This window comes from Lactuca saligna, chromosome 5 (assembly GCF_052625555.1).
Source record: "Lactuca saligna cultivar CGN05327 chromosome 5, ASM5262555v1, whole genome shotgun sequence".
NCBI lineage: Eukaryota > Viridiplantae > Streptophyta > Magnoliopsida > Asterales > Asteraceae > Lactuca > Lactuca saligna.
Window position 1 is genome coordinate 111198547 of NC_136421.1, and position 72089 is coordinate 111270635.

At 38.4% G+C, this 72089-nt stretch overlaps 4 protein-coding genes across 8 annotated transcripts; 1 reads left to right on the plus strand and 3 right to left on the minus strand.

The window, feature by feature from the left end:
- Positions 1 to 27322: 27322 nt before the first annotated feature.
- On the plus strand, positions 27323 to 30029 carry LOC145047342 (protein NLP6-like). The gene is made up of 5 exons (XM_078995597.1): positions 27323 to 27748; positions 27813 to 28309; positions 28486 to 28533; positions 28676 to 29405; positions 29509 to 30029. The coding sequence occupies exons 1-5, from the start codon at positions 27544 to 27546 to the stop codon at positions 29964 to 29966; spliced, it is 1938 nt and encodes a 645-aa protein (XP_078851723.1). The 5' UTR covers positions 27323 to 27543; the 3' UTR covers positions 29967 to 30029.
- Positions 30030 to 32878: 2849 nt separating this feature from the next.
- LOC145045600 (protein FAR1-RELATED SEQUENCE 5-like) lies at positions 32879 to 34186 on the minus strand. The gene has a single exon (XM_078993922.1). It carries the CDS (start codon positions 34184 to 34186, stop codon positions 32879 to 32881), a length of 1308 nt encoding a protein of 435 aa, XP_078850048.1.
- Positions 34187 to 36870: 2684 nt separating this feature from the next.
- On the minus strand, positions 36871 to 39990 carry EMB269 (GTP1/OBG family protein). The gene is made up of 7 exons (XM_078956769.1): positions 38918 to 39990; positions 38557 to 38830; positions 38166 to 38454; positions 37860 to 38019; positions 37589 to 37697; positions 37308 to 37456; positions 36871 to 37115 (listed from the first exon to the last, which is right to left on the minus strand). Exons 1-6 carry the CDS (start codon positions 39919 to 39921, stop codon positions 37367 to 37369), a joined length of 1926 nt encoding a protein of 641 aa, XP_078812895.1. The 5' UTR covers positions 39922 to 39990; the 3' UTR covers positions 36871 to 37115; positions 37308 to 37366.
- Positions 39991 to 43974: 3984 nt separating this feature from the next.
- On the minus strand, positions 43975 to 46680 carry LOC144997312 (uncharacterized). Of its 5 annotated transcripts, none has more exons than XM_078957184.1 (6): positions 46356 to 46680; positions 44883 to 45767; positions 44748 to 44798; positions 44567 to 44665; positions 44323 to 44475; positions 43975 to 44241 (listed from the first exon to the last, which is right to left on the minus strand). In XM_078957184.1, the coding sequence occupies exons 2-6, from the start codon at positions 45744 to 45746 to the stop codon at positions 44092 to 44094; spliced, it is 1317 nt and encodes a 438-aa protein (XP_078813310.1). In that variant the 5' UTR covers positions 45747 to 45767; positions 46356 to 46680; the 3' UTR covers positions 43975 to 44091. The 5 variants fall into 5 exon arrangements, with proteins under 5 accessions (XP_078813310.1, XP_078813308.1, XP_078813306.1 ...); XM_078957182.1 differs by having other exon boundaries at positions 44883 to 45814; XM_078957180.1 differs by having other exon boundaries at positions 44883 to 45771; positions 46356 to 46679.
- Positions 46681 to 72089: the final 25409 nt, after the last annotated feature.

Consider the following 72089-nt stretch of genomic DNA (forward strand, 5'->3'; position numbering starts at 1 on the left):
TACAATATAGTAAGAGAAAGCAGTTAGTGGATACCAGTGAAGTAACCAGCACTGGGAGTGGCTGGGGACGCAGATACAGTAAGGGGTATGTCTGTCACAGAGAAAGGAAAGGATATTGGTTGAGTTTTATTACCTTGGGAATGTCGTGACCGCGCAGGTTAAAGGGGTAAACCCCTTAAATGCTGGGTATAGATACTCGGGGAGTACCGGAAGGAATGAAGAATAGGAAAAGTTATGTTCTCGGGATTGATGATGAGAAGGGTGCTCTCAAGGATATATCATCAAGGATTGGTGGGACTGAAAGACCGGATGGAAGGCCAATGGAAGTGGTCCTCCGAGGATTGGATCGAGCAGGAGAAGTGTGCGTCGGGCAAGAAGGTTGTGAGTAGATTGTAGAATAGTTGATCGTAGCAGACTTCGAGGATGAAGTCTAGTTTAAGTGGGGGAGAGTTGTAATGCCCTCTTCTAAACTATTCATTTAGGGATTTCAGAAGCCAAGACTAGGGGCCTTTTGGTCATTTATGAGCTTTGAGTTTTATTCGAGAAGGATTCGGGTTGGGGGTTGTTACTAGAAGCGTAGGGATTCTCGCCACCTTTTCATGGATATAAAGTTCGTCGGAAACGGACTTAGGATGAAGGAGTTGTAACATTTTGAAGATGTTTTCATTCATGGCCCCTCAATGGAAAGTTGGCAGAGAAGGGCTATGCACGGGAATTAGGAGGCGTGTGGGTACGCCCAATGTAAGTTGGGTTACGCCCAGCATATGAAAGGTGGTGGACAAGGGAGCTTTTTAGCATATGCCCAGCGTACGGGATGTACGCCCACCATACGCTTAGTGTCCAAGAACCCTAATTTAAGGGAATGCCACTATATAAGGAATGCTATGTTGGGTTTTGAGCAATCTAACACTTCCTAAGTGTGCATGCAACCCTATAAACCTTGGATCTATGTTTTCTTCTAAAATACATGCAAATAATAATTTCCAAGATTTCTTCCTAACTAGCATAGCATAAGGATTATGAATCACAAAACTACTAGTAGAAATACATACCTTTTGATGGTGGTTGATTGCATGGAGTTTGAGAGCCTAGCACCAATAGTGTGAATGCCTCAAGTGGAATCACAAATCACCACAAACACTTGGAAAACTTTGAGAGAGTAGTATACTTTCTTATGAAATCGGCCACCACTAAGTCTCACACACCTAGTGTCATTTCTTGCATCATATGATTCTTTATATAGTGTGGATGGTTAGGGTGAAACCCTAATAACCCATGTCTTTTCCTTTCCAAGGATCCATGGGTTAAAAGCTCCATGGATCATCCACGACCTTCCATATTAGCTTAGCCCATTAACAAATGAGTATTAGCCCACACTATATAAAATATAATAGCCCATAATTTAATCAGTTTTCTTTTTAATCTCTAAACTAATTCATAATTAATTTTAAGACTAAAACTAATTAAATAACATGACTTCATATTAATATATTATAACTTATAATATATTAATAAATCGTAAGTATACAATTCTCATAAAATTATCCATAAATCATTTGGGTGAAGTGCAACCCAAATGGACCATGCCGGGTCGGGTCAAGTATGTACCAAATAAGTTGTGGACTTAGACACCTTATCCAACAGACTCCCACTTGGATAAGTCTAATAACTATATTTATGTATGTTACTTTAGGAACCAACCAGCAATCGTAGCTCATGAAAACTATGTTGAACTATGAAGCGCCATTTTAGATAAGTGATCATATAGTCCTCTGTTCTCATGATATCAGCCGGACAAATACATGGAACAACGTCGTACTTATTGTCCAGCAGTTTGTTTCCCGATTTCCGATTTTTTTGACAAAGAACTTAATCGAACACATCAATTTAGTTCTGACCGGCCGGTACATAGGTCACAACAAAATCATCGAGGGGCCCAGATATCGCTTCTATTTCTAGATGGAACAGATAAACTTCGACTCATATGCTTGTTCTACTACTTGTTGAATTGTACACAAAGGCATGTTTTATAACATCAAGTTACTGATGCGTTTACGTGCAATCAATGCACAACCAACTCATAGGTAACAACTCATATCTCTAGGTTTGAAGATTTATATGATATTACCGTCTCACAATCACTCGAGATAAATTCCATGAAGTGATACAAGTGAGCGTGGGTTTATTCCAATACTCATAACTTATGAGCACTCATGAATGTTGTAGCAACCATTGCTATGACTAAACCCATTTAGCCATCTACAAACTCGATTCATGACAGTCTTGATTCATACCTACTTCCAACATATGAACGACTGTGGAGTGTTTAAATAACTTAGTCATTCGGAAAGAATAACCTAGCTATTTTGGAAGTCAAAACATGCAAAGTGAAACACAATAATAATTGAATCCAATATTATCTCAGAACCCTTTAGAATATAAATAGAACCACCTTTTATTTATCACCATATTGATTACACATTATTCATTGTATAATGTTTCAAACAATCAACTTAAGACTTGAATAAAAACAACAGTCGTCCCATGCTCCTAGCATGTACACTTTGTTTTTCTAAACAATAGTTATGCCATACTCCAAGTATGCACACTATGTTTGTCTATGATCCTTACATTGTTATGTAGATCAATTGAACATGATTCGAATGATACTCATTTCACAATCCCAAATCCTTATTGTAAATGTGAGAATCCCCGATTCCTATCATTTACCAAAAAATCTATTAGATTTTAAATTTTATGCAATGTTCCTCTTGTAATGATTATTCACAAAGTCACCAAAACCTTGTCACCAGTCATTACAGAGTATTCCAAAGAAGGTCAACTTCTATGGAACGGAAGTCTCATATTCAAAGTACATTGCTTTGAACATCCTTCTTGCATTAAGGTTTTCTAATCTTACATACATTGAATAACTTCCACCTATGGAGACATTTCCATAGTCCCATTTTGACTATCACTTCCGAACAAGAGTTACTTCTTTTCAGAACATGTCAATACGGTCCTTTCCGACAACTTACATCATACTTCCAACTTTCCCTGAGCAACCAATATTTGGCGAACCTTAGATTGTCCTCGACAATTGCTTAATCACTTTAGTCATATCCAGTTCTAGACTTTTCCCTTCTCAATGCCTTAATCATTTGGAAAATTTAGAAAAGATGAATATTATAGCACATGCAATCGATCCTATATCCGAAGCATATGGGACACCATTCATGATGTTTGACATAAAGACATGATACTAGACCAGTCTTTTGCTACAATATTTTTTATTTGCCATGTTTTCAAAATTTAACTATGAAGAGGGATGCCGTAATCATAATCGAATTTTGAAAACGCAATATATATATATAGAATTTCTTCAAGTTGAACCATTCCAACATATATTCATATATATATATATATATATATATATATATATATATATATATATATATATATATATATATATATATATATATATATATATATTCTTGACTAAAGATGATTAAAATCTCAATCTAAGCTTTAGAATTGAAATGAAGTATAATTTCCTCTCCCTTAATTATAGCAAAACAACTTTTCAACCCCTGCAACTTCACGAATTGAAACTTTGTTTTCTATAATTAACATTGCTAACTTGCAACACTAAACATAATAATCATGCTCCCACTAACATGATGATTATCAGCATAACACTTATGCTCCCATTAGCTCTGACATATTTCCAGAAATCTGCTGGACTTCTGAAATTTAGATTCATACACCCTTTCTTAGATAGCTCACATGTGTGTCTAAACAATTTTCAGAACTATGAAAAGGGATACCATAATCATAGTCTTAATTGTTTAGACCGTTTCCATTTCTCACAAGTCCATGTTAGTGTGCCGGTGAACCACACACGCTCCACTAACGACTTTTGAAAATGCAAATAACACAATTGATATCTACATAAAATCTACTTAGTGAAAGCGTTTCCTCACCATCATTTTCATGAATCGGAGAGAAACCTTATGACACTTAGATTTAATAGTGTATGAGTTCCTATCCATGTGAATTTGTCAAAACCATAATCACAAGATAAGGTTAGTGACAAATTCAGCCTTACATGGATTAAACTTGTTTAATCTTCGTTTCTTGTCACCTTGGTAGCACAAGGCCCACCAATGCTTCCAAGTTGAACTCTGATAACTCACATGCAAATTCAACTTATTTGAAGTAGGTACAGAAATAAGAATTATGTCAACACGATAGGTTGCAAACCTTAAGTCGTGTGCTAGTGATAAATTACAGGTTTTACTCTTGATTAAATCTTGAAACTCTTTCAGGATCTTTAAGGCTCCCACTGTCCCCTTGACATATAAGTTTCCCCAGTCAAGAACCATTCCTTGACAAAACAAATATTCAAGGGATAGTGCGGATTCTTATCAAGACTAACACTTCACAAAATTGGTCTTAGTTGGTCTTTGTCTCATCCAAGACATCACAACTTACCAATCTCAAATGTACAAGAGTAGAAAGCAATTTATTCTTACATTTGACTAGTGTTAATAAATCTTCGTTTATGTCACTCAAGGTTACAATCTTGGAGTATGACTTTAAGAATTGTTTTGGAACAAAGTATAACTCATCTTCTTGATTTTAACCAATCCAACAATTCATGACCTCTCTTCTTAGCCATAACAATGCACTAAGACGTCCTTAGAGTATGAATTTGTGATATGGTTTCATAATCATTAAGATGATCATGAAATATGATACTAAAGTACTCTGCCATCCTTTCAGATGTGAGAAACTTTTATCTTTCTGCCTAATTTTATTCTTCTCATTTGTTTTGTCATACATTGTATCCTTTCCAATGTTACAGAATTATACTTAACCTTATAAGGATAATCATATTTACTAATCTTTAGTAGATCATGACAAATCAATCTTTGTGGTGGACCTTGACCAGTGCACACCCAGTGTACCTAATTCCTTGGTCCTTCAATTGACTCACATATACATGTGATCAAAGAATTATTCTTAATTTTCAAAGATGAAAATTCTCATTCATCATACAATACAACTTGTATGATTCCAAGTTTCTGTCCAATTGAAACTTGGGTGATGAAAAACTTTCTTCATTTGGTAAATTCAGACACTACCACAAATGAAAGAATCAAATCCACTTTCCAATATTGCTATTATTAGAAACATATAAGCAACAATTTTCCACAGATGCCATTGTAAGGATATTTTTAAAATAAATAAAATTAAAACCCTTTTTTTCTTTTATTTTAAAACTTTGCGGAAAAACTTATCCTTACAATCCACATGAAAACCTTATTGTTATCTATTCATAAGCAATATATTATAACTCTTAAGCAACAGCTCAGAATTCTGATTACCGAACCATGCGATCGAAACCCACCTTCGCAATCAGAATCAACATATACTTACTTTAAGCTTCCTATCTTTTATTTGATTCTTAAAACATTAGCATGTGACCCATTCACATTATGTAATAAGAATCTCCAAATAGGAACTTAATAGAGTTAGACAGTGGACTTTACCCGAAGTAGAGTCAAACCTCTTGACTTGATCAACCTTATGACCTTTCAGGTGAATAGGGCAACTTCGCAACTAATTCCCCTTCCTTTGGCAACAAAACACATGGACCCTTTGGTAATGGCACATGAGACTATCTCAGACTTAGCCTTTCTCTTTACCATTTGGTTAACCGAGTTGACTATAGCCAATCCCTTTCCATTGGGAAGAGAAATCTTTTTCTAGATATCCAATGCTACCATTGTCAATGTCCATTTAAGACTTGGGAAGTTGTTCTTTTAATCAAATTTGCGTTACTGGTGTTCCAAATCATTGTTGATTCCACAACACCAAGCAAGTAGATAAAATCATTAAGGGTCATGTCATACTCTGTCTCATAGTAGTCCCAAAGAGACTCACTATGTTACTAAGAAAGTGATTAAACATCCAACTTTCACGAGACTTTGACACCCAACTCTCTCGGCTTGTCAATATGTGACTTTATCTCCAAGATGTGATCACACATAGACTATGCTTCCCAATAGGGATTGAGTGACTTTAAACTTTTCAAGAACTTGTGGGTGAGGGAGAATAATTGGAGGAGGTGGAGGAAGTGAAGCATGATGTTGAGTGACACCATCTTCAAGAGATTTGGGAAGATCATAGTTGTCTGAACCAGACATCTATAATGGGAGAAAATCAAGTTAGTTGATTAAAAAATCCTTAATATAACACCCAATATGAAATATTAAGGTTAGGATCCAACACAATATTTTATAATTTGGAAGAGGGATGCCGTAATCAAAGATATAAAATATTTGAAGGTAGGCGAATGACGATTCACCAATTTCCACCATGAAAAACGAAATAATTTATTAGGTTTTAATTGGATTTGAAATTCCTAGATCTTTTAAGATTCATTGAACTTTTCAATGGCATGTTTCAATCTCGAGTGTGCCCTATCAAATTTTGTGACTGGGATGCCGAGGATCACAAAACAAGGTGTGAATAACCATACCAATTCACTTGGTACCCTTAATATTATCACCTAATCAATGTGTCGGTTAACCATACACGCTCCATTGATCTATGACAAACATTCAGTCACCCTTCGTGATCCTTACTAGTCCAAGTTAGTGTGTCGGTTAACAACACACGCTCCACCAACGACTTGGTAAGGTACAAAGTGTGAATTCTATGGGCTAGCACCAAATTCACATTTTTCCTAAAGTAACTAAGATTGGGAATTAAATAAAAAAATATTTAGTTACTTTATAATAATCATTATACTTTTAATGAGAATTTAAATTCATTGTCCTACCTTGTAACAGCCCGGAATTTCAGGTATTTCTTTAAATTATTTTTGGGGCACATTTAGGAGGGGACTCGGCGAGTTGGTGCATGACTCGCCGAGTAGGACCATGGTCTTGGTCACAGATACGCGACTGGACTCGACGAGTCCAATAGGGACTCGGCGAGTCGACGCTGTTCAGCTGAAACCCTAGCCGTTTTGATTCTGAATCGTATATAATGCCTTTAGGGCCGTCATGTCTCGTCTTTTGGCCGATTGAAGATACCTTAGGAGTCTGTGGGCATCTGGAGCAAGGGTGAGGGCTAGTGGAAGCTTGAGGAGGTTGTAGACAAGGACAGGCAAGGTGGTGATCAAAGGAGGTTCAAGGGGTCGAGTTCTGAAGGTTGGGGACACAAGGAACACGTTTCCAGGTAATCTTCGGATCATATTTGTAGCTTTTACGTTGTATGCGAATTTAGGGTTTAGGAAACCCATTTAAGGAATTGATAGATTATAGTGTTGTTACAAGTGTTTAAACCCCTGTAATAGTATATGTGAAAGTCCAGGAAGCCCCATATCTATATACTACGGAATCATGCGAGATACAGGAGGCAGCGAATTGACTGCATGGCGAGGACTCGCCGAGTCTAATGATCAGACTCGGCGAGTAGCTTGAAGATTCACTAGGACTCGCCGAGTTGTTCTTCAGACTCGGCGAGTAGCTTAAAGATCTACTGGAACTCGTCGAGTCGTTCTTTAGACTCGGCGAGTGGAGTCGGGGTGTCTAGACTCGCCGAGTTGCCCTTTGCACTCGACGAGTCCGGTCAAGTTGACCGTTGACCTGTATGTAATTTAGTAGGGTCAGTTGTCTTGTTTGATAAGATCATTAATAAAGGTATGTGGTATTATAGGGAACCTGCAGATTAGCGGATCGAGTGCGAGTAGCTCGAAGGGTTTATAGCTTGCATACTACGAGGTGAGTCTTCTCACTATACTTCACCCGTAAGGGTTTGACTGTGTGACCGGAAGGTTGTATGTGTTATATTTATGCTATGTCTAGGGAGGTAGATGCTTTGTATGTGATGTATGCTTATATGTGATGTATGCTTATACGGGCCGGAAGGCGTGACTTATGTGATAGAAAGAACGGTATGATGTATGACTTATGTGTTATGTGTGATATGCTATATGTGTTATGTTTATACTGTTATGGGCCGGAAGGCAAAATACTATGGGCCGGAAGGCAATGTAATACGGGCCGGAAGGCGATATGTTATGGGCCGGAAGGCGATTATGTTACGGGCCGGAAGGCAATGTTATGTGGACCGAAAGGTCCGGGCCGGAAGGCGTATGTGGGTAAGTTGTATACTGGGGAACTCACTAAGCATTTATGCTTACTAGTTGTGTTTATGTTTTTCAGGTACTAGCGATGACCGTGGGAAGGCGCCGGCATGACACGTACACACTGCCATCGATGAAGATCTTGAGGATTTATTATTTATACGTTTGCAATAAACTTGGAATAAACTCTTTTGTCGAATAATGATGTTTTATTTTAAATGAAAATTTTATTTGAAAATTTGAGCTGTTACAATTGGTATCAGAGCCTTGGTTTGAGGGATTCGGGTGTACTTTCGGGTGCAACTGAACTCAGACCGGGGATTTGAGGAAAAACCTTTTTAAATAATAAGGACACAACATTTCATAAATGGTAAGGCGGTAAAACAAGGATGGAGCAGTGTGTACGATCAGCCAGCGCCCGAACGGTAAAGATCCCCATAATACCTTACAATGTTATATTATGCACTGAATTATGAATTGTTATGCATGCTAGAAGACTAGGTATACATGATAGGACTAGAATGGCCTGTTTTGTGATGCCTTGTCTAGGGAGATTGCTTATATGGGATGTTTGGCAGCATACAAGTAGATAGTGCATACTAGAGGTAGAGTACTCATTATTCGGGATTTGGGGAGGAAGACTTGGGACGAATACTGATACGGTGTGGTCGGTAGTATTGGGCCCGTACTACCGAAGACACCGGATCAGTGGAAGACCCAAGTAAGAATCCCTGGAAATCGGAGACTGAGTAGGGCGCGTATCGAGTACCATTGTACTTGGTGGAGTCTCTGGTGATTTTATGTTGTATTTCAGAGACATCATGGTCATCACACGCAATGGGGCGAGTTCGAGCGGTGCGAGTGACGAGGAGATTCGTCAGATTATTCAGGAAGAGGTAGCTGCGGCGGTCCGGGCTGAGATCCCGGAGATGTTTGGGTCTATTAAGACCACGCTGATGGAAGAGTTTGAGGAGCGGTACGCCGCACTTACTGAAGCTGCAGTTGCTGCCGCTACCGCAGCTGTGGCTGCTGCTAGGCCGCAAGGGGGTGATTCATTACTATTCAGGGAATTCAGCAACACGAAACCCCCTGAATTTGATGGGACGCAGGATCCGATTGCAGCTATGAGGTGGATCGCCGACATCGAGGGGTGCTTCTATACTTGCTCATGCCCGGAGCACTTGAGGGTACGGTTCGCCTTGAACCAGCTCCGTCTGGGAGCGAAGGATTGGTGGAAGTTCGTGACGGCGAACTTCACTCAGGCAGAGATTTCGGCGGTGACATGGGAGAGGTTTACGGAGATGTTCAGGGACGAGTACGTTCCCCCGGTGGAGAGGGAGCGATTGATTCAGGAGTTCTTGACCCTTAAGCAGGGTACTGATTCCGTGGCAGTGATCACACGGAAGTTTCATGAGAGGGCAATGTTCTGCCCCGAGCTGGTATCTACGGAACAGTCGCGGATGAGCCGGTATTTGGGTGTTTTGAAGAGGGAGATCCGGGAGTTTGTGTCAAACTCCACCTATCGTACTTTCACTGAGCTTCAGGCGAACGCCAGGAAGCGCGAGATCGAGTTGGAGACTCAAGCGAGGGAGGAGGCTGAGTCTCGGCAGGTGGATCGACGGCCGGCTCAGTCTCAGCCGGCAGCCAAGCGGACTAAGTTCGCTGATTCGAGGATGGGAGGTCCGAAGGGTCGCACTTGCGCGAAGTGCGGCAAGAGTCACGAGGGGGTGTGTCGAGCTGGTGGTTGCTACAAGTGTGGCAAGGAGGGACATATTGCCAGGGATTGCCCTAAGGGGTTTATGGTTTGCTTTCACTGCAACCAGACAGGCCATCGGAAGGCCGAGTGTCCGCAACTTCGTCAAGGAGCTACACCTACTACCCGGACTACTGAGACCCGACCGGCGAAGGTCGAGGCCCCGAGGGCTCGCGGGAGAGCCTTTCAGCTGACTGCGGACGAGGTCCGCGCTGCGCCCGATGTTGTGGCAGGTATGTTATCATGCACGTATTTACTTAAAGGTCGAAATGCTATGCTTATGTTAATGTATGTGTAGGTACTTTCCTTGTGAACTCTATGCCTGCTCTAATGTTATTTGATTCGGGTGCGAGTAGATCGTTTGTATCGTTAGCTTTTAGTCAGCACATCGGCATTAGTCGTGAGCCGTTAAGTCGGCCTTTGAGCGTTTCTATTGCGGCTGAGAGGGTGATTTGTGCTACGGAGGTTCTTCGGGGATGTGTGCTAGAGATCTTCGGGGTCGCGTTTCCGATTGACCTCATTCCTATTGCGATGGGGGATGTCTGTGTCATTGTAGGCATGGACTGGTTGAGCCGATTCAGCGCTGTTATCGACTGCGAGCGTCAGCTGGTGACTATACGAGACCCTAGTGGGGGAGTTCTTACGGTATACGGCGAGGGTACCCGTTCGGGATCAGCTTTTTGTTCGGCCGCTAGGGCGAGGCAATGCCTACAGCGGGGATGTAACGGTTTTGTGGCGTATGTGATGGATACGCGGGAGAGTTCCGAGAGACCGAAGACACTGAAGGAGGTTCCAGTGGTGCGCGAGTTCCCAGATGTTTTTCCCGAGGATTTGTCGGGAGTACCTCCTGCGAGGCAAGTAGAGTTTGGTATCGATCTAGTTCCAGGGGCTGCGCCTATTGCGAAGGTGCCTTATCGTCTTGCACCTCCAGAGATGCAAGAATTATCCTCGCAACTTCAAGAGTTGTTGGGGAAGGGATTTATTCGGCCGAGTAGCTCGCCATGGGGAGCACCGATTCTGTTCGTCAAGAAGAAGGATGGTTCACACCGGATGTGTATCGATTACCGGGAGCTGAACAAGGTGACCGTCAAGAACCGCTATCCGTTACCGAGGATCGATGATCTATTCGATCAGTTGCAAGGGGCATCTTGGTTTTCCAAGATTGATTTGAGATCAGGGTACCATCAGGTAAGAGTGCGGGATGAGGACGTCCAGAAGACAGCCTTTAGGACGCGGTATGGGCATTACGAGTTCGTGGTGATGCCTTTTGGGCTCACCAATGCCCCAGCAGTGTTCATGGATCTCATGAACAGGGTATGCAGGCCGATGCTGGATCGGTCTGTGATTGTATTCATCGACGACATTCTGGTGTATTCGCGGTCTAGGGAGCAGCATGAGGGACATTTGAGGGAGGTCCTTGAGGTACTGAGGTCGGAGAAGCTATATGCAAAATTCTCCAAATGTGACTTCTGGTTACGGGAGGTTCAATTTCTGGGGCACGTTGTAAATCAGGCAGGGATATTGGTCGATCCGGCCAAGGTGGAAGCGGTGATGAGTTGGGAGGCACCGAAGTCACCTTCGGAGATCAGGAGTTTCCTTGGGTTGGCGGGGTACTATCGAAGGTTCATTAGGGACTTCTCCAAGATCGTGGTGCCGCTTACCAAATTGACCCGAAAGGGTGTTACATTTTCATGGGGACCCGAGCAGCAGACTTCCTTCGAGACACTTCGTCAGAGACTGTGCGAAGCACCAGTATTAGCTCTCCCGGAGGGGATGGAGGACTTTGTCGTATATTGCGACGCATCGATTTCAGGACTGGGTGCAGTGTTGATGCAGAGGGGCCATGTGATAGCCTATGCATCGAGGCAGCTGAAGCCTCACGAAGCGAGATATCCCACGCATGACTTAGAGTTGGGGGCAGTAGTGTTCGCCCTCAAAATTTGGCGTCACTACCTGTACGGGGTTCGTTGTACCATATACACGGACCATAAGAGTTTGAAGTATTTGATGGATCAACCCAACCTAAACATGCGTCAGAGGAGATGGTTAGATGTGGTTAAGGATTATGACTGTGAGATCCTATACCACCCAGGCAAGGCTAATGTGGTAGCCGATGCATTGAGTCGTAGGGCGGAGAGCACTCCATTGCGGGACGTATGTTTGAGATTGACGGTGATGACTCCGGTATTAGATGCTATTCGTGGGGCACAGGCCGAGGTTGTGAAGTCTGGGATGCAGAAACAGGAGCGGGTCGTCGGATTGATTTCAGAGTTCGTTATGGATGGACGGAGACTTCTGACATTTCAGGGTCGGATCTGGGTACCATTCGTGGGCGGTACGCGTGTTACTTTGATGGAGGAGGCACACAGATCGAAATTCTCGATCCATCCCGGTGCTACGAAAATGTATTTGGATTTGAGAAAGGAGTACTGGTGGCCTTGCATGAAGAGAGACGTTGCCTGGTTCGTTGAGAGGTGTTTGACCTGCCGTAGGGTTAAGGCCGAGCATCAGAGACCGCACGGTAAGTTGCAACCCTTGGAGATTCCTGAGTGGAAGTGGGAACAGATCACGATGGATTTCATCACCAAATTGCCGAAAACTGCCAGGGGAGTCGATGCGATTTGGGTGATAGTGGATAGGCTAACAAAGAGTGCACACTTCCTTGCCATTAGCGAAAGTTCATCAGCAGAGAAGTTGGCAGAGTTATACGTGAGAGAGATAGTATCTCGGCATGGAGTGCCGACCTCGATTGTTTCGGACCGCGATGTACGTTTCACTTCCAGGTTCTGGAAGAAATTCCATGAGGAGTTGGGTACTAAACTGCATTTTAGTACCGCATACCATCCCCAGACCGACGGTCAGAGCGAGCGGACGATTCAGACATTGGAAGACATGCTTAGAGCGTGTGTGTTAGACTTCGGGGGTAGCTGGGATGTGCATCTGCCGTTGGCTAAGTTTTCCTACAACAACAGCCATCATTCGAGCATTGGTATGCCACCTTTTGAGTTGTTGTATGGTAGGAGGTGTCGGACTCCCATTTGCTGGGGAGAAGTGGGACAGAGAGTGATGGGCAGTACAGAGATCGTACTTCAGACGACCGAACAGATTCAACGAGTGAAGCAGAGGTTATTGACCGCCCAGAGCCGACAGAAGAGTTATGCGGACAGACGCCGGTCCGAGCTCGAATTCCAGGTCGGCGACTTCGTTCTCCTAAAGGTTTCTCCTTGGAAAGGGGTGATTCGGTTCAGGAAGAGGGGCAAATTGGGGCCCCGGTTCATAGGCCCATTCCGGTTAATTGCAAGGGTAGGTCGGGTAGCTTATCGGTTGGAGTTGCCAGCGGAGCTGAGTCAGATTCACAATACCTTTCACGTATCACAGTTGAGGAAGTGTATAGCCGATGAAGCGGCAGTGGTTCCGTTAGAAGATATTCAGGTGGATGCGAGCCTGAATTACGCCGAGAGACTAGTAGCTATCAGGGATCGGAAGATCAAGGTTCTACGGAACAAGGAGATACCTCTGGTGTTGGTTCAGTGGCAACATCGGAAGGGATCGGAGATGACTTGGGAGCCGGAAAGAGAAATGCGGGAGCAACATCCGGAGTTATTCGCAGAATGAGACTTCGAGGGCGAAGTCTAGTTCTAGTGGGGGAGAGTTGTAACAGCCCGGAATTTCAGGTATTTCTTTAAATTATTTTTGGGGCACATTTAGGAGGGGACTCGGAGAGTTGGTGCATGACTCGCCGAGTAGGACCATGGTCTTGGTCACAGATACGCGACTGGACTCGACGAGTCCAATAGGGACTCGGCGAGTCAACGCTGTTCAGCTGAAACCCTAGCCGTTTTGATTCTGAATCGTATATAATGCCTTTAGGGCCGTCATGTCTCGTCTTTTGGCCGATTGAAGATACCTTAGGAGTCTGTGGGCATCTGGAGCAAGGGTGAGGGCTAGTGGAAGCTTGAGGAGGTTGTAGACAAGGAGAGGCAAGGTGGTGATCAAAGGAGGTTCAAGGGGTCGAGTTCTGAAGGTTGGGGACACAGGGAACACGTTTCCAGGTAATCTTCGGATCATATTTGTAGCTTTTACGTTGTATGCGAATTTAGGGTTTAGGAAACCCATTTAAGGAATTGATAGATTATAGTGTTGTTACAAGTGTTTAAACCCCTGTAATAGTATATGTGAAAGTCCAGGAAGCCCCATATCTATATACTACGGAATCATGCGAGATACAGGAGGCAGCGAATTGACTGCATGGTGAGGACTCGCGGAGTCTAATGATCAGACTCGGCGAGTAGCTTGAAGATTCACTAGGACTCGCCGAGTTGTTCTTCAGACTCGGTGAGTAGCTTGAAGATCTACTGGAACTCGTCGAGTCGTTCTTTAGACTCGGCGAGTGGAGTCGGGGTGTCTAGACTCGCCGAGTTGCCCTTTGCACTCGACGAGTCCGGTCAAGTTGACCGTTGACCTGTATGTAATTTAGTAGGGTCAGTTGTCTTGTTTGATAAGATCATTAATAAAGGTATGTGGTATTATAGGGAACCTGCAGATTAGCGGATCGAGTGCGAGTAGCTCGAAGGGTTTATAGCTTGCATACTACGAGGTGAGTCTTCTCACTATACTTCACCCGTAAGGGTTTGACTGTGTGACCGGAAGGTTGTATGTGTTATATTTATGCTATGTCTAGGGAGGTAGATGCTTTGTATGTGATGTATGCTTATATGTGATGTATGCTTATACGGGCCGGAAGGCGTGACTTATGTGATAGAAAGAACGGTATGATGTATGACTTATGTGTTATGTGTGATATGCTATATGTGTTATGTTTATACTGTTATGGGCCGGAAGGCAAAATACTATGGGCCGGAAGGCAATGTAATACGGGCCGGAAGGCGATATGTTATGGGCCAGAAGGCGATTATGTTACGGGCCGGAAGGCAATGTTATGTGGACCGAAAGGTCCGGGCCGGAAGGCGTATGTGGGTAAGTCGTATACTGGGGAACTCACTAAGCATTTATGCTTACTAGTTGTGTTTATGTTTTTCAGGTACTAGCGATGACCGTGGGAAGGCGCCGGCGTGACACGTACACACTGCCATCGATGAAGATCTTGAGGATTTATTATTTATACGTTTGCAATAAACTTGGAATAAACTCTTTTGTCGAATAATGATGTTTTATTTTAAATGAAAATTTTATTTGAAAATTTGAGCTGTTACAATTGAAAGTGGGTTAGATCTGATCCCACATCGGCTGGGAAGGAGAACTATGCATTCCTTATAAAGGGTGTGGATACCTTCCCTATCACAACGCGTTTTAAAGTCGTGAGGGCAGCAGATCCCATAAGAACTCTGCAGTTAAGCGTGCTCGGGCGGGAGTAGTACCGGGATGGGTGACCCCCTGGGAAGTCCTCGTGCCGAGTGGCCCAAAACGGACAATATTGTGATACGTGCCAAGGGGGTGTTACAAATGGTATCAGAGCCAGGGCACGCGTCGATGTGTTCGACAGGGACGTCGAACCCTATAATGGGGGGTGAAAGTGGGTTAGATCTGATCCCACATCGGCTGGGAAGGAGAACTATGCATTCCTTATAAAGGGTGTGGATACCTTCCCTATCACAACGCGTTTTAAAGCCGTGAGGGCAACAGATCTCATAAGAACTCTGCAGTTAAGCGTGCTCGGGCGGGAGTAGTACCGGGATGGGTGACCCCCTGGGAAGTCCTCGTGCCGAGTGGCCCAAAACGGACAATATTGTGATACGTGCCAAGGGGGTGTTACAAATGGTATCAGAGCCAGGGCACGCGTCGATGTGTTCGACGGGGACGTCGAACCCTATAATGGGGGGTGAAAGTGGGTTAGATCTGATCCCACATCGGCTGGGAAGGAGAACTATGCATTCCTTATAAAGGGTGTGGATACCTTCCCTATCACAACGCGTTTTAAAGCCGTGAGGGCAACAGATCTCATAAGAACTCTGCAGTTAAGCGTGCTCGGGCGGGAGTAGTACCGGGATGGGTGACCCCCTGGGAAGTCCTCGTGCCGAGTGGCCCAAAACGGACAATATTGTGATACGTGCCAAGGGGGTGTTACAAATGGTATCAGAGCCAGGGCACGCGTCGATGTGTTCGACGGGGACGTCGAACCCTATAATGGGGGGTGAAAGTGGGTTAGATCTGATCCCACATCGGCTGGGAAGGAGAACTATGCATTCCTTATAAAGGGTGTGGATACCTTCCCTATCACAACGCGTTTTAAAGCCGTGAGGGCAACAGATCTCATAAGAACTCTGCAGTTAAGCGTGCTCGGGCGGGAGTAGTACCGGGATGGGTGACCCCCTGGGAAGTCCTCGTGCCGAGTGGCCCAAAACGGACAATATTGTGATACGTGCCAAGGGGGTGTTACAAATGGTATCAGAGCCAGGGCACGCGTCGATGTGTTCGACGGGGACGTCGAACCCTATAATGGGGGGTGAAAGTGGGTTAGATCTGATCCCACATCGGCTGGGAAGGAGAACTATGCATTCCTTATAAAGGGTGTGGATACCTTCCCTATCACAACGCGTTTTAAAGCCGTGAGGGCAGCAGATCCCATAAGAACTCTGCAGTTAAGCGTGCTCGGGCAGGAATAGTACCGGGATGGGTGACCCCTTGGGAAGTCCTCGTGCCAAGTGGCCCAAAACGGACAATATTGTGATACGTGCCAAGGGGGTGTTACAAATGGTATCAGAGCCAGGGCACGCGTCGATGTGTTCGACGGGGACGTCGAACCCTATAATGGGGGGTGAAAGTGGGTTAGATCTGATCCCACATCGGCTGGGAAGGAGAACTATGCATTCCTTATAAAGGGTGTGGATACCTTCCCTATCACAACGCGTTTTAAAGCCGTGAGGGCAGCAGATCCCATAAGAACTCTGCAGTTAAGCGTGCTCGGGCGGGAGTAGTACCGGGATGGGTGACCCCCTGGGAAGTCCTCGTGCCGAGTGGCCCAAAACGGACAATATTGTGATACGTGCCAAGGGGGTGTTACATACCTGTTCAGCTAACGACCCTCCACCGATCAAGCAAGCGGTAGGTGAGAGTGGACACCCATTAAGTTGCCATTTTATAGGCAACAACCTTATACCCACCTTATAGATCGGCTTCGTGAATGAGGCCTACTAACGGTAAAACGACTTGTTCTTATACATATATATAATAATTAACCATTAATCTTATAATATTATAAGGGTAGAATTTTAACTTTTAAAACTTTTAGGGTATGGAATTAAAGTTTGTGTGAGACTTTACAAATTCCAAAACTTGAGGGCAAGTTTTGAACAATTCATAAACTTTTGGATATTCATAACTTATGAGTTTTAATTAAGTGTTTAATACTTTTAATGAAGAGTCTCTTGGAAATCCATAACTTGAGGACAAGTTATGAAGTTCATAAAAGCATTTATTAGAAAAACTCTTCAAAAGTGTAACTTATGACTTCTTAAAAAAGATTTAAAAGAAAAAACTTTTGGAATTCCATAACTTGAGGATAAATTATGAATTTCATTAAAACACCTTAAGATCAAGAATTAACTAATAAACAATTTGCAAATAATTTCTGTGATCTAACAAAACTCATATGAACATGAACATCCACATCAACAATTTCAAGAATCATATGGACACATATAAACTTGAAATTTTGATAACTTTGAAATTGGTCCACCATCATCATTACCACATCAAAAACAGGTTTTATGAGTCCAAAACAGTTTAAGGTAATGATTCTAGACCGATTCCAACACCAAAACTCGAAAATCTGCACTCAGGTCTGCCAACTCGTCGATTGCATGAACTGACTCGGCGAGTTGGTTGAATATACACATGGACTCGGCGAGTACCATGAATGGACTCGGCGAGTCTGCTGTGCAGAATGCATTTTTTTCGACATTTTTCAACAATTTGCATCAAGTATTCAAGAAAACAAGTCTAGGCTCTGATACCACTGTTAGGTTTTGAGCAATCTAACACTTCCTAAGTGTGCATGCAACCCTATAAACCTTGGATCTATGTTTTCTTCTAAAATACATGCAAATAATAATTTCCAAGGTTTCTTCCTAACTAGCATAGCATAAGGATTATGAATCACAAAACTACTAGTATAAATACATACCTTTTGATGGTGGTTGATTGCATGGAGTTTTAGAGCCTAGCACCAATAGTGTGAATGCCTCAAGTGGAATCACCAATCACCACAAACACTTGGAAAACTTTGAGAGAGTAGTATACTTTCTTATGAAATCGGCCACCACTAAGTCTCACACACCTAGTGTCATTTCTTGCATCATATGCTTTTTTATATATAGTGTGCATGGTTAGGGTGAAACCCTAATAACCCATGTCTTTTCCTTTCCAAGGATCCATGGGTTAAAAGCTCCATGGATCATCCATGGACTTCCATATTAGCTTAGCCCATTAACAAATGAGTATTAGCCCACACTATATAAAATATAATAGCCCATAATTTAATCAGTCTTCTTTTTAATCTCTAAATTAATTCATAATTAATTTAAGACTAAAACTAATTAAATAACATGACTTCATATTAATATATTATAACTTATAATATATTAATAAATCGTAAATATACAATTCTCATAAAATTATCCATAACTCATTTGGGTGAAGTGCAACCCAAATGGACCATGCCGGGTCGGGTCAAGTATGTACCAAATAAGTTATGGACTTAGACACCTTATCCAACATGTTATACCCCCAAGTTTCAGCCTTCATTCCACCCTAAAGTGCTGCTACGAAACCCTAACTCTCTTTTGAGTGCTTTTAGAGCTTTGGAGGCCTTTAGAGAGTATTCTAGTGTTGTAAATCCATTTTCTTAACAAGTGAAGAACAAGGAAGGTGGTGAGCTGAAGGAGGAGATATAGATTTGTGATATTTGCTTCATTTCGGCCCTTTTTAAGGTATAAAGTTTTCAACTTAATGATCAATCTCTTAGATATCTCTTAGTACAAGTTTATGGACTCTTTTGGTCCCAAGAATGAATCTTTGAGACTCAAGCAGGTTTCTAAGTGTAGGGTTGCCTCCCTTAGTGTCATATGAGTCCCATAAGCAATAAAGTTCCAACCTTCAGGACTTATTTGTGCTCATACTTGAGATCTAGCCCTTGGAATGAAAGTATGTTGTCACATTTTGAGTTTGGGCTTATTTGGTGGATTACAAGTCACCAAGTTAGTGACTTTATGAATTAAGACATGGAAGAGGACTTGGATATGAGTTTGTAGCCTTTGGATCGGAGTATTAAGCACTTAATGGAAAAGTGTCTTAACAGGAGGATTATGCTGAGCGTACATGCATGTACGCCTAACATACTCACTAGTAGGCCAGTACGCTTAGCGTACATTAGAGTACGTACAGCGTACTCAACAGAGTTGGGCTTTGTGCATTTTGGGCCTCGGTGTGGGTTGTGTTTTGGATTTTAGGCCTTTGGGCCATAGTGGGCCATCAGGAGTCAGTTAATATGGGCCAAGGGTTATATAATTGGGCTTAAGGTAAGGACCATTAAGGGATTGGGCCCAAGGTAGCAAATTAGGCCATTAGTGGGTCACTATTGGGCTTGGGAAGCTTTCCTAGTGTTGGACTTTGAATATGTATCAGGTTGGACTAGGAGGGGTAGAATGGCCATTCTACCCTTAGAAGGATTATTGTATTAGGCTAAGTATTATTGTGGTATTGATAGTTCGGGGAGCTTGAGGAGCAGCAGTGCGGGGATTATCTGATAGCAGCCAGAAGTGTATCAGCAAGGGTTCAGCAGTACAAGGTGAGTCTCCTTACTATGTGAATGGGTCTAAGGCCATAATGTCGGCCCATGTAGTTACGATTAGGAAGACCCCGGTGTTAGCCATAGGCATTGTATGCTAGTATGATATTTCAGTGCAAGGTTTGATGTCGGGCGGCTGCCCAAGGAATGTTTGCGTGTTAGATTATACTTGTTGTCTGTGTATACTTGTATGTGCCAGGTAGGGAGGTGAGTATGGGCGAGGTCCCGTATATCTTCACTAACAGAGTGTGGACGGGGTTCGATATCTCATTAGTAGCAGAGCAGGGGTGAGGCCCAAGATAGGAGGAAAGTGAGTGTGGACGGGGGCTTGTATCTCACTAACAGTAGGAGCTTGGACAGGGTTCCATGGCTACCAATAGTAGGGAAAGTGTGAGGCCCAAGATAGGCGAGGCCTTAGAACAAGATAATAGTAGGGTGTGTTCAGTTTATGTGTTATGTGCTAAGGTTATTTGTTTGTATGAGTTTAGTGGGCGGGGCCTAGAGATAGGTTGGGCCTAATAAACATATTTGTACACCGAGCGGGGCTCAAAGCCAGGCGGGGCCTGGGATCGGTCGCGGCCCGATGTAGCGGGCATGGCCCAGTATTTGCAGTATGTGATTATGCATGGTATGTGGTAGGTTGGGGAACTCACTAAGCTTCGTGCTTACCGTTTTTAGTTTTTGTTTCAGGTACTTCCGGTAGCGGAGGGAAGAGCTCGGGGTGATCGCATGGCACACACCAATTTTTATTCATCCTGGGATGTTTCACTCTAACAATAATGTTTTGATTCAATGTGACTTGTGTTTTGATGAAATGATTTGATGACTTGTGGTTTTATTATTAGATTGAAACAAAAATTTTAGTCTATATTTTTGGGATGTTTCAAATTCATTATTCATATAAGAAATCCCACACTCTCTCTCTCCACTTGTCATCCTATCAAGTTGCATGAGTGAAGGCAACCCAAAAGGACCATGCTACAAATCAAATCAAGTACAATTATAGTTATGGGCTTAGACACCTAATCCAACATATAGTATAGTGATAAGACTCACCTTTCTCATGAAGTCAGAAAACCCACAGCTCAATGTCATGAAACTGGTGTTGCAACCCACCTATTGAATCACACCAGGTCACACCTTAGTCTACACTCTAGAACTAGCAATTTGACCAAATTCAAAAGTCAACAATCAAAGTCAACATCATCCGACTTCACTTCGTGATCAACCTATGGTCACGTCATGGAAAAACGAAATCAGGCCCGATCAAAATCTCAGTCATGATCAAATCTACTATCATGTCGTGATAGTCATGCCACCATGTCGTGATAGAGTCCGTCCAAAACGGTCGAGGAGCCCTCATCATCACGTCGTGACATCCATATGTTCAAGTCGTGAATACTGCATTGGGGTAGCTTAACGCACTAAGCCCCTAATCCTTAAAGCCACCAATTCCAACTATCCTAGAGGGCTATCTTACTCCAAGAACATTCTAAAAATCAATGATTTATAGACATGCATATCCAATGCATGTCTTAACCTCAGGCTAGGTAAAAAAGATGAAAATAGAACCAAAATCTCATGCATGGATTCAAAACTTAGCCAAACTTCAGATCCATAACATATAACCTTTAAGGGCCTCAAGGATCCATAAAGTTGCCAACTTTATGGAATCCATCCATCCAAACTTTCTCAAATGTGGAGAAAAGGTACAAAAAGCATAGATATAGAAGTCTAATGCATAAATATTGGAACTTGATTACTCACAATGGTCCATGAGGTGCTCAAATGAAATCTTTAAGCCTACCAAGATGCTCTCTACACAACAACAACCTTCTTTTTCCTTAAAGAGTCACTAAGAACACCAAAATGAGCTAAAAAATGGAGGATATGGGATTATATTTGTTCAAGTGGTGATGAGGTGATGAATGCTGAGGGTAGAGAAACCCTGGTCCTTACTGATGGGGTTTTAGCAATCTAACACTCTTATGGTGTACATGCAATCCTAGAAACCTTGGATCTATGTTTTACTATGATACATGAAATTTGATTTCCAAGGTTCATAACCTATCTAGCATGCATGGGGAACTTTTAAACATAAAAGATAGTAAGAAAAACATACCTTTTGTTGCTTGAATTCCTTTGAGATCCTTGTGAGCCTAGCACCCCAAATGTGATGCCTCAAATGCTTCACACAACACCAAATACACTTGGAATAACCTAGAGAGAAATCCACACACTTAGAATATCGGCTATCCCTCACTTATATCACTTAGTGGCCGATTTTTGGTCTACAATATGATGCTTATATAGTGTGTCACAATTAGGGTTATACCATGTAAACCCTAATTGACATGGCTTTTCATTTCATGGATCTATGGGTTCAAAAACACCACGGAGCATCTTATGGGTTTTAGCCCAACTTGATAAACCATGCAACATTAGCCCACTATACAAGAATAGATGATTTAAACAATCAACCCATATGTTTAATTAGTCTCCTTTTGATCACAAAATTAATTCTAAATTAATTCTTTCTCAATACCAATTAAATAATATTATTAATATATTAGAACTTATAATATATTAATAAATCATAAGTGTCATTTCTCTCATTTTAGTCTACCCAAGTGCATGATGCCATGCAACCCAAATGGACCATGCCAAAGTAGGTCAAGTACGTACCAAAAATAGTTATGGACTTAGACACCTTATCCAACAGTCTCCCACTTGGATAAGTCTAATAATTATTACTGCAAGTATGACTTTAGGAACAGATTAGCAATCATAGCTCTTTAAATGTCTCTTGGAACTAAGATGATGATGTTACGCCATTTAAGATAAGTGAATAAAATCCTCTGATCTCAAGATATCAGTCGGAAAATACATGGACCAATGTCATACTTATTGTCCAACAGTTTGTTTCCCAGTTTTCGATTTTTTTTGACATAGAACTTAATCGAACACATCAATTTAATTCTGACCGGGCCTGATACATAGGTCAAAACAGAATCATCGAGGGGCCCAGATGTCGCTTCTAATCTAAAAAGGAACATATAAACTTCTACTACTTGTTGAATTATACACAAAGGCACTTTTTATAACATCGAGTTACCAATGCGTTTTCGTACAATCAATATATAACCAACTCATAGTCAATAACTCATATCTCTAGGTTTGAGAACTTATATGATATTACCGTCTCATGATCACTCGAGATAAATTCCATGAAGTGATAAAAGTGAGCGTGGGTTGAATCCAATACTTAGAACTTATGAGTACTCATGAATGTTGTAGCAACTCTTTGCTATGTCCAACACCTTGAACATATACAAGCCAACTTCATGAGAGTCTTGATTCATATCTACTTCCAACATATGACCGACTGTGGAGATTTTGAATAAAGTAATTATTCTAGAAGTCAAAACATGCAAAGCTGAGACAATAGTAAATAATTGACAAGGATAGCAACACTTTAATCATAAATAAACAACAACTTTTATTCATCATCATAATGTCGATTACATTTTACAAGTTTTAGAAATACCTATCTAATCTGTAAAACTAATATCATCCTTCAGCCCGATATGTCTCGCATGTTGTAAATGCTTAACCCTACTTAGTCCCTTCATGAGGGGATCTGTTGGGTTCTTATCCGATGATACCCTCTTTGCCATGAGGAGTCCTTCTTTTATTCGATGACTAATAAAATCGTATTTTCTGTTGATGTGTCTAGATCTCCCGTGATGCCTTGGTTCCTTCACTAACGCAACTGCACTTTCAATATCACAAAAAATTTCCATAGGCTTCTTTATAGTTGGTACAACTCCAAGGTATCCAATGAAGTTTTTCAACAATATTGCCTCGGTCGCCGCTTCACTCGCTACTATGTACTCTGATTCACAAGTCGAATCAACACCATCTCCTATTTGGAAATTTTCCAAGTAATTACTCCTCCGTTTAAGGTAAAGACCCAGCCTGACTGAGAGAGAAAATTATCCATATCAGTCTGGAAGCTAGCATCATTATACCCAACCATTCTCAAGTCATCACTCCCACCGAAGGCAAGGACCCAATACTTAGTCCTTCAAAGATACTTGAGAATGTTCTTTACCGCAGTCCAGTGTGCCTTGCCAGGGTTCCCCTGATATCTGTTGACCACGCTCAAAGCAAAAGCTACATCAGGATGAGTACAAGTCATAACATACATGATTGAGCCTACAACAGAAGCATACGATACTCGAATCATTTCAGCTATCTCAGCCTCTGTACTTGGGTTCTGAGTCTTACTCAGCTTGGCGTTACTCTGGATCGGTAAATCTCCTTTCTTGGAGTCTTGCATGCTGAACCTATTCAGCACCTTATCCAAGTAAGTACTCTGACTAATTCCAATTAGTCTTTTACTCCTTTCTTTTAATATCCTTATCCCTAGGATATCGGCAACTTCTCCAAGGTCCTTCATAGCAAAGCACTTCCCAAGCCAGGACTTCACCTCCTGTAGAGTTGGGATGTCATTTCCTATGAGTAGTATGTCATCCACATACAATACCAAAAAGCTAACTATACTCCCACTAGCTCTGACATATACGTAGGACTCATCTTCGCTTCTCGAGAAACCAAACTCTTTGACCTTTTCATCGAGACAAAGATTCCGGTTGCGAAATGCGTGTTTCAATCCATAAATGGATTTCTCAAGCTTGCACACTCTATTTGGGTACTCTAAACTAAATAAACCCTCTGGGTGACTCATGTAAACATCCTCAGCCAGCTTTCCATTAAGGAAAGTGGTTTTGACATCCATTTGCCATATTTCATAATCATGAAATGTAGCAATGGCTAGCATGACCCTAATAGACTTTATCTTCGCTACTGGTGAGAAGGTTTCATCATAATCAATACCCTGCATTTGAGTAAAACCCTTCGCAACCAGTCACGCCTTATAAGTATGCACTTTACCATCCATGTCGGTCTTCTTCTTGAAGATCCACTTGCACCCGACTGTCTTACGGTTGGGTACATTGTAAACCGAGTTCCAAACTTGATTGTCATACATGGATAGTATCTCGCTGTCCATAGCCTCCTTCCATTTAGCAAACACCGGGCCTGCCATGGCTTCCTTAAAGCTGTTAGATTCATCCAAATTCACCAGTGTACTGTCACTGATAAATGTATCACTTTCCGTAGTAATATGGAAACCATTGTAATGCTCAGGTGCATTCCTAACCCTCGTGGAACGCCTCAGAGGAACAAACTTGTCATTTGGCTCAACAGGAGTTTCCTCCTCAAGTTGGTTGCTAGTGTTTGAGGTTCCTTCACCACTTGACTCTTGAATTTCTTCAAGGTCAATTTTCCTCCCACTGTTTCCTTGGCTTATGAACTCTCTCACGCGAAAGACCCCTCTTCTTGCCACAAAGACCACATTCTCACTAGGTCTGTAAAAGAGGTAACCAAAGGATTTCTGTGGGTAGCCGATGAAAATACACCTCTCACTTCGATGTTCGAGCTTATCTTGAGTCTCACGTCTCACGAAAGCCTCGCAACCCTAAATCTTGATGTGGTCTAAATTGGGAACTTTCCCAATCCACATCTCATGAGGTGTTTTGGCAACCTTCTTTGTAGGGACTAGATTAAGGATATGGGCGGTAGTCTCTAAGGCATACCCCCAAAAACAGATTGGTAGCAAAACTTGACTCATCGTGGAACGAACCATGTCCAACAAAGTCTGATTACGCCTCTCAGCCACACCATTCAATTGTGGTGTCCTGGGAGTTGTCAATTGTGAGACAATCCCATGGTCCTTAAGATAGTCGAGGAACTCTGTACTAATATACTCAGCACTTCGATCGGATCAAAGCATCTTAATGTTCCTACCCAATTGATTCTCTACTTCTTGTTTAAACTCTTTAAACCTTTCAAAAGTCTCTGAGTTATTCTTGATTAAGTAGACATAACCATATCTTCTAAAATCATCAGTAAAAGTCACATAATAGCGATTAGCATCCCTTATGATGGTTTTGAAGGGTCCACATACATCAGTATGTATAAGGTCTAACAAACCCTCACCCCCTGCACAAGTACCAGTGAAGGGTGATTTTGTCATTTTCCCAAGCAAGCAAGATTCACAACTATCATCTGACTTTAGGTCAAATGACTCCAAGAGTCCATCCTTTTAGAGTTGGCCTATGCGTTTCTTGCTTACATGACCAAGACGACAATGCCATAATGATGCTTTATCCAAGCTAGTAGAAGAATCAATACACAACACATTATTTCCTAGGTTATTTACAACCGACACAGTTTCATACACACCATCACAAGGTAATGCTTTAAATAAAGAATATTATTAAAGAAAGCATTAATACCACCACATTCGTTATCAAAAAAACAATTGGTCTTCATTCTCATCTCCTCCTCCATTTAAATCAATACACAATTTCCTTCACAAACCCATCTCTTAATCGCTTACCTGGCCTATAATGTGGGCTCACCGATAGCGGGTATTCATCGAATGATGTATTAGGCGGAGTAACGGTGGCGATATTTAGGATTTTGACATGAACGTTGTTTCGGTTTCTTTTTCCAACATCAACACTATTACTTATTAAACCCTAATACCGTCGATTGAGAGGGAGAGTGATTGCGTGTTTGATTCTTCTAGGATACAAGAACAATTTGTCTTCATTCTCATCGCCTCCTCCATTTACTTCATCTTCCTCTTGATTGATCGGATCTGTAAATGGATCTGAAGAACAAAGACCCAACTCCATTGAATCCATTTTGTTTAAAGTGAAACCATGGTGATGGATAATTGTATCCCCTTAGTGTGTTCGCAATTTGTTGGATCTCCTCACGATAACATTTTCTGAGCTTCTCCATCTTGTGGCACCACTGAATCAAGGTTTTATGTGGGTCGCTTAACAGGCACTGAACTGCGACACGATTGGCGACCTCTTGCTAGTGGGAGGCACAGAGGCTCCCTCGTTGTAGAGAGTACCACTTATCACGATACGCAACGACCAATGCCAATCGTGGGACCAACAGAGATGAGGCACGCGACGTCTTGATTAAAAACTTGTTAGGGATTGTCTGATGGGTTCTTGTAATCATCGGCAACCTTGTTCTACAAAATTGTTGGTTTTGTGAACCATGTGTTAAATGGAAAAGTGGGTTCGAGAAGATCACGATAAGAAATTTACACTTTGGTCCTCAAGAGTTTTAGAAATGTAGCAGTTTTGGTCATGTAATTTAAATCATAGCCGGTAAGGGACCAACTATGAAAGAAATTTAAACCATAAGAGTCATTCATGTAATTTTGAATAATTGGTTAATGGATAGTTGGATCGGGTAATAGTTAGATAATCTATTGCCAAAAAAAACATAATTGGTCTAATCAGACAAAAACATCTAAGTTTCTACAGTGTCATTTTCCATTTTACTTATTTAGAAAAAAAAAATCATAATTATTGAAATTAAATTTTAATTATATATAAATGTTGTATTAAAATTTAAAATAAATAAGAATTAAAATGATATTGATGATTGAGTGATTATTTCTTAAGGTTGTGAATGTGATAAGAAGTAGAGTGTGAATGCACTCATAGAGTGGTTTGGTGACCACTCATGATACGCTTATATTCTCCAAATAAAAAAGGGTCTCCGAACTCCAGTGTTTTTGTCAGGACCTACGAATCTCGTTGAATTATTTAGAAAGGGAGGTTTTACACTTTTATATAATTTTCTCAAACACTAGAGATATTGATAAACCTTCAAGTGATTGATGTTCATGAGGTGAAGGAGCACACGAGTCACTTAACTTGAGATCTGATGGGTGACAGTCCGACGATGGTGAACTTAAGCAAGATATTTCGCCCTCGCCGGAATAAGTTCGACGAAATATCTGAAGACGATCAACTCTGCGCATTCCTTGCAACGTTTCCTACCAAACTTCAATATACAAAACCTGAGTTCTACTTTATATTATGGGTTTTTTGGAGCCAACAAGAAGGATCTCAAAACAATCCATCTTCCAGTGAGTCCCCCTTTATATTCAATTTCAGTTTCTCTCAATATTATAACAGTTGTAAATTAAACAGGTGACCCTAGCCAATGGGTGATTCACGACAAGATTAAATCATCGTTTTATAAGTTCGAATTGACTCTGTATGACTTTGATGGGATAATTCAGTTTTGGGCGCCAGTAAACACCGGCGACAGACGTTTCCTTACAACATCCGATCAACCTTTTGCCATTAACTATCTTAACACTGGTCTCGACAAATTTAGGTTATCTTCTCTCAAATATCGTTATAGTATTGACGTGAATAAGCTTGATGTAGAAGACGACCCAATGATCATTACTGGTGCACCAGCCAGCGCGTTTCTGAACCAACTCCCAGAGTTAGTTCTTGATCTGAAAGCTCACCATGGGTGCCCACTGGTTCGCTCGGCTATGGAGTGCGACTTGTTGGCTTATATTGTGCTTCCAATTTGTGATCCTTCTCAGAACTGTTGTGTTGGTGTTGTTGAGTGTTTTATGAAGCGCTGTGATTGTTCTCTTGTGATTTTCAATCAGTTGAATCAGGCACTAGAGGTTTGTAATTCTACGACTATCACAATCTCAAAGCAATTGCTTCAGTGTTCAATCCCACTACTTTCACTCGTCTAACTTTATAAGAATTTCATTTTCTGTTACAATTTACAGATTGCGTGATAAAAGTAAATGATATGCTAATTTTTATCGATCTAATTTGCTACTTGTATTTGCAGAAAGTGGGTCTGAGGACGTTTGATGTACGAGAATGTCTGCCACACAAAGTAAGGTTTCTATGTGAATGTGATTTTTTGTCGTTGAAAATTATGGTCAGAGTACTTTTGACTTTTGAGTGTATTAGAATCTTGCATAAAGTAGTTTTATCAATAGAAAGGTGTTCTCAATTAACTTTATACATGGAAACAGAGTATACAAGGTCTCAAGCATGCAAAGAAAGACATTGAAGAAGCGCTGAAGATTGTTTATGAATCTCATAACTTGGGTCTTGCTCAAGTTTGGGTCCCATATGAAGATGAGAAACATGTGGGTTTTTCTTCTCAAACCAACCGAACTTTTGCACTCAAATTAACCGGTTTAAATAATGGATGTTTTGATTGGTCTTACAACAATTATCATAATGCGTGTAATATGCTTGCTTTAAGAATAGGGGATGGACTTGCTGGAAAGACCCTTCAAAACCATGAACCACACTTCTGTAGAGATATCTCTAAATTAAGTAATACAGACTTACTAGTGTCATTCACCGCAAATACCAAATGTAGTTGCTTTGGGATATGCTTGAGGAGCATTGACACTAGTGATTTTTACTACGTCTTTGAATTCTTGTGGCCTAGAAATCGAAACTATGTTATCTTGATCGAGTCGCTAGTGTTAACATTAAAGATGTGTTTACCAAATTTCAAGCTTGCTTCTGGTCCACAACTTGGTGATGAATTAAGAATTATAGATGTGGAGAATTCTACACGAAGTAAATTGGGACACTTCAAAATTTTCAAAGGAAACAAATTATCACGAATACCATTGGAATGCATGCCAAATGAAGCCAAATTCAAGACAACTGTGATTGAATTACCTCGAAAGGAAATCGAGCAACAATTTGGAACAACCATGAAAAAAGCTGCAAAATCGCTTAAAGGTAATGATAATCTTCTTTCCAAACTACAACTTGGTTTACAGAATTCATGAGCCATTTGGACACAATATAAATTAACAAATTTGTTCTCGTCGTTGTGTTGCAGTTTCTTTGTCTACGTTAAAACGCAAGTGCAAGGTTCTTGGAATTTACGAGTGGCCAGGACCAAAGTTTGTGAAGAGAAAGGTAAATGATTCTAGAAAGGATCAAAGGGAGATGAATGAAGAAGATACCGGAGCAATTGTAGACCCCTTGGCTATCAAGGGAGATGTTAATTTTGATGAAAGTAGTTTGAGTATTAAAGTAGAGTATGCTGATGATATAATTAAATTACATCTTCCGCTCATACTAGTAACATTTATAGCTCTTGACAAGGAAATTGGCAACAAGTTGAAACTGAATCGTGGGAGTTTTAAGCTCAAGTATCTTGATGAAGATGGAGATTGGATTTTATTGGGTTCTGAGCAAGACATGAAGTATTGTATAAGAAGTTCAAAAAAATTAGATAGCATTGCAATTCGACTACGTGTGCTACCATGTGTACATAATAAATATGTAGCTTAAATGGCTGTAATCAAGTTTTGGTTATCTTTCCTAGAAGTAATAAATTGATAGGGCTTTTTTTAAGGGTGTAGATTTTTTTCAAAAAGTGGCTAGCGACATGCTTAGAGCATACGGTGTGGGGCGTTTGATTATTGTTATTGCTGACGTAGAGGGGGATAACGGTGTCGCAACGAGCTGAACCCCCCCCCCCCCCCCCCCCTAAATCTCGTTTAGCCTCGTCGTAGCGTTTCTCGTTGCCGTCTTCACCGAATGAAACAAGCAAAAAAATAGACCGTTATGACTTCAAACCGTTTGAATACGGTTAATTTAATATATATTAAAAAAAATAATTAAAAAAAAAAAAAAAAACTTTAAAATTAATTATTCTTTTCCTATATAAATAAATATTATATCTAAACAATTTTGTACACATAACTTCTCTCTTTCTCTCTATATAATCTCAATTATCTTCAAAAAAATTATGGATCCTTTCGAATCGTCCGATGATTCCGATGACGATATATTCTTCAAGATGATGTATCAGTATTATACTAACGAGCTGCTACAACCGACTCAGCCCCGCTACTAACAAGACGTGTGATGTTAAACAAAAATCACGAGGAAAGACATGAGCATCTATATTGTGATTACTTTGCGGATAGTTGTGTATATGGGCAGGGGAAGTGCACCACAAATGTCTAGGCTACCAAAGTCAAAGTAAAAGGATTAAGTGGAATCTCATCTGTTGAATTCACAGAAGTAGTTCTAGAGCATTTTGAGCCTACAAAATTTCCCACAAGCCACAAGATCACATGCTATATGGCGTAAGTAGCTTAAATTTCTTTGGTGAGGCTTTAAAGGAAACATATCATGCCAACAAATCCATCAAGTTGCTAACAGGCCCAACGCCCAAATCGCATAGAAACTTGACGGATTTGTTGGGCTTTTAATATATATATATATATATACTAGTGAATTTCTCATGGTCGTGTTGAGCACGGCCCACGACGGATAATTTCGTAAATTTAAAAAGTGATGTGCGATGTATTGGAAGTATAATGTCTTATTAAGACAAATAATGAAAATACAATGTCATTATTGGGTAGATGTTATAAAGTGCAGTGCTTTACGATAAAAAAAAATAATAATAAAATAATAAAAAAAAATTAAAGTTAGAACTACAACTCTTGCAATTTACATAAATGAAAATAGAATGGTATAATACATAACCTAAATGAAAGTATGTTGTTATTTTCTACAATTAGCCCTTATATATTGCATAAAGCAAGTAAGTAGTACACCAAGGAAAGAAAGTGACATATAAACAAGGAAGGATTGAAGGCGTACACATCTACAAGAAACTAAAACACATGAAACCATACCTGAAAATCCAAAAAATATTAAATGTCGCAAGGGTAGATAGGCTAAACTATTTTGATCTCAATATGGGTCCTTCCCTCACATCTATATAAGTTGCAAGTATAGTAAATTTTGTTCTCAAAATGTATATACATCAAGGAATGTTTCTTTGTTACCAATCAATTTTTTTGTTTTGTATTTTATCATTTAGGTGTATAGTGTATGACAAAATACCCTCATAATTACATTTTTTTCACAAAATACCATCATGTTTCCGTTTTTTTCACAAAATACCCTTATAATTACGTTATTTTTACAAAATACCATCATATTTCCGTTTTTTCACAAAATACCCTCATAATTACGTTTTTTACAAAATACCATCATATTTCCATTTTTTTCACAAAATACCCTCATAATTATATTTTTTTTTACAAAATTCCAACATATTTCCGGTTTTTTTTTTTCACAAAATACCCTCATAATTTTGTTTATTCACAAAATACCATCATACTTCCGTTTTTTTCACAAAATACCATCATAATTACGTTTTTTCACAAAATATTATCATACTTCTGTTTGTTTTTCATAAATATCTTCATGCTTTCGTTTGAAACACATAATAGCAACCAAATTTCAATTATAATCACAGAAATCATAAACAATCAACAAATTTCACTCTAAAATATTAAAATTGTTAAAAAAAACATCAATAACTTCTAGACTATCCATAAATCGTTTGTGTCTAAAACATGAAAAATGTGAAGTTAACCAAAAAAAAATGTCACGAAGCATCTAGTTTTTCTTTTGCTCACAGAAACAACGCATCTCATCATTATGTCTCTTGCAACAATTCATCCGCCTGATACATGAAAACACATAAAAATTATTAATATGATTATTAGAGTTCTCAATCATGGAAATTAAATTATTATTATAATTACCTTTCTTTTTGAACAACCAGTAGCATAATGACCTAATCCTTGACAATAAGAGCATGTTCATTTTTTGGGGGCTTCTAAAGAAGATTTGATTCTACTTGCAACTTTAGGATGCCCTTTTGTAGTAGTTGGACCAAGAGGATCACATACTGATAACTATGGCATCATATCTATTTTCGAAACTCCCATACAAGAACTTTGAGATGCATTCCCCAAAGACATAAATTTCTTTAGATTTGCTTGATCGTCTAAAAGATTTATCAATATCGTATTAACTTTTTGTATCTCCGAAGGGGATTCCTTTGCTTGTTCAATTAGTTTAGTAAAATTTGAATGGACACAAAATAATCTGTAGGCACTAACTCCATTTTCATTATTTATTTCTCCGAGTCCGATGCTAGCACTACCCAGTTTGTATCTAGCAGCAAGGGTCCATCATGGTAAAATATAGTGACTCAACAGTTCTTGAACATGCTTCTTCTTCATCACATATAAGCTATGCTTGCATAAAATCTCATTTGTCTCATACATAGAACAAGAACATGTGACGATGACTTGATTTAAAGAACGAAAGGTAACAGTACGCCAATATTCTTTATTAACATCCAATTGCCCAACTTTATATGTGTTTTCTTATGTAGTTTTTGTTAGAGTCTCATGAGTCAAATTGGTAATAGCTTCGGTCCATTCCTTTTTGAAAGTATCAAACATCTTTCTTGTATAGCATTGACCTGCTTTTGCTTCGATTGGATGCACTGAAGAAAGAACTAGCCTTGAGTTCATAGTCTTGAAGTCTTCATCTTCTTCGTCATCCCTTCGTGATTTAACTGCTTTGTCGTATTGTACAACGAATTCATTCAACATGGTCTTTGAGTTAACAAATCCATCAAAAAATGAATTGATACTCTCACTTCGTCCGGTTGTGGTCATACCAGCAAAGAAAATATCCTTCAAGAAGGGTTTAGCCCAATGTATACGTTGGTTATACATGTCACTAATCCAACAATTTTTTTCCATTACATACTTAATACGCATAATCTCCCATCTTGCTTCAAATTGTTCAATGGTGTCACTATTTATCCATTGTTTGTGCGTTTCTTGAAAATCACCGTAACGGGAAACATACGATCGAAGGTACTCGGTTTCATGTTTACTGATATACCATGAGCAAAAGCGATGCCGAGTCTTTGGAAACACTTTTTTTATTGCATTGCCTATAGCTTTGTCTTGATCAGTAATAATTGCCTTTGGATACTTGTCAAACATACATTTGAGGAAATGTTCAAATAACCATTCAAATGTCTCTTCCTTTTCATTTTCAAGCAATGCTCCACCAAAAAGTATGGACTGCCCATGATGATTAACCCCAGTAAAGGGAGCAAAAGGCATCTTGAATATGTAAGCCATATAAGTGACATCAAAAACAACATCTCTGAATTTTGTATAGGCATCTCTTGATCTACCATTAGCCCAAAAGATATTTCTAGGATACCCATCATCAGACAAATCCACGATAAAATATTGGTCACTGTCAACTGATGTTTTATCTTGAAAATGTTTTATAAGTCCATATAACTCCTTTCCTCTATGTTGTTTTCGATGCTCAGATATGACATCAGCACATTGCTTTGAAGTGACATCAGCTACATTAGAGGTTTTCATCATATTAACAACATTTTTAATCTGAGACGGTTTCAACCCCGCTTGACCAAATTGCACCATAAGAGATTTACCTTCTATTGAACGGTGAAAATTGCTATGAGAGCGATGCTTCATAACCTTCGTAGGTGTCATGGTCAAGTCGTGATTGTGTGTGTCATTAAACGAGTCCACCAACCATTTCCCATCCTCCTGTCTTGGTATTCGAAGCTTTGCTTGACATCCGGTTCTAACATATCTACAACGTTTTTTCTCATTTTCACTTGAAGCATTTTTCTCCATCCATTTGAAACCTTCTTTGTTGCATACATATATCTTCCGAAAAGGCTCATTTGTTTTAGGATTTTTAATTATGTCATCTCTACGTATACCAAAGCCATGCAAAAAATGAATAATCATTATAAAATGTATAGGCATCATCGGGTGTATCAAAAACCTTTCCCAATATCCTTTCATCATTAACATCATCTTCTTCAAATTCAATGTTCACACCGATACTGTTTATTTTTTCATGTTCATATGTTGCTTCCACGTAATCATTTGTGTCAATATGTTTGGTTATATATGGTTTTATAGCTTGATTACTTGCTTCGGCTTCACTCATTATGGCGTGCAATAGACAAACATGCACATTTCCAAATAAAAGATTAACACAAAATTGTTTTATATTGAATATAATGGAAACATTATACATAAAAAAAAAAAAAAAAACACAATCACAGCCAATGACAATGTCTAAAAACAACAATGTCACTTTTAAAAGCCATGAACAAATAAAAATTCATAAGGTAATAAAGAACACGGGGGATTTGTAGTTTTTGTAGCATCATACTTTCGTTTAAATCACATAGTGGCAGCCAAATTTCAATTTTAAATATAAATAAGAACCGAGAATAAAGAGTTGCACAAGTTAAATATATTGGGAATGTAATACATTTTCATCATATTTGATGCAGGTGTAAAAGAGCTCATCCAAAGTTCAAACAATTTTTTTTAAAAAAAATCATTCATTAAAATAAATTACAACCGATTCCTATTGATAATAAAAAGTCCAAACTTTGAAACTTCACAGTTAGTTCATATTGTTGATATTTACTAATCAGATACACATAACATAGGCCATAAAACACAAGATGAATGACTTACTTGGAAGTGCTCTGGAAAGAAAAAACAGGAACGCTGTGATTTGTAGTTTTAGAAGGTCTGATGAAACTCAATTCGTTATAAGTTGTTATTTCTAAGAACTCCCTGAATATAATTCCAATTTGAATGAAACTCTTATTGGTGAATTTCGAAATAGTAGATTTTTTTTGGATTGAAATCGATTTCTCTAAAATCGTTTTTTTTTTCTTTGACTGTTAAGGCGTTATTTTTTTTCTGTAAATTCAATTTCTGTGATTATTTTTGGTGATAAGCTGCCGATCATCAAGCGATCAAGGAGGACATGCTTTGATGTCGTTTTTTTTTTCTTTGAATGTTAAATCGTTATTTTTTTTCTTTGAATTCGATTACCCTGATTCTTTTTTGGGTGATAAGCAGTCGATCATCAAGCAAGATAAAGGAGGACGTGATTTGATGTTATCATAGTCGAGTTTAATTAGGAACATAGCAAATTATTTATGGAAATTGTCATTTTTTTCTTTCAAAAATCAATCCAATAATCGAAACTACATAGTTTTGTACATAGGGTAGCTAAACTATATACCCTTAAAGATATATTCACTTTTCTCATATATATATATATATATATATATATATATATATATATATATATATATATATATATATATATATATATATATATATATATATATATATATATAGAGAGAGAGAGAGAGAGAGAGAGAGAGAGAGAGAAAAGTAGGATCATCTAATAATTCAAAAAATGGTAGGAATCCCAAGGACAAATCCCGGACACTTACTTATATTAGGGTTATTTATGTAAGTATTAAAAAGGTTGGGGCTAGTAAATAAAAAGTGAAGGTTAGGACGGTAATTTGATTACAAATTGAATTTTGTAACATCCCAAAAATAAAGCAAAATTTTTATTTTTAAAACCATTCCAAAATCCATAAGTTTTACAAAACAATTCCTAAAAGTCACAATCATGAATCAAAGTATCTCAAAATCATAAAAACACATGAAATCTGAAGAAAAGACAATGTTCTATTGAAACAAGGGACCAATTTGCTACCATAAGATGTCTTTCAAACTCAAGAATACAGTAATGAAATATCAATGGCTAGTAGACAAGACACCAACCATATATGGAAGAAACATAGATGACTACGTAGACGACATGGTCTTAGGATGAAATCAGACCAAAGTACATGTATTGTAGTTACACACAAGAGACATTTAAACAATTCTTACAATTAGAATCAAGGTTAACCTCAAGAGATGCATATTCAAATAACAAGGCAAAAATAGCTAGTCTAAGACCAACACAAAAAAGAAGCGAAAAACCTCTATGAAAAAAACATTGACTCAATGCTAGTCACAAACCAGACACATGGTTCATTTGAAGTGAAGGGAGCATACAACGTAAGTTCATGTGTTCCTATATTTCCTCACTTCTTAAAGTGTGTTGGTTGTATTACTAACACGTGTAAGTCCTGAGAAATTAGTGGTATGATGTTCTAAGAAAACAAGGAAGAAGGAGAAGTAGAATGCTCTCATATTGTCCAAAAGAGAGTGGTATGTACGACTCTTGAAAGGTATTAAGATTCTTGAATACACTACATCTATGGGACAGGATGCAAGATCAATCAAGATGACTTCAATGTGATCACCAATTGTGGAATTAAGATGAATATTATCACATTAGATATAGTAAAATGTCTGTTTGTTAGCAAAATCAACCATAGCACTAGCATACAACATAGATTATATTACACCTATTGGTGAGTTGCATGTAAATGAACAGTGTGGAATATTAATTTTAACAGGCAAATACAAAGACATGGTTTTGAGAAAACTAGTTACATATTTATATAAAACTTATGTCAAATCAAACATTATATTGCTTCAAACATAGAAAGCACAATATTACCAAAATGACTATGCATATATCAGTTGTTTACTAAAAGATAGAACGACAACATAATACTTCTACTAAAATGACTCATTGATAAAGACATCAGTAACCTTGCACCATTAACATGTATCGGAACTGCTGCTCTTGGTCAGTGACCATTGGTGACGTCAGGCACTGCACATGATGATACGTGCTTTAAAAAAAATTAAGATTTAGAGATAAAATATCTAAATGTTTTTGAGATTAAAGCACTTCACTAGGTTATAAATTTGAAATAATAATTAATGGTATATATATATATATATATATATATATATATATATATATATATATATATATATATATATATATATATAATATACATACCTTTATAAATAATCAGCACCTTTGTTTGAGTAAAATAAAAACATGGAAGTACACGTGGATCATTTCCAGTCTGCCCATTTAACAGATTCTGTAGATACCTTCCTGTTTGGACCAGAACTTGTTGGAGAATCATGCCATATCATCTCCATCTACAATAAACAAACAACATTTCCATAATTACTCCAAATTTGAGAAAAACTTTTTATTCATGTCTTTTTTTTCTTCTTGTTTGTATCTGAGGGGTATTTTTGGGAAATCGGTCTGAGAACAAAGTAACATACCTCGCCAATGATGACTGTATCACCTTCCTTCACACCACGTTTAATTAAAGTCTTGTTAACACGACATGCTTCTAGAACATGCTGGAACCTTCTATCGGAATCCATGTATCTATTATACAACAAGTAAAATGTTTTAATAAGAATAAAACTAAAATTACGATTATGTAATAGAAAGAAATGAAGGTAGCCCTTCTAAAACAACAGATTATAAGAACTTTTGGGATTGAAGATCTTATTTTAATATTTTATTTAGGAGAGAGAAAAAACTTACTTCCAATTTGTCATTTGAACAAATCGCTGCAATCCTGCACCTTCAATACGCCATGTATCTGAAGCACTATCATGAGAAATTTCAAATTCATCAATGGGAGCAGTTCGCTGCTTCTTCACCATTTCAGCCACGTGGCTGAATTCTACAGGATCTCTCCAAACTGCATTGGACACCACTTGCTAATTACTTACAATAATAATAAATATAACATTATTTTTGAGCATGTTCATTTTCATTTTGTGTTTGAGTGGGCAGATTAAGTCCATATAAAACAGAAAAAACAGGTCGCTAATAAACTCAGCTTACTTTCATCTTTTGAATCTTCAATTCCTTGTCTTACAAGCTCATAAGCAGCATTAATCAATTCCCGAGTCCCTTCTCTGTTGATTGCACTAATGCAAAAAGGTTCAATTCCAATTGAAAGAAGCTTCTCTTTGAATGATTCCCACTTTTCAAAAGCTTCCGGAAGATCCATTTTGTTGAATGCAACTATAAAAGGTTTTTCAGCAAGTTCTGGACTGAACATTTCTATCTCAAGTCTGACTGCATCAAATTCATAGTCTGGTTGTGGAGATGAGCCATCAACAATGTGTACCTAAGCCTCCATTTCCATCACACAACTATTAATTCACAGTAAGGGTATTTTGGTCTTTTAGCAAAAAAGTTGGATCAATGCGAAAAGAAATATTAAATATACCAGAGCTGAACATCTTTCGGTATGTCTAAGAAACTCATGGCCTAAACCAAAGCCTCTGTGGGCCCCTTCTAGTAAACCTGGAAGATCTGCTACAACAATGGAAGCATCATAATCAAATGAAACCACACCCAAATTAGGAAGAAGAGTTGTAAAGGGGTAATTTGCGATGTTTGGTTGTGCAGCACTAATAACACTTAAAAAGGTGCTTTTTCCTGCATTTGGAGCACCCACTATTCCTATATCAGCAACCAATTTTAGCTCCAATTCCAACCACCTGTAAGAAAAACAGCATTACAGATGATTAAAAGTTGTGGGTTATGGAAAATGAGTGAACGATTTACAAAAGTTAAGGAGAACTTACATTTCAGGACCTTCTTCACCATTTTCTGCAATTCTAGGCACTTTATTGGCTCCTGATTTGAAGGAAGCATTTCCTCTTCCACCTCTTCCACCAGGCAACAATAAAGCCCTATCCCCTGGATGTAACAGCTCTAACAAGAAATCTCCGGGAGCTCCATCTTTTCCGGCGGCTCTGACCACCGTTCCAGGTGGTACCTTCACAACAACATCTTCTCCTTTTGCTCCATTCATCTTGCTCCCCTGTCCGTGACTCCCTCTTTCAGCCCTAAAATGAATGCTATTCCTAAAGGGTAACAGAGAATTCATAGAGCTAACGACTTCCATGTAGACGTTGCCTCCTCTTCCGCCGTCACCACCGGATGGCCCACCGAAAGGCACGAATTTCTCACGGCGGAACGCCACCACGCCGTTACCTCCGTCTCCTGACCTTACGTAGATTTTCGCCCTGTCGAAGCATCTCATCACTGCAGGCACTCCTTTCTCCTTCTCTCTCTCATCTTCTTCTTCTTCGCCTTCACCTTCTCCTTCGTCTTCTTCCCCTTTGTATTCAAATCCTGATTCATCTTCCCCTTTGTTTTCAAATATTAATTCGTCTTCCTCAAACTCGTCTCCGTCAATTTCATCATCGGAACTTACCTCATATAACTCAAATTTCCCATAATCAAACCCTGAATCCTCTTTATCGCTAACTATTTCTGCATTATCCTCTGTCTTATCTTTACTACCGGAGGAAGGCTTCTTTTGTTTTTGCATCGATGCTGCCAAATCGGATAGTTTGATCTCTGCAAAGGAATCGGAGAAGTCATCGTCTCTGGGAGGTAGGCGAGTGTAAGTGGTGGCTTGGCCGCCTGAGACGGAGAAAATAGACTGTGGACGAGGGGTAGTAATGCTGTTGAACTTTTTGGGATTAGGTTTTTTGGGGGCAAGCTGTTTACGAGGTTTGTTGGAGCGAGCTTGGGCATGAGCAGAAAGGAAGCATAAGGATAAGGAAGAGACAGACGCCATTTTCTGGGTCTCAATTGATGTTAAAACTTGAGCATAAAAGCACTAGCATTCAGACTTCAGCACAACCGGAACAAGTCAGACACTACACTTCATTTCGAAAGCGGATCATATACATAACCCGAACCGGTATTTTGACCCAAATCCGAACCGGTACTTGGCTCGAACCGAATACTTACCAAGTTCGAAGAAAATTGTTTGTATTTAAAAAAAAAAAAAAAAACGGTTTTTACAAAACGATTGGTTCAGTCGGTTTTTTTAAAATCATTTTTCGGTTATATGTATTTAATAAAGATGATATACGTATTTTAAATAAAATGAAATATGTATGTTAAATAAGATGAAATACATATTTGAGAACTAACGATCCAAAAGAACTTATATATATTTTTTATGTAATGAGTAGTATTAATTATTATTATTTCAAAGTCATAAAAGAATATATTTTACGAAAACATATTTTTTATACGAAAATGTATATTTTAAAGACATAAAAAATATATTTTACATAAAATAAATACATAAAAATTGTTTGCAAAAATATATTTTTTTATAATACGACTAAAATACATTTTGTTTTATTAAAAAAAATTAGGTAAAATTTTTTTTTATTTATTTATTATTTAAATATTAACGGTTTCATTATTATATATATTAGCTTTAGGAACAAATAACCAGCTGAGCATTCAGCTCAACTGGTTAAGGCTTTGGCGATAAAGGAAGTTGGAGGTTGTGAGTTTGAACCTTCTCTCTTTCTTTCAGCAAATTAATTTTTTTTCAAAGAATTTTCAAAAATGGTCTCTGTGGTTTATTAAATGTCACGAATTCAGTCCCTTTATATTTGAAAAGACGAAATGGTCTCTGTGGTTTATTAAATGTCACGAATTCAGTCCCTTTATATTTGAAAAGACGAAAATGCCCTTACAGATTCAGTCTCTAACGGCGTTTTACTAACGGTGTTAGTAAAAATGGCCAACTTTGCAAATTTTACAAACCACAATGACCATTTGCATCAAAAAAAATTAGTAGTAACTGCCTTTGTGATTTTTGGCAAACCACAAGGACCATTTTTGTAATTTTGTCATAAAGAAATGATATATATCTTATAAATGAACAATTATAAAGAAATGACATATATGTAAATTATACTAAGTTCGACTAGGCTCGCGAGCCTTACGAGCTGAGTATGTTTGTACTCGAGCTCGGCTCGATAAGGCACTCGAGTAGCTCGAGCTCGAGCTCGGCTCGATTAAGCTCGAGTCGATTTTGAGTATTTTCGAGTCGGTTTCGAGTTTCTCGCGAGTTGGCTTGTCTCACTTACACCCCTAGGCTTGGTACCCCATTATTCGGCAGTACCCAGTTAGTTTACTAAGTTTTTCCCGAAGATACCGAACCCAAACCGGAAAATTAATACTATACAAAATCGTCAAAAATAAATAAATAAATCGGCCCCAACATATTCTTGTTCCGAATTGGTACCCCATAAACCGTAAAAGCCTTAAAAAAATTCGTTCTTCGATAAAAATTGGTGCCCCTTCATACCTTCATGGATGAAACACGAGTAAGTTTATGTGATAATTTAGATTTTTCAAGTAAGTTTGATATTTTTCTAATGATTTTGTATTGTTTTGTTTAGGCTATCTGAATGGTGGGTAAAGAGACACATGATTTTCGACGTGATTGTCCAAAGGACACCTGAACACCGCCTCATGGACCGGTGATTTGGTTGTAGAGTGGCTGTAAATGGTTAAAAAATAACAGTCTAAAGGACACCTGAACACCGCCTCATGGACGCCTGAACACCTCTCACATTTTCTCTTATTTTTGCATCTTTACTGTCTAGCTACTAGTAAACACCATTTACGACCTAATGGATTGGTTGTGAAATGGTTAAAAAATGATATGGCGTCCTCTTCACTTAGAAACCACTTGTGAGGATACCCCTAAGCCTTAGGAATTATACATTTATTGAGGAAACCACCCGTCTTTGTTTATGAGTGATACATTTGTTGATGAAACCACACATGTGTGCATCGATAATGATTCAGATGTCGTTAATAAAAAAAAGTAGACAATGTGAAAGAAAGTAACGAATTAACTTTAAAAAATCACGTAACCTACTGACAAAACAATAATTTAATTAGTAAATTACAATCATATATTAGAAAAACATATGAAAATGGATTATACCTTCAAAAATTAGTTGTTTACTATTTCGCATGGAGGCTGGAGTGCTTAATAAATAATATCAGATAGACTGCAACATCAAATGCAGACAACCAATGAACTATCTTTTTATGAATGACATTCCAAAACAGTTTTGTATCACCAACTAATGTGATGTATCCATGGTGCTACATCAAACCTTAACCAACTTTTATATCAAACAACTGAAAATTACATTGCATTAAAAATAATCGTTCTACTTTCCAACCTATCGTACTTAATTTGTATAAACTTTTTATTTTAGTATAAGAATAATTATCGTAGTTAATAACCATATATTAATTATTTTTTAAGATATATATCTATTAATATTAATTTATATTATATAAAATGCACACGAACATTCACCTAGTTGTCCAATAAATTTTGGAAAAACTTTTATGATATAGATGCACATTCAAACCCTATCAACTAGCTATTTACTTTTAATATATATTGTATGAATGAAATCTAATTAAATTAATGTTTCATGAATTCACACACTACCACATGGCAATCTACCTTCACTCCTCATGGAATATTATCAAGTATAAATTAATAGATATAACCAGTCATCTAGGTTGGTAATTATAAACCAATGTAAATTTCCTTTAAACCCAACAATTATATACCATCGATCCTGAAAATACATTGCTTTTATCACTCTTAAAATACACTTTTCATCTTGCCACATAGCTTTTATGTACTCTAAAAATCCACATGAAAAGGAAAAGAAAAACATAAATAAAAAAAAGGTAGGTGTTCTACCCTACAACTTATTATTATCATCAGTAAAAATAGTGAATTATAACATCCTACTTTCATTTCTATTATGATGTTCTACTTTAAAACCTACCAAATCGTACTTTCATCTATTTGTGTATTATAAAATCATACTTTCAAACAAAAAAGGTAGGTATTCTACCACATTGCAAATCTACTTTCATCTGTTTGTGTACTATATCATCCTACTTTCATTTTCTATTGTTACGTTCTACTTTTCAACCTTTGTTAATAAGATATTGTAATTTGAAAAAATCTACCAAATCATAGCATTATACTTTCACTTTTTTTTGGTCACGACATTTTAGTCTAAAAAATCTACCCAAATATGGCCTTAAAAATTGCTTTGCATTTGGATGAAAATGGAAGTAGAACGTTGTAATCAACAAATCAATGAAAACACATTGATATTCCTTGTATTTAAACGAAGAAAGACAAAATTGCAAGAAATAGCAACATACTTTACTCTTTTTAACAATATAGGAAATGTATTTCAGTTTTTACCCATAATAACAGTATATATTTTATTTACACATAGCAACAATATGTAACCCATTACCACAACACACTTGCATTTCCTTAATTATAATAGCAATGTATTTTCATAATTTCATTTATTTACAAAGAATAGCATAATGCTTATATTTGTAGTGAAATGTAAGTAAGTTGAATATAGGTATAAAATACTCTACTCTTTTTACCAGTATAAACAACATACATTAACTTTTACCTATAACACCAACAACTTCCATTTCTTTGCAAATAATAGCAACACACTTTCATTTTTTTTTTTTACTGATAATAACAATATGTAACAAATAAACCACAATGCTAATATAAGAGTGTTGCTATTATAGGTATAAACTAGAGTACATTGCTAATCCCTGCAAACCCAACATGAAAAACAATCCAAACCAATAAAGAGAAAGTAAATTCCACTGAAATGGGTCCACAAGGCTATTATATATATATATATATATATATATATATATATATATATATATATATATATATATATATATATATATATATATATATATATATATATATATATATATATAAGAAGCCTGGGTTTAATGTTTTTTTTTTTCCAAAAAGAAATCTATGTTTTAATGTATGTACATATGAAAAGAAAATGAAAGACTAAAATGACATGTGATTTGTACCATTATCATATCGGATTCTTTATAAAAGAGAAGAAGATGAAGAAGGTTTTGGTGAAGATTTGCAAATTGGACACCAATTCTTTAATGCCAGCCACTGGTTTATACATGAATTATGGTAACCATGTTTGCATCCCAGTCTTCCTATTTCATCTCCTCTCACAAACTCCTCCTGTAACACATTTTATGTAACCCTTATTTCAACTTTTTTACATCAAAATTAATAAATAATAATAATAATAATAATAATCACCTGACAAATACTGCATTTGTTGTCCTCTGCACCCAAACTATGCCTCATTTTTTCATCAGACTCGTACACACTTTTTCTAATGCATTTTGATAATTCCTCTTCAGATAATGCTGTGCTCACTGTACCCATTTTCTCTTCAAGTGCTAGTAGTTCCTGTAACAATTAAAAAAAAAGTTTCCCATAAAACCATAAAAGAAACAGATTTTATAAAAATAGAAATGACAGATTAAAAAATAAAATAAACCTCGTATGACATGTTATCAATATCCAGTCTCATGTCCCTATGTTGATCATACAAGTTAAGCCCACCAAGGAATAAATTCGCTTCAAGTGAGAGTAATTGCTGTAGATAAAGAAGTTCAGTCAAGAACGATGAACTATTTACAAGTTTACCCTTCAATAGAGATTAAAGACTAATTTATTACCTCGTATGTTAACTCCTCGTTTTGTTCAATCCTATCAAGTGCCAGTAGTACCTACAAATCACCACACAAGATTATTATTAACACATACACGCCACAAGGGTATTAACGTCTTTTGGACAGAATGAGAGAAATTACATCTGCAATCCCATCAATGTTATAGCTTCGTGTTCCATTTTGATTCACAAATCGGACAACAGGATGATCTGAAGAAGTAACAGAAGTTTCTTCTGAAGATGAAAGAGTTTCAGCATGTGATGAATCAGAAACCACATCAGCAGAGTTGACTGATGATAAGTCAATGGAGTCTTTTGAAGGGTCCATCTTCAATGACCTCTTTGTCCTCACGGATGAAACACTGTTTGCTCTGCAAGCAGTCCAGTTTCTTGAGTTTTTAGGGTCAGAAATGGAAATTCCAGAAGTAGAGACAACAGGGCGTCCTTCGTTTGCTGATACCCCAATGACTCTCTTCCCTTTACCAGATGAACTGCTTTCTCCTTGAAAGAATCTTCTCCTCCTGCCATTGTTTGACTCGTTTTGACTATTTTCCATCACAGAGGAACCACTTTGAGTGTAAACCTTCTTAATCCTTGAGCTTGATGATGCAACTTCAGTGTTTCTAGATTTCAACTTACGTTCTTGAATTCCAGACTCTTTTGGAAGACTACTTGAGTCTTTAGGGATCCTTTCTATCTTCTTTTTCTCGGATTCTGGTTGAGATTTTTTCACATTGGTGACTGAAGAACAAGTCTTTGATGAACTTCCTGTAACTTCCTTGAGAGAAGATGAACGGATGGAAGGCTTTGAAGTTGAAGCTTTTGGCTTCTCTAGGCATTTGTTTTTAGCAACTTTAGTGTGGTTAAGTCTGCCACAGCAACCAATTCGGTTGCAGAATTGAGGACTTCCATTTTGAGAGCCAGCAGCATCTTTCAAAGCAGTGACTGATCTCTTTTTTGGGGCAGCAATCCCACCAACAGCCTGTTTACTATAATCTACATCCATATAACTGCCCCTGTAAGCCTCCTATCTGCCACAAAACTCATCATCAAGCCATAGAAAACCCTAAAATCCTAAATTGAAGCAAGAAATATACGAATTACTAATCAGAAAGCTCAACAATTCTAGGATACACCCTAAAATCCTAAACAGAAACAAGTAATTCACAATACCTCCACGGAGAAATATAAACAGAACGAAACGATTGATTAACTGCGTGCGTAGATAGATGCACATATAAAGTTTATTTGCATGCTTTGAGGTAAATAATCAAAGAAGAAAGTATATCATACGATTCTTATCTTTTTCAATTAAAGAATCATAAAAAAAAAAAAAAAAACTCGAAGAACGAGGTACGTAAAGTTATTCCGTCTTTCGATATCGATACGATCGTAATCACGATCATCGATGAATTCACCTACCGTATTTCATCAACCTTAAACATCAAACGTCAAAAGCAAATCAACGAACCTAATATTAAGTCGCGTCGCTTGTTAAGAAGATGTATTTTGATCAAGTAAAGAGATGGAAGAAGATGTATTTTGATCAAAATCAGATAAACCAGAATCGCTGATGATACAAAATTAGAATCAATAGGGTTTGTTATAGCTTTACCTTATTGGTCGTGTGTATGAGATAAAGCAAACAGGAGGAGAGAGAATCCGAAGGTGATGTGGGACTAATCCATCCACTATATAATAATGACGATTAGAATATGGAAAGATGACAAAATTGAAAGAAGCTAAAATTCCGGCCTGCCGAGAGAAATTGTCGCATTTTAACCTCAGAATCAGAATCCGTTCGTTCAATGTCAACGGCCGTCTCAGGTGGATCGTGGCATCATGATCCGGAGCTTCTCATGGACATGGACTCGGTGGGGTCGCTTGGCTTTGGCCTGCAACTAAAACCAGAACTTTAAGGACGATTGGATTGCTTGATGGCTTTTTTTGTGAGGATTTGAATTTGTCAAAATATTTTTAAATTTGTGAAACAATTGGGATTTGAAACGATTTGGAATTGATTGTGGTTTAGGTTGCAAAATCTTTGAAAAAAATAAATAAATTTTATTTTGTAACTCTTGTTTAGTTTTTAATTATAAGAAAATCTCATAGAAACCTAATCTATTAACTTTAGAAAAACAACCTAACCCATTATCGGTTGATGCTTAAAAAGAACTTCTATATTATTTTTTAAGTATATTTTAACCATTTTGTTTTTTTTGCATTTCTTATGTTAATACATCGGCTTGTTACACCAACATGTTGAATCAAGAAACAACGACAGACAATACATATTGAATGATAAGAACACAGCGATCAAATACAAATTATGCTTTGCTATTACTCAATAATGATTATAGCTCAATTTTTATACTGTATTACTTATAAAATAGGAAAATTGATTTATTATGGTAATTAACTTATTCTAATTGTTCATATTTGAATAATTATCATGCATATTTATAAAGTTAGCATTTTTTCTTGAATCTCATTCATTTGAAACCCTTTTTTTTAACTTCCTTTCACCATATTCATTTGAAACTTCCATGATTTTTCAATTTCTTTATAATAATATTATAAATAAATTAAATAATGTTCTATAAACAAGATATGGTGTTTTATTACAATGTCATCATCCTACATCGATGGTGAGAATAAACAAGAAAATTTTTTCTCTTCTATAAATAGGAAAGATTGTGAAATGTTTCAAAGGGACCAAACCATAAGAACTTCCTCATGTCTACCTTTGTAAGATTTTGAATGTATTATTTGGTGAGATTGTCTATATTGACAAGTATCCAGTTAACTTTTAGAATTTCAAAAATAGTTTTAAACCGAATTTTTACAAGTTTAAACCATGTTTCAGTTAGAAAAAAAATCATATAGTTTGATATATTGAGTTGAACCGGAGCTAGATCATTTTGGACCGATAAAGGAATCATTTTCCTTTCACAACAAACATTTGAAACTTCCATGATTTTTCAAATTATTTATAATAATATTATAAATAAGTTACATAGTTTTATATAAATATAAAAAAAAAAACATCTATCTAAACCTAAAATTATAACTGTTTGAAAAATCACTTTGATTCAAAAGCACGAAATATATACAAACCGGGTTTCACTAGAAAAAAAAAATAAGTAGTTTGATATATTTAGTTGAATCAGTCTGAGTTTGATCTATTTGGACCATAAAAGAAGCATTTTTCTTTCACTGCATACATTTGAAACTCCCATGATTTTCCAAATTGTTTGCAATGATATTTTAAAAAAGTTACATAATGTTATATAAATATAAAAAACATCTACCTAATCATAAAATTATAATTGTTTGAAAGTTCGATTTGATCAAAAACACGAATATATACGTAGATTATATTTTATAAATGAATTCTTTTTATAATGAACTTTTAAATCTTGAAAATACATATAAACAAACTTTCTATATTAAGTACCTAACTGAATTTATGATTTTAGAATTGAACAAAAAGTTATTCAATAAAAACTTATTTTTTTGGATAGCAACTTACGAGATTATAGAAAATGGAACTATTAAACAATAAAGAAAGGGTAAACAAGAGAAATGGAATGAATTACTAAATAAGTTGAATAATGTTTTATAAACTACAAAGCGTGTTTTATTACAATGTCTTCATCCCACATCAATGGTGAGAGTAAACAAGAGAACGTTTCCTCTTCTATAAATAGGAAAGGTTGTGAAATGTTTCAAATAGACCAAACCATGATAACTTGCTTATGCCTACCTTTTTAGGATGTTGAGGGTATTCTTTGGTGAGATTGTCTTTATTGGCAACTGTCCATTTAAGTTTTAGAATCTCGAAAATGGTTTTGAACAAGATTTTTTTAGGTTCAAAAAGAGTTTCAGTTGAAAAACCGTTATGTAGTTTGGTATATTGAGTTGAATCGGTCTGAGTTTGATCAATTTGGACTGATAAAGGAAGCATTTTCCTTTCAGCACATACATTTGAAACTCTAATGATTTTTCAAATTGTTTCTAATAATATTATAAATAAGTTACCTAAACATAAAATTATAATTGTTTGAAAATTAAATTTGATTCAAAAATACAAAATATATACAAACCGGGTTTCAATAGAAAAAACATGATGTAGTTTGATATATTAAGCTGAATCGGTCCGAGTTTGATTAATTTGGACCGATAAATGAAACATTTTTCTTTCACCACATATATTTGAAACTCTCATGATTATTCAAATTGTTTATAATAATATTATAAGTTACATAATGTTAGATAAATAATTAAATATATAAAAAAAATCTACCTAAACATTAAATTATAATTGTTTGAAAAATCACTTTGATTCAAAAGTACGAAATATATACTTGATTATATTTTATAAATTAATTCATTTTATAATGACATTTTGAATCATGAAAATACATATAAACAAAATTTTTATATTAAGTAACTAACTGAATTTATGATTTTAGGATTTAACAAAAAGTTATTCAAAAAAACTTAGTTTTTTATAGCAACTTACGAGATTACTGAAAAATGGAACTATTGAACAATAAGTTTTCTGGATAACGTTTTATTTTTATTATTTAATATTTTATTCAAAAAAATGAAATTATTGACAAATAAAGAAATGAATTTAATTAAAATATCTTCATCCCACATTAATCGTGAGAGTAAACAAGAGAATGTATTCTCCTCTATAAATACTTATATGAAAGGTTGTGAATTATTTCAAAGGGACTAAGCCATGAGATCTTCCTTGCATCTAACTTTGTAGGACGTTGAGTGTATTCTTTGGTGAGATTGTCTTTGTCGAGAAGTGACCAATTAAATTTCATAATTTCAAAAATGATTTTGGACCGTATTTTTTAGATTTGGATCGAGTTTAATAAGGATCCGAGTGTCTTATGGCTGTGTTAGGCAAACTCGCTTCCATTGGAGACCGAGTTTAAGTAACATGTCAAGTATTTGGTTGTGTTAGCCAAGTTTTACAACCATGTAAGTAATACAATTTAAAGTTTTAACCTTATAAAAGATGTACTATTATCATATGTTCTACATAATTATGATAATATTTATGATACAAAACATTTTTTTTACTATTTAAGATAAAAAGTTGTCTCTAGTACACAGAATCATAAAATTTAAGATAGATAAAACGATGTCTCTATTATCGTATTTTCTATATAATGATAATATTTAATATAAACGTTTTAATTTAATATGAAATTATTATTTAATAGATAACAATAACGATTTATTTATTTTAATTTTTTTCTATTTTAATCATATAACTTTGTATATGCAAAACAACTTCAAGTTTCAACTTTGTGAAATTATTATTTAATTGTTAATAACAATTAAATATTATTTAATTGTTAATAACAATGATTTAGTTATTTTATGAAATTATTATTTAATTGTTAATAACTATTTTAATCTTTTTTTCTCTATTATCGTATTTTTTTTTCTATTTTATGAAATTATTATTTAATTGCTAATAACAATGATTTAGTTATTTTTAATATAAAATATTTTTTATATCCCACGCAACGTGCGGGCATTCGACTAGTTTCTTTTATACATGCATGCAACAAAGTTATTGGAAGTGTTGGCATATGACTATTATGATCGGTTGTAGCAAGTTATAGTTTACATGAAATATACATAGCCAAGATAATGACCCATGAGGGTAATGAACTATTGGTTTTGTTCGTAGGCAATTTTTTTTATTCACATTCGACCATCCAACTTGTTAAAGATGTTTACTTAGACCCTTAAGGTGTATTAAAGGGAAATACTTAGTGTGTTTAGACCATGTAAAAATTTCACCATGGTGATGTCAAAAAGTTAGGTGTACTCGATATCACCAAAGTGAAATTTTAACATGGTCTAAATACACTAAGGTATTTCCCCTGAATACACCTTAAGGGTTTAAGTCAATGCTTTAAAAACCGGTTTAAACCAGCCTATCGACTTGGTTGGACCAAGAACCGATGATGAGAGCGGTTCAAGAACAACCAGTTTTATGTCAATTTTAGATCGAATCGAACCGGACGCTATCTTCAAAAACATGGTTGAACCGGTGTGATAAAACCAGTAAAAAACCGTTTGAACTAGTTTATTGGACTTGTATAGTTGAATTTCGTTTAACTCATTTCACTTCCAAAAGCAAATTGAACATTTTTGGATTGTACATAAGCTATAACCTATGTGACATCCCCATTTTCATGGCCATAATATATCGATTTGTTTATGCTTATTTAAAATTCAGAATTTTCTTTTTGAAAAATAATATTGCGGAATTTGTTCCCCGAAAACATGATAATTATATTATCAATGCATTTCCAAATAAATGTATTTTATTTATATTAAAACATTGGGATGCCATTGTCAATATAGATTCACAAGCATAATGAAATATTACAAGTCATACAATAACTAAACTAGTGGTCTAATACTCCTTGAATCTCTCAGCAGAACGTATCTTTAACACTGCTACCTGTGATACAATAAACTGAGTGAGTTAGGTTGGGAAACCTGGTGAGTACATAGGGATTTCAGTCCCACAATGTTATATATATATATATATATATATATATATATATATATATATATATATATATATATATATATATATATATATATAGAGAACCATAATTAACTAAGGAACCAGTCTTTTTTTTCAACTTTTAAAATTTATTTTTTATTCAAAACAAACTAAAAATACAGAAAATCATAACTTTTTATTCTTTTTCCAATGATATAAAATTCGAATTTTTTTTACGTCAAATTCACAATGTGAATCTTTGAAAATTCACAACGTGAATCCGGATTCATACGGTGAATCCGAAAAATATTTTTCACATTCACAATGTTAATATATGAATTTAGATATTTTTAGATTTTTTTTGATAAAGAATAAGCTCTAGAAATTGAAAAAAAAGATTTGGTTCCTTAAAGAACCAATAATTATGGTTATCTATTGAACTTTTCCATATATATATATATATATATATATATATATATATATATATATATATATATATATATATATATATATATAAAATAGAACTCGCAATATACAATTTCACCTCATATATATATATATATATATATATATATATATATATATATATATATATATATATTAGAACTCGCAATATACAATTTCACCTCATATTAGCAATTTTACCCCACCCCTTCGATCCTCACAATGACACGATCCATACTCCCGGATCATGTATGAATAACCACGTCTAATCCATGCTCTCAGATCAATGACAAATGATTATGTCCACTCTATACTCTCGGACTAGGGACGGATGTATATGTCTAATTCATGCTCTTGGATCAATGACAAATTTTAAAGTTCTACCCTTCGTGTATATCTCACTCGTACTCATAAGAAGATACTACCCAATATTCATCTTAATTAATTTAGTTTTATTATATATCCTAAATCATCATATATTGTTAGATATGCTCTTAATACATATTTCACGCAATATCAAATATCTCAGACATAAACTTATTTTTTAATACTTTAATTAATGTTAATGAAAGGGACTATGCACTCACTTGTTAAAGTGACGACCTGAAATTTGGGCAGCACCTCGCTTCTAGCAACTGTCTTTTTCTTTTGACGGAACCTAGTGTCATTATCACTAAGTTTTAGTTTATTATTTATTGCGACTCATTATTAGTCTAGATTCGTCATTAACTCAAAGTCTATTTCACGATCTATCAAGTAAAGGATCAGCTAGGGGGTGTTTGACTTGTCTTTTTGAAAGACAAAAGTCATTTTTGGAAAAGATAAAGGACAAAAGATGTTTGGTAAAAACATTTTAAAAGTGACTTTTGGATTTTAGAAAGAAGGAAAAGTGACTTTTTGGAAAACTTAGGAAAATCTGACTTTTTGTAACTTTTCCAAAAAGAACTTTTGTCTCTCAAAAAGACAAGCCAAATACCCCCTAGGTAGGACAGTTGGGAGGCAAGACATTTATCGGCATATAACATTTCTGAAATACAACAACTAAGCCAACGTAACCATTCTAGACATTATCCCGTAAGTAGATCAATCAGTATAACAACTTGGAATCACTGATACATCTTGTTTATAGTTTCATAATAACGATAATGAACTTAAACATAAGTTATACTTAAAGTACGGTAAGCATAACTTAACTTACAGGTGGTTTAGCGAGAAACCAGGTTCTGCACGGGCAGAACTTCTAAACCGAAAGTTCTACTTCTTGGGGCTTTCTAGCGCTTCGGGCTTTGCTACTAACACCTAGGAGGTTCTAGATGAAAGTTTAGAGGCTTTAGGGTGTTTGGGAGAGAATTGGATGAGAAGTGTGAAGAAAAGAGTGAAAAGTGACTTCTATTCATAAGTTGAAACAAACGAGTACACGAGGCGTACGCGAAGGGTACGCTGGACATACTTCGAGCTATGTTGGTCGTACTCCATCCAAGTGTCTCGATCTTGTTCCAAACTGTGGGGAAGAAGTTGTGGCCTAGATCTTGTCACGTTTCACTCCGAGGTTTAATCCGAAAATTAGTTATCTTCTAAAATTTGTAACTTTCGTATACGAGCTCTTTATTTTACTTTCTTTATATCCACGCGTAGGTATCGTTAGGATGTCCAATTTTCATTCAGACTCCGTTGGCTAATTTTGATTTTATTTTTAAATTTATATTTTAATAGACTTAGACAATCAAAGTCTATTAAAAATTCATAACTTTGTCATCCGACGTCCGTTTTCACCTGTCTGTATATTGTTGAGCGCCTATTGACGATATCTTCAATTCTCGTTTAGGTTGTGTCGGCTAAAATTGATCGATCTGAAATTCGATTTATGGGTTGTGTATTGCTACGTTGAATCTTAGAAAATTCATAACTTCTTCTAATGAAGTCAGATTTGGATGTTCTCTATATGCACGCTCTCGGTTTAACGTATACTACGACTTTCGTTCAGATTACTAAGGCTAAAGTATTTTTTCAAAAAATTATGTTTTACGATACGCGGAGCCGTGCCGGTTAAATCACAAAACTTTGACTAGTCATAACTGTTGGATTAGTGTCTAAGTCCATAACTATTTTGGTATGTACTTGACCCGATGGTGCATGGTCCTTTTGGGTTGCCTTCACCAAAGCAACTTGATAGGATGAATTATGGAGTGAGAGGATTAATTGTGATTTATTAATATATTATGAGAATAATATATTAAAGGAGAAATCATATTGTTTAATTAATATTAGTCAATAATTAAATAAGAACTAATTTTGTGGCTAAAAGACATTAATTAAATAAAGGGGACTAGTATTGTCCATTGTGTGATAGTTGGATATTGGGCTAATGGACTCCATATTAGAGGAGTGGACGAAATCTATGGGGAAACCCATTAGAAATCGGCCAAGGCCTCTAAGGAGGGAGTCCATGGGATGCTTAGGGCCTAAGCAGTCAAATTAGGGTTTCCTTGTTAGATGACCCTAATAGCCTCACATATGTAAGGACTCCTAGGGAACCAAAAATGTGGCTAGCTGATTCCTTAGGGTTTCTAGACGTTTTTGGGTGCCTTTCCTCTTATCCTTCTTCATCCTCTTGCTTTTGGTGTTTGTAAGCCATTAGAGGTGTGACATTTGTGACACTAAGCTTTCAGAAGCCAATTACAAGGAAGAATAGATTGTTATTACTACATAACAATCAAAGGTAAAATCTAAACCCTACTCTTATGTTAATATCGATTATCACATGCTAGATCTATGGTTTAAAGTCTTGGATGAATGCATTTACAATAGAGAAACCTAGATCCAAGCATTAGGGTTTGCATGAGCACATAGGATGTTCTTATAGCCAAAACCCATCAGTAGTATTAAGAGACTTGATTGGTTTCTATTATATTTATGCTTTGTGTTTCATTCATGCTTAGAAAATCGATTTTTTGCTCCTCTAACTGACAAACTTGTCAAGTCCCAAAGTGAACTCGACGAGTCATGCTGTCAGGAAGAGGGATTCTCGGTATTGCATGCCTATTTTGCTGTGGGATAATTGCCAAATCATTTTTTATTGATAAATTGCGAATTTTATTGATATTGGATGATTATCCTTACCAAAATGAAAGATAATCTCAAATTAATCAAATATTTACTTCCTTATATGATAAATGTGAATTTTTTGGATTATTTGATCATCATCTTGCATGAAATTGAATTATGTCATAATTAGATAATCACCAATTAATTGTTTAATCGCCTTATATTTTGATCTAATAGTTTTGAAAGGTTTCAAAACTTTCCCTCAAATTTTGGAATTTTAATTTTTGATTAAAAAGTTCAATTATGAAATATTTAAATTCTAAACCCTAATGTTTTGAAAAGTTTCAAAACTTGTCCTCAAGTTTTGGAATTTAAATTTTGATTAAAAGTTTAAAATGTTAAATTCTAAAACCTTAATTTTGAAAAAGTTCAAATTGCACCCTTATGGTTTTATTAAATTAATTAAGTGTATAATTAATAGAAAGTTAATAAATCCATAGTGATATGGTTTACATTTAATTAAATTAAAAGTGTAATTTATTAAATTAGACCACCTAGTATTTTAAAAGTCTAAAATACACCCTTATACTATATATAACATTAAAAGTCTAATATTATATATGTATAACTTAAACTACTAATCTTACCGTTAGTAGGCCTCATTCACGAAGTCGATCTATAAGGGGGTATAAGGTTATGACCTATAAAATGGTCATTTAATGGGTGTATAGTCTCACCCACCACTTCCTTGATTGGTGGAGGGTCGTTAGCCGAACGAGTAGGATAGGGCAAACCCTTTCCATTAAAAGTATAATGAAGTATAAAGTAACTAAATATTTTTTACAAAATTCCCAATCTTAGTTACTTTAGGCAGAAGTGAATTTGATGCAATTCCATGAAATTACACTTTGTACCTTTGCAAAGACGTTAGTGGAGCGTGTGTGGTTAACCGGCACACTAAACGGTTCTAAGCAAAGGTAGAAAAGGGTACTTCAATGTTTGTCATAGTTCGGTGGAGCGTGTGTAATTAACGAGCACATCGAATAAGTGACTGCAACATTAGGGGCACCATGCAAGTTTGCATGGTTATTCACACCCTGTTTTGTGATCCTCGACATCCCAATCACAAATCGAGGGTCATATCGAGATTTAAACATGCCATTGAAAAGTTCAATGAATCTCAAAGGATCTAGGAGTTTTTCAATACATTTAAAACCTAATCTCTTTTTTGTTTTTCATGGTGGAAAATTAGTGAATCATTATTCACTTACCTTCAAATGTTCTGCAATTTGGGTTACGACATCCCTTTCCCAAGTTTTGGAATATTGCGTTGGATCCTAGCCTTAATATCTCATTTGGGTGATTTATTAAGGACACAATCAATCAACTAATTTGATTTTTCTCCCATTTTGTAGATGTCTGAATCTAACCGTGGTCTTCCCAAATCCCAAGTAAAAGGTTTTCCTGCTCAAGGTGAAAGTCTATTACACAATGAAAGTGAAAGATCGATCCTTGCATTATGGACTAACTTGGTTTCACTTCATCTACCTCCTCTTGTTGTTCTCCCAAACTGTGAAAACCCGAAATTTCCATTCTGTACAAACAATATCAAGTCAATAGAAGTTAGAACAGTCGCAATAAATTTTCAGACTTTTCAATATAAGTTTGAGTATTTCCGGGTTTACTCTCAGAGAGATATCAGGAGAGAGGATGCACTAGGGTTTTGTGCAACTCTGTTATTTCAAAACTCTATGATATTAGAGTTCATTGCATGAATAAAATATTTTCTGCCAAAATGTGACAACCCGAAATTTCCATTCTGAACAAACCATATCAAGCCAATAGAAGTAGAACAATTACAGTGAAAATTCAGACTCCGAGTGTAAGTTTGGCAGTTTTCAACATTTACACTTAAGGAGATATTAGGAGAGTGGTTGCACTAGGGTTTTGTGCAACACTGTTATTCCAATACTCTAGGACATTAGAGTTCGTTCCAGGAATAAAAATATTTTCTTCCAAAAATATCTCAGGACTATAAATAGAATTCTTAACCAAATTAGTTCATTTGTTGAATTCCATTTAGAGAAAAGTCAAAATTCTCTCTCACGGATCTTCGGGTTTTTATCCCAAATTGTGAGTAACTCTTTCTAGTAGTGTTAGAAAGCTTTAAATGTGTTCATAACATAGATTACATAGCTAAATCATCCGATTTAGGAGTTTACTCCCCAAGGTGTTCTTGGGCGGTAAACTCCCGAAACCAAGCCTAGATTGTCCCCCGTGAGGTACTACTGCCTTGGACTTGTATAGGAGTGTATTAGGGACATGAAATCAACCTAGAATCACCCAAGTTTGGGAGTTCACGGCCCAAGAATATCTTAGGCCGTAAACTCCCTTGAACATGCCAAAATGCTTTGAAACACCTCCTAAAGCTTAGACTTAAATTAGGACATGTACCCTAAAGTTTTTATAGCCTAGAAAACACAAGGAATCACATGAGTTAAGGAATTTACGGCCAATACAAGCTCTTGGGCCGTAAACACCTATAAAGGGGTCAAATGACACCCTCACTCCTTCCTTAAGCCAAGAGACCAATTTGGGCATGTACCTAAATGAGTTTTGGACTAGCTAACACACTTATAACACCAAGAGTAAGGGAGTTTACGGCCTAAAAGGTTCTAGGGCCGTGAACTCTATAAAATGCTACCAAATGGTGCCATAAACTCTTCTAAAGCCAAGTACAAAAGCCTAGTTTAGTTCCTAGTTAATTTAGAGACTTGAAAACACCATAACCACCCTCCCAAGGGACTTTACGGCCGTAAAATCCAAGGGAATATGGTCCCAAGGCCGTAAACTCCTTAAAGGAGTTAATATGACACCCAAACACTTGATTTAGCCTTGAAACAATTCACCACATGAGTTGTATAATTGTTAGACTTCAATTAGAGGCTTTGTTGAGAGTTTACGGCCAGGAGTTTACTCCCCTGGGCCATAAACTCCAAGACATATGGTCTTTAGACCATAAACTCCCATTATGGGCATTACACTCCTTTGTTGCAACCCATTTGCCTCCTAGCACTTGACCAAAAGTGTTTTCCTCGCGTTTAAATGTTTATTCTTGCATAATTAGTGTTTTAATCACTAATTATTTATATACATATGTCTTCATATGTAATTAGGATCATTGTGTGTGTCTAAAGACTTCACTTGACACCAAGCACTTGTCCGATCCTTCCTTACGATAACAGTCCGTTCAATTCCAGTCACTTACTACAGGTGAGTTCATACCCCTTAACTAATGTTTTAAACTATTTTTAAATGTTTTATGGGGGGGGGGATACAAGTAGAATCATGCTAGTTATTATATCAATCACATGTGATTAATAAGTAGGATTATGCTAGTTATTACATCAATCACATGTGATTAATATACAACATTCAAATGATTTGGCTACTCATTAGCCATTTTACCAAACCGTTACTTCAAATGATTTTTATAAACATTTTATATGTTTTAAACTCCTTTAAAACACTGTACAGTTTACTCTGTATATTACATTTCAAACTTATTTACAATTGTGTTCAAACAAATGTTTCTTTATACTAAACTGTTTTATCAAACCCATGCCTTTAAATTGTTTTATAGATTGACATCAAGTCGATCTTTTCTTAAGATAATAATTATGTTTCAAATGTTTTTACAAAACTTGATTATGCTTTTATATTATAAATTGCATGCCTCTATATGTATATTTATATAAGAAATGTTTAAAAGACTTAGGAAGGCTATCCACCCTATTTCCTTTTCGCGCTTGAGATGTGGTCTGGTGGGATATCGGGTATTCGTCCGAAAGTCATTTAAATATTAGTTATATATCATGTGTACATATATAGTCATAAAAGGTCCTTCCAGTTCATCCCATGCCCTTGGGTAGCAAGGGTATACATCCATGTCCATACATACCAGTTAGATTACTAGTAAACTACCATATGGGTAGTTTAGGATGATACTAGAGCTATTACTAGAATGCGATACCATACAATGAGTTAGTTCATTCATGAGTCTATACTTGCTAGATAGAGAGCACGTACACTACAGCTAGAACATTACAGTACATTACTATACTTGCTAGATAGAGAGCACGTACACTACAACTAGAACATTACAGTATGTTACTATACATGCTAGATAGAGAGCACGTACACTACAGCTAGAACATTATAGTACATTACTATACTATTACATGATCACACTTACATAAGTACAATTACATGATCACATCTACATGAGTACACTTACAAGAATTACTAGTACATTTTATATGTATAGATTCTGTTATATAATCCTCATTCTTATCTTTACCTTGTGATTTAATCACATAATCGACGAGATAGATTGGATTTAATATCCTAGTACCCAAGGATACATTGCGGGATTGACCATTCCTAGAATCTCTGCTAGCTACAGAGGTAAAAGCACATCCAGAAGAGTTAGGTCTTGGTAGAAGACTACATTCAGAACAGTTAGATCTTGGTAGAAGACTACATTCAGAATAAATAGGTCTTGGTAGAAGACTACATTCAGAATAGATAGGTCTTGGTAGAAGACTACATTCAGAACAGTTAGGTCTTGGTAGAAGACTACATTCAGAACAGATAGGTCTTGGTAGAAGACTACATTCAGAAGAGTTAGGTCTTGGTAGAAGACTTCATTCAGAACAGATAAGTCTTGGTAGAAGACTAAATTCAGAATAGTTAAGTCTTGGTAGAAGACTCCTTTTGTTACTAGTAGGAATCATAGGGATTTCTAGGGTTTTTCAAACGTTTACAGTTGTTTTACAAACATCTTCATACTTACAGTTCATATACAAATTCTTACATACAAATACTTATGTACAAATTAAGGCACTAGATACTTATGATCTCACCAGCTTTAAAGTTGATACTCGCTTTCGAAATTACTTGTATCCTCAGGTCATCATAGACAGGTACCGATGCAAGGAGAAAGGAAGATGGAGCTTGTTCAAGACTTATCTTTCATTTTGATTTACGCTTTAGTGTTTATCAAAATTTGACAGAACACATTTGTATAATAATTATATTATTAATGTAATGGATGATGTTGTTGCTTGTTTACTACTTTACATTGTTGTGATATTATACATGACGTCCTCCGCCCCAGAACGTTTCCGCCGTTCTTGGTTTTGGGGTGTGACAGGTTGGTATCAGAGCATTGTTTATAGTGAATTAAGTATATCAACCCATAAAAGATATACTAACTATAAATACATAAGGGATTAAAAATACTCTGACCAAGAGTTTATACTTTAAATAATAAAATATTTAAGTAAGTATACGTGCTGCATTCATATTAAAATCAGTGTCACTAGGACAATACAAAAGAATTACGATTGGTGGGCAACGCAAGTGGGCTTAGAGACATATGGTCAAAACTGGAAAGATATAGCCTGATCACCTATATTATCTGAGAGTTGACTAGCATGTACCTAAGTTTAATTGTGTGGTTGCAACAATGCTAAAATCTTACCAACCCTACCACAATGAGAACAATAGAACATAACATTAAAATTTAAATACTATAGGAGTATTTGGTGTTACTATAAGTACTGTAACACCCAAAGTTTCGAAGACCAAGAAAGGAAAGAAAACCCTAAGTTTAGGGGTCGACTCGGCGAGTCTAAGGAGGAACTCAGCGAGTCCGAGCGGGATCCGGATCTGGGAGTAAGTGACCGACTCGGCGAGTCGACCAGGGTGACTCGGCGAGTCTGGTCTGTGCGTGGAAAACCCTAAATTCGGGACTTGGGGCCTATATAAATGTCTTAATCTTCTTCCCAGGGTTCCTTACTGCCTCTTTAGCCCTGGATATCAAACCCTAGCCGTCATATCTCCTAGTTGAGCCTTGGAAGGTGCTTTAAAGCTTGGAAAAGGAAGAAGGAACTTGGAGGAGCAAGAAGGAGCTATAGATCTGGGATTGTGAGTTCATTTTGAGCACTTGGAGGTAATAAACTAGTTCCTGGACCCTTTTTGCACCTAGATCTATGTGTGGTTGTTGGGGCACTTTTGCCATAATGTTATTATTTTGGGTTAGAAGCCGGATCTGGAGTTGCTACTTCAGATTCAAGTGTTTTAGGGCCTGGAGAAGCATAGAGTATCAGCCATTGTGTCGATTTTGAAGTCCCTTGGCCTTACACCCTAGTTAATGGCGTATCTTGCCTAGATCTCCTTCTCTACACGTAAAGTTTGCAACTTTACGTAAGGAATAGACCTTAAAAGAGTGGATCTACAGTTTGGAGTCCATGCATGACTCTCAGGTCCTCTGCATGTATGTAGAACCGAATGGACTTGGCGCGTCCTTCGAGTGGACTCGGCGAGTAGCTTGAAGATGAGGAGGAACTCGACGAGTAGGATGAACAACTCGTCGAGTCGGATGAAGTTAGGCATGGACTCGGCAAGTTGGATGAGCAACCCGACGAGTTGGTTGAAGATTGTCTAGGACTCGGCGAGTCTGTTCTTGGACTCGGCAAGTCAGATCGCGAAAACCCTGAACCCTTCGAGTCGAGACCCGAATCAGTGAGTCGGGTGGTGACTTAGCGTGTTGGACAAGACAGGACTGGGAACTGGTTGGACTCGGCGAGTCATGGACTGACTCGGCGAGTCAGGTCGCGAATAAGAAAGACCCTGAGCTTATGAACTCGGCGAGTCTTTAGGAAGACTCGGCGAGTAGGGTTGACCTGGAAGGTTGACTTTGACCAGAGTTGACTTAGTTGACTGTCAGACTAAGTGTTATATGTATATTGATAGCTCGGAGAGCTGGAGGAGCAGCGGATCAGGGGATTGTCGAGTAGCAGCCAGAGATTTATCAGTAGGGCTCAGCAGTTCAGGTGAGTTTCCTTCCAGTAGGGATGGGTCTAAGGCCACAATGCCGACCCGTCCAGTTAGCAGTAGTTTCCGGACTTCGGCCCGATGCAGTAGTTAGTATGTTTGATGCCTTCGTGGCTCAGACAGGAATTATGTGCTATGTTTTATGTGTTATGTGTTATGTGTTCCGGGCAACGGTCCGATGTGGTATGCAGTATACGTGTTCATGCTAGTTGATATGTTATGCTATGCTATGTTCAGTCAGTTAGCCCGGACTTCGGTCCGATGCAGGGGGAAAGGCCCCAGTTAGTTCGGACTTCGGTCCGATGCAGGGGACAAGGTCCCAGTCAGTTTCCGGACTTCAGTCCGATGCAGGGGGCAAGGCCCCAGTTAGCCCGGACTTCGGTCTGATGCAGGGGACAAGGTCCCAGTCAGTCTCCGGACTTCGGTCCGATGCAGGGGGCAAGGCCCCAGTTAGTCCGGACTTCGGTCCGATGCAGGGGACAAGGTCCCAGTCAGTTTCCAGACTTCGGTCCGATGTAGGGGGCAAGGCCCCAGTTAGTCCGGACATTGGTCCGATGCAGTGGGCAAGGCCCAGTATGTGCTTTATATGTTTTTGTATGGTATGTGTTAGATTGGGGGAGCTCACTAAGCTTCGTGCTTACGGTTTTCAGTTTTGGTTTCAGGTACCCAGTTTTCAAAAGAGGAGCTCGGGGAGATTGCAGTGCACACACCGTAGTCAGTTAGCCTGGGAATGTTCGACTCTGATAATGATATTATGTTTTGAATTATTACTCGAGAATTTATGTTATGACTTATGATACAGTTTTGATAAATATGATTCTAGTAATGCTTTTAAAGAAATTTTTGGTCGTGATTTTTGGGTCGTTACAAGTACGTTATACTTGAGAACTAAAACGGGATCTTCATTACTAAGTTGATAGTTGCTAAGTGGATACACTAAGGCTACATGTAATTAGGATGCTATAGACTTAGAATCTGTGAAAATTTTGCCTTACCCCTATTCTGTGTGAATACGGAGTTAAGGTCACTTATTCGAAGGTCTATCCTGTTTAGATTACACATAGTTGGTATGCACTTCACAAATAGCGATGTAACTAATGAAGGTTTTCTAAATAATTATCTAGATAGTTCGTCTAATAATTATTTTCTTACCTCTAAATTCTTGCATAGAAAACATAGTTGGACTCCATCCCCTCGGCAACCAGTCTCTTCCGAACGAAGTCATAGCTGGTTGGTTTGGAGAAGAACCAGAGAATGATCATCCTATCCCCTTGAATGATCATCATGATGAAGACTTTTCGTATGGTGCTAACTCCGAACAAGAGGTTGAGAACCTACCCCGAGCAGCTCCCTTTCAAATTCCTAACCCTCGTCCAACTTTCATGGCCCGACCCCCTGAGTGAGTGGAATGCTTGGAAACATGGAGCCAAGGACAAGATCAGCCCATGCCATTTAATGGCGACCGAAGCTTTTACGACTTGAGCAATGGGGGCTCAGCAGATAGAGTCTTGCCAATCTTGGTCCGTAGAGTGGCCCGAAATGAGATTCAAGGCAGGACAACCCTACATCAGATTACCAAAGTTGTCGCCAATGCGAGAATGCATACCCTCCGCACCATTCGTCTAGAAGATGCTCACGAGAGATCAGAGAGAAACCATGAAACCCTGCTGCAAGCACTGGCTGAATCACGAGCCGAAGTTATAAAGCTCAAGTAAGTACTCCCAATTTACCCATACAAGTTATGTTATTATTTTCAATATCAGTTTCAGTATCAGTTTCAGTTCAGTTTCAGTTCCAGCTTCAGTAGAACAACATGCTAGAATAGGACTAAGGATCTAGGATGATGCCTTATGTGCCTGGTTTATGTGTTCCAGCTTGATGAGAATTACATGTTAGTAATGAGTAGACAGTAGTAGGATAGCCTGTGTAGGCTATGCCTGAAAGTATAAGCTTAGCATTATATGCTAGTGCAGTTTCTTGTTATGAGAATTGTTTTGCTTGAGTGTGTTCCTTTATCCGAATGCTGCTTGCTTTGTGCTTTGTGGGACTCTGAGTGATGGGAGTTAGCCATTAGGTGAATACGTCGCATCACATGTGATTAGGGTTGGATAATCTAAGAGTGCTAGATTTGGCCCTACTGCGCAGCTCTTGTCTGAGTCCAACCGTTGTAGGGACGAGACTTTTACTCGAAGGATTATCCGAGCCTCATCACATGTGATGGTATTCAGGTGGTGGCTAATTGGCATTACAAGGGGGCCTTCAGCAGCTGAGGACTGTTTGGGTAGAGTTAGAGGTTCCCTAGGGCAAGCCTAGGATGAGAGTAGCAGAGATCAGTAGAAGAGTAAAGGGGACTTGGTGGAGTTGAGGTAACTCTTGAGGAAAGTATGGATAGATGTGGAAGGTAGTAGGGGCCCATACTACTGAAAGTAGAGGATCCGTACTCGATTCAAGAGGGGCCGAGGTGGAACCAAGGAACTAGTAGAGTATGTGAGAGATCCCTCAGCAGCAGTATGTAATTAATCAGGGATTGTTATATTTTCAGCATGGTGACGTTGCGCGAGATATCAGTTGGCAGTTCAGGTGCAGGGGAGGGGTCTGGCTCGGGCTTTAGAGCCGGGCAGCTTGATGATCAGATGAGGGATTTCATTTCCGCAGAGATTATGCGCAACATCGTCGATCAGACTCCAGTGATTTTCGGTTCAGTTAGAGAGGCTATTGTGGAGCTCATGGACAGTCATCTTGAGGCCTTTAGGGCCGGGTTAGTTTCAGGATAGATTGGGGCTCGTCTAGGTCCCGAATCTTATGGAGTTCAGGGATCCATCAGGGAGGGAGATCCCATTTCTAGTTTCTGCTATCAGGGGGGCAGGGGTGTGTGGGGCATTCTGTCTCCAAGAGAAACCATTGCATGATTGGATAGTTGAGGAAGTTTCGCGAGCCATTCGCGAGGGTCTGCCAGACATGGTCGTGAGGGTCACTGATAGATTGATAGCGAGGCTTCAGGATCAGACATCTGTTGTTCAGTCAGCAGACGTTACCGTTGGGGTAACACAGGAGCGAGAGTCGGGCAGGGAGTCGGAAGGGAAGAGGAAAATGGACGAGACTCAGGTTGCCACAGGTTCGAGTAAGAGGCCCAAGAGTTCAGATTTGAGGACGAGGAACTATCAGAGCCGCAGTCGATGCGGGAAGTGCGGAAGGACGCACATGGGTGTGTGTAGGCGTAGAAGTGGTGGCGATGCTGGGTGTTTCAAGTGCGGCCAGATTGGTCATTTTAGCAGAGACTGTGTTGTTACCATCGCCCAGGGACTTGATCCGTTGTGTTTCCATTGCAGTCAGAGGGGCCACAAGAAGGCCCACTGTCCGAGTTTGTATTCAGCAGGGCAGGTGCCAGCTCCTGCCCTTGGAACTTCAAGTACCGTCAGTGGTTGTCAAGGCCGGGCAAGGGTGCTTACGGCTCGGAACCGAGTTTCTCCGGTAGATTTCAGCAGGGATTCGAGTAGCACTGAGTAATGGAGGTATGTAACTTTGTTTTTGTCAGCTTATGTTATGATTATATTATTATGGTTTCTGCATCAATTGTGGTATAAGTGTTGTGTTATGGAGTGGCTTGCTTGTGATTATGTCATATGCCATTTGCATACCTCGAATAATTGGTTGGTAGTTAGGGGATGTGCTCATATGGAGAAGTTTCGGGGGATGCAGTAACTGGAGCATGGTAGGGAGAGATCTGGTTCGTTTCGCTAGTTCGGAGTGGATAGTGGTTTGGATGGAATGGTTAAATTCCTACCTAGCGGGCTTGGGTTCCCCAGTAGAAGTTTTGGAATGGTAGTAAAGGTCGGGATCTCTTTTGAATGTGAAGCAGTAAGGGGTAAGCAGGATCGAAGTGGGGGAGAACCCTCCGGGTATACATGGATAAGAGTCACTCAGGATGAGTGCGCGGCCTCTGAGAAGAAGTGGTAGTAGCACAGTGCTGGATGGATTGAGAGGTTCAGAATTGAGAGTTTGAGAACTTTTCCCAGCAGTGGGTTCATGTAATGGAGATGGTTAGAAACTGGTTAGGAATCCAGGATTTGAGGACCACCTATAAAGACTCAAGTGAGTGGAATGAGGAACCCGAGAGCGGGCAACAAGAGATGTTTTGTATTAGTAGCCAGTGTATGAGGCAGCATGCAGGTTGCGTAGATTCAGGAGTTGGGAGGTTGGAAACTTCCCAACAATAGCTTCTTGTATCCGGATTAGTAGACAGTTGGGTTGGGAATCAAGCCGGAGAATTCCTCGACGAAGCACTAAGTATATCAAGGATATAAGATGTCGAGGATGATGCAGAATTCAAAGACCGAGGGCTGGTTTGAGAAATCGGGATGAAGAATCACTAGCGGGACTAGGGATAGTCAGGATGTCCTCGGGATGGTAGTAGTAGTGTTGTAAGCCTGCGGGGGTAGCCGTAGCATTCACTGGCAGTCAGATGGTAGTAGTAGTGTTGTAAGCCTGCGGGGGGTAGCCGTAGCATTCACTAGCAGTCAGATAGTAGTAGAGTGTTGTAAGCCTGCGGGGGTAGCCGTAGCATTTACTAGCAGTCAGATAGTAGTAGAGTGTTGTAAGCCTGCGGGGGTAGCCGTAACATTCACTAGCAGTCAGATAGTAGTAGAGTGTTGTAAGCCTGCGGGGGTAGCCGTAGCGTTCATTAGCAGCCAGATAGTATTTGAGACTTGTGAATCCGCGGGTGTAGCCGTGGCTTTTATCAGATTGGTAGCAGCATGAGCGCGTGGTTGAACGCGGGAATGTAGTAATTCCCACCCGTTCGGGTGCAGCGGTGGGAATATGGGAATCCACGAGTTAGATTTCGGATTTCCCAAATGGTTCAGTTATGGCTAAGTCAGCGAATCTTGACTATAGATCGTCACATCAGTTATGAGATCAGAGTAGTAGTGGACCGTTGAGGTCCGGGTATGTTAAGGGCTACCGTCAGTCTGGGAGCCATCATGTTATTAGTCATAGAATGGATGATGTCAGGGTGTGAAGTATGGACCCGATCGGTTGGATCGGAAGGCTGTTAGAGCCACAGTGACAGGATAACTAGTGGAAACTAGTCCTTGAGGAAGATTTCATTCAGAAGTCGTGGAAGCGACTAAGGGAGGAGTCGTTTGACTCCACAGTTGGATTTGAGTTTAGTGTTTCAGGCAGCTCAGTGTTTCAGCCAGTTCAGTGTTTCAGGCAGTTTAGTGTTTCAGGCAGGTTCAGTATTGCAGACAATTCAGTGTTTGAAAGGTTTCAGAATTTTGGGTCAGTATTGTATTTGAGTTGGAATACAAGTGTTGACGGTATAGTTGGTTGATTTGGAAATGACAAGTCTCTCTCAGCAGGATCAGTTGAGCCTTCGGCCGAGTGTAAGTGACATGTAAAGATAGCTAGGCAGGTAGCTTTTCTTCGGGATGAAAGACTCGAGTTAGTAGGAGTTGAGTAATCAGATGGGATATAAGCAAGCTGATTCAGTATGGATGACAGAATAGATGGGACAGTTATGGATAGTCGGGGTATCTTACGGAGTCGCTAGGAGCGACTAGGAGATTGCGAGGGGGTGTAGTAACCGGTAGGGTTCGGTAACCCAAATATGGAGACGTCAGTAAGGACCGGGGGTGCTCGGCACCAAGTTATGTCAGATAGGGGCGTCGGTGGTTGTTGGCGGTATTGACCCTTACTGGAATTGGCGGGGGTGATGGAGTTGGTGAAGTATAGGACCTTCACAGTTACAGAGAAATAGTTGGTTATAGAACCTTGCCTTGGGAGGGCAAGGGATTTGCGCAAGGACAGGAAGGGGCGAACCCCTATAGGTTCAGTTCAGTACTCGGTGAGTACCAGAAGGATTGCCGATTGAGTAAGTTGGGTCTCCAGGATGTTCAGGGTCAGGGTTGACCCGAGATGTTATATGCAGGGATTAAGGTTAGTCGGAAGGATCGAGCTAAAGCCAGCAAGGGTAGGCAGCTGGTATTGGAATAGTTGGTTGGGTTTAGAGGCAGCTCGCAGGCAGTGGGCCATAGCTGACTTCGAGGACGAAGTTTAGTTTAAGTGAGGGAGAGTTGTAACACCCAAAGTTTCGAAGACCAAGAAAGGAAAGAAAACCCTAAGTTTAGGGGTCGACTCGGCGAGTCTAAGGAGGGACTCGGCGAGTCCGAGCGGGATCCGGGTCGGGGAGTAAGTGACCGACTCGGCGAGTCGACCAGGGTGACTCGGCGAGTCTGGTCTGTGCGTGGAAAACCCTAAATTCAGGACTTGGGGCCTATATAAATGTCTTAATCTTCTTCCCAGGGTTCCTTACTGCCTCTTTAGCCCTGGATATCAAACCCTAGCCGTCATATCTCCTAGTTGAGCCTTGGAAGGTGCTTTAAAGCTTGGAAAAGGAAGAAGGAACTTGGAGGAGCAAGAAGGAGCTATAGATCTGGGATTGTGAGTTCATTTTGAGCACTTAGAGGTAATAAACTAGTTCCTGGACCCTTTTTGCACCTAGATCTATGTGTGGTTGTTGGGGCACTTTTGCCATAATGTTATTATTTTGGGTTAGAAGCCGGATATGGATTTGCTACTTCAGATTCAAGTGTTTTAGGGCCTAGAGAAGCATAGAGTATCAGCCATTGTGTCGATTTTGAAGTCCCTTGGCCTTACACCCTAGTTAATGGCGTATCTTGCCTAGATCTCCTTCTCTACACGTAAAGTTTGCAACTTTACGTAAGGAATAGACCTTAAAAGAGTGGATCTACAGTTTGGAGTCCATGCATGACTCTTAGGTCCTCTGCATGTATGTAGAACCGAATGGACTCGGCGAGTCCTTCGAGTGGACTCGGTGAGTAGCTTGAAGATGAGGAGGAACTCGACGAGTAGGATGAACAACTCGTCGAGTCGGATGAAGTTAGGCATGGACTCGGCAAGTTGGATGAGCAACCCGACGAGTTGGTTGAAGATTGTCTAGGACTCGACGAGTCTCTTCTTGGACTCGGCAAGTCAGATCGCGAAAACCCTGAACCCTTCGAGTCGAGACCCGAATCAGTGAGTCGGGTGGTGACTTAGCGAGTTGGACAGGACAGGACTGGGAACTGGTTGGACTCGGCGAGTCATGGACTGACTCGGCGAGTCGGGTCGCGAATAAGAAAGACCCTGAGCTTATGAACTCGGCGAGTCTTTAGGAAGACTCGGCGAGTAGGGTTGACCTGGAAGGTTGACTTTGACCAGAGTTGACTTAGTTGACTGTCAGACTAAGTGTTATATGTATATTGATAGCTCGGAGAGCTGGAGGAGCAGCGGATCTGGGGATTGTCGAGTAGCAGCCAGAGATTTATCAGTAGGGCTCAGCAGTTCAGGTGAGTTTCCTTCCAGTAGGGACGGGTCTAAGGCGCCAATGCCGGCCCGTCCAGTTAGCAGTAGTTTCCGGACTTCGGCCCGATGCAGTAGTTAGTATGTTTGATGCCTTCGTGGCTCAGACAGGAATTATGTGCTATGTTTTATGTGTTATGTGTTATGTGTTCCGAGCTACGGTCCGATGTGGTATGCAGTATACGTGTTCATGCTAGTTGATATGTTATGCTATGCTATGTTCAGTCAGTTAGCCCGGACTTCAGTCCGATGCAGGGGGCAAGGCCCCAGTTAGCCCGGACTTCGGTCCGATGCAGGGGACAAGGTCCCAATCAGTTTCCGGACTTCGGTCCGATGCAGGGGGCATGGCCCCAGTTAGTCCGGACTTCGGTCCGATGCAGGGGACAAGGTCCCAGTCAGTTTCCAGACTTCGGTCCGATGTAGGGGGCAAGGCCCCAGTTAGTCCGGACATTGGTCCAATGCAGTGGGCAAGGCCCAGTATGTGCTTTATATGTTTTTGTATGGTATGTGTTAGATTGGGGGAGCTCACTAAGCTTCGTGCTGATGGTTTTCAGTTTTGGTTTCAGGTACCCAGTTTTCAAAAGAGGAGCTCGGGGAGATTGCAGTGCACACACCGTAGTCAGTTAGCCTAGGAATGTTCGACTCTGATAATGATATTATGTTTTGAATTAATACTCGAGAATTTATGTTATGACTTATGATACAGTTTTGATAAATATGATTCTAGTAATGCTTTTAAAGAAATTTTTGGTCGTGATTTTTGGGTCGTTACAAGTACGTTATACTTGAGAACTAAAACGGGATCTTCATTACTAAGTTGATAGTTGCTAAGTGGATACACTAAGGCTACATGTAATTAGGATGCTATAGACTTAGAATCTGTGAAAATTTTGCCTTACCCCTATTCTGTGTGAATACGGAGTTAAGGTCACTTATTCGAAGGTCTATCCTGTTTAGATTACACATAGCTGGTATGCACTTCACAAATAGCGATGTAACTAATGAAGGTTTTCTAAATAATTATCTAGATAGTTCGTCTAATAATTATTTTCTTACCTCTAAATTCTCGCATAGAAAACATAGTTGGACTCCATCCCCTCGGCAACCAGTCTCTTCCGAACGAAGTCATAGCTGGTTGGTTTGGAGAAGAACCAGAGAATGATCATCCTATCCCCTTGAATGATCATCATGATGAAGACTTTTCGTATGGTGCTAACTCCGAACCAGAGGTTGAGAACCTACCCCGAGCAGCTCCCTTTCAAATTCCTAACCCTCGTCCAACTTTCATGGCCCGACCCCCTGAGTGAGTGGAATGCTTGGAAACATGGAGCCAAGGACAAGATCAGCCCATGCCATTTAATGGCGACCGAAGCTTTTACGACTTGAGCAATGGGGGCTCAGCAGATAGAGTCTTGCCAATCTTGGTCCGTAGAGTGGCCCGAAATGAGATTCAAGGCAGGACAACCCTACATCAGATTACCAAAGTTGTCGCCAATGCGAGAATGCATACCCTCCGCACCATTCGTCTAGAAGATGCTCACGAGAGATCAGAGAGAAACCATGAAACCCTGCTGCAAGCACTGGCTGAATCACGAGCCGAAGTTATAAAGCTCCGAGTACGCCAGAGGGTGTACGAAAGACACCTACTTGACGTGGAACGTCAACTGGCTGAACTGAGAGTTCACCAGAAGGATGACCGTCGCCGTTAATAGATGCTTTACTTTATGTTTCTTATAAAAAAAGGAAATCATGTTTTCTGTCTAGGCCCGATGTGTCATTTTCTATGAAATTATCTTGTACCGTAAGTACTTTAGTTAGGTCTTTATGCTGTCAAGAACTATCTTCTCTGGATATGATGTAAGACCTTTACAAGGTCATTTTCCCGAATCTTTACATCGTGAATATCAAAAATATTGACAGCCAGCTAACTTTTGTGTCATTCTTCATTCAAGTACTCTTATCATACTTTCATTGGAGTCTATCTGAAACATGTTTTAGTCAAGTCATTGGACTATAGTGATTTATCTCCGGAGACATTTCCAAGTCTTTTTAAGTGGTTGGATCTTGTTATTCACCAATCCACGGTACCTCAGCTCGAACGTCAAACGTCTTGAGACCATTCTACGAACTTACTTCTACTCATTGCTAGGACTGCATTATAGGGATGTAGGTCAAACCTTCGCGATCATACTTCCATTTCCGTGCTAGGACTGCATCATGGGGATGTAGGTCAAACTTTCGAGAACATAGTCGTACTTTCTACATGAACAATCTAAGTACATCAAGGGTCAACCAAAATCGCTCACAAAACCCTTATCTTTCGTGTTACAGAATCATGTCGTCATCCGGAAGCAATCAGTCGAACAGTGAAACCTCCGCTTTTCCTATGAACGCTGCTACCTTTCAAACAGCAGTTACAGCTGCTGTGGTGGCTTCTGTAACCGTGGTCCTTGCGCACCGTAGCGCTATCAGCATAGTCAATGCTGCTGATGGGAATGAAGTTTCCAATCGTGGTATCCATCTAGGAATTCACCAAACAGTAACAGTCACAGGCTCGCAAAGCCGAAAAGCAGAGAACAAGAAACGAAAGCGTCAAGCCCGGAAAGAACGCAAGAGATCCCAAAGGCTGGCTATGCAACAACAGTAAGTGGAAACCCCTGGTGTTTCCATACTGAGCAGGCCATACGAGGGAAAACTCCCGAAGTGTGATAAGTGTAGTTTCCATCATCATGGGGTTTGCCATGAGATGCAATGTTGCAATTGCCTAAACATAGGGCACCATGCTCGTGGCTGTGGAGCACCGGCTAAACACCGCAATCCCGTCACCAAAGCTAGTACTATCCAATCATGCCACCAATACGGTGAGATAGGGCACGTCAAGAAGGATTGCCCCATAGCAAAGAACTCTGGCGCAGATGGGAGAATTCTCAGGATCACAGCTGCAGGAAAGCCTACCCTGGAACCCCTCATTATGTAATTTAGGCGTTTCGTTGAAACAGACTTAATAACTATCCAGAATTAGTGCAACTAGAGTCTTACCTTTTG

What these genes read in the sequence shown, in the direction of transcription:
- LOC145047342 (XM_078995597.1), top strand. Translation starts at nt 27,544, where the DNA reads ATGGGTGACAGTCCGACGATGGTGAACTTAAGCAAGATATTTCGCCCT. An exon ending in TCAAAACAATCCATCTTCCA is followed by an intron (nt 27,749 to 27,812) that starts GTGAGTCCCCCT and finishes TAAATTAAACAG; the next exon opens with GTGACCCTAGCCAATGGGTG. An exon ending in AGTTGAATCAGGCACTAGAG is followed by an intron (nt 28,310 to 28,485) that starts GTTTGTAATTCT and finishes TTGTATTTGCAG; the next exon opens with AAAGTGGGTCTGAGGACGTT.
- LOC145045600 (XM_078993922.1), bottom strand. Translation starts at nt 34,186, where the DNA reads ATGGAGAAAAATGCTTCAAGTGAAAATGAGAAAAAACGTTGTAGATAT.
- EMB269 (XM_078956769.1), bottom strand. Translation starts at nt 39,921, where the DNA reads ATGGCGTCTGTCTCTTCCTTATCCTTATGCTTCCTTTCTGCTCATGCC. An exon ending in GGTGAAGAAGGTCCTGAAAT is followed by an intron (nt 38,831 to 38,917) that starts GTAAGTTCTCCT and finishes TTTTTCTTACAG; the next exon opens with GTGGTTGGAATTGGAGCTAA. An exon ending in TGAAGATTCAAAAGATGAAA is followed by an intron (nt 38,020 to 38,165) that starts GTAAGCTGAGTT and finishes TGTCCAATGCAG; the next exon opens with TTTGGAGAGATCCTGTAGAA.
- LOC144997312 (XM_078957184.1), bottom strand. Translation starts at nt 45,746, where the DNA reads ATGGATGTAGATTATAGTAAACAGGCTGTTGGTGGGATTGCTGCCCCA. An exon ending in TTGATAACATGTCATACGAG is followed by an intron (nt 44,476 to 44,566) that starts GTTTATTTTATT and finishes TAATTGTTACAG; the next exon opens with GAACTACTAGCACTTGAAGA. An exon ending in ACAAATGCAGTATTTGTCAG is followed by an intron (nt 44,242 to 44,322) that starts GTGATTATTATT and finishes AATGTGTTACAG; the next exon opens with GAGGAGTTTGTGAGAGGAGA.